This window comes from Podarcis vaucheri (genome assembly GCF_965113315.1).
Source record: "Podarcis vaucheri genome assembly, chromosome: 9".
In the NCBI taxonomy this organism is placed as follows: Eukaryota; Metazoa; Chordata; class Lepidosauria; order Squamata; family Lacertidae; genus Podarcis; species Podarcis vaucheri.
The window spans coordinates 6,850,028-6,910,975 of record NC_138767.1 but is presented as its reverse complement, the minus strand read 5'-3'; the positions used below and the strand labels follow the sequence as shown (position 1 = coordinate 6,910,975).

The following is a 60,948-nucleotide window of genomic DNA, read 5'->3' as shown; positions in this document are numbered from 1 at the left end:
AGGGGACAGAGAGGGGAGGGTCAATAGGGGACCAGCGATGGAGGAAAAAGAACACAGCTACCATGCAGCGGAGATCCTAGATTCCAGGTGGAAAGGAGAGCAAGTAGAGTATTTGGTAATGTGGGAAGGGGAACCGGAGTCGGAAAACACCTGGGTCAGAGCAGAGGATGTAGATGACGAGGTTCTAATTGAAACTTTTCATCAGAGATTCCCTCGAAAACCCCAGCCAGTGGCGAGGTTCCGGAGGGAATACTTCGCCACCACAGACGAAGAAGAGGAGTTGGAGGGGTTCTCTGATTCCGAGGTGGAGGAGGATTCAGCGAGTCGGAACAAAGACCGATGGAGGGAGATGTTCGAGACGTCGGAAGATGAAGAGGATTCGTTTCGGGGTTTCAGCTCCTCACCGCCCAGAGGAGAGGGAGGGGGCGGGGGGGAAGGGGGCCCTGGAGGGGAGGTGGATGTCAGGGAACTGACCTCAGAGGGAAAGGAGGTGATAGGGCTCCCAGAGACTGGGAGAGACTCAACAGCCAAAGCAGGGACCAGCAGGGGGAGCGCGGGGTCTCTGGAGGAGGATCTCAGGGATACTGAGAGAGATGCAGCAGCGCAGGCAGGAAGCAGGGGGGAGAAAGGGGTGAGAGACACGTCCAGTGAAAATAGTGGGGAGGTGTCAGAAGCAATTGCAGGGAGACCCATGCTTCGTCGGAAGCTGTCACGTCGTGAGTCCAGGAGACGTGTTTCCGTTAAGGAACTTCTTTGTTGGAGGCGTTTCCGCAAACAGCCACTGTCGGACTCTAACAGTGACTAGAGCAGACATGTCTGAGGAGCTCTGTCACACACAGAGGTTTGTGGGGCCGCACAAACTCTGAAGGGGCACCATTTTAAGCACAAGCAGCTAATCATCCCCTAATAACAACCTTTCTCCCTCCTCTATGTGACATCCTTTTATATATTTGAACATGGCTATCATATCACCCCTTAACCTCCTCTTCTCCAGGCTAAACATGCCCAGCTCCCTTAGCCGTTCCTCATAAGGCATCGTTTCCAGGCCTTTGGCCATTTTGGTTGCCCTCCTCCTTTGGTTGATATGCTTTGACCTAGAAAAACGCTGATGAGTGTGATCTAGTCTTGGACAAGCCCCGCTGAAATGGAGCCTCACGAGAGCACAGTGGTTATGACAACATTTATTGAAATATAGAAGGCACTTACAATACCAGGGACCTGGGGAAAAGGGGGGGGAGAAGCACCAGATGTGCAATCAGAAATCAAAATTACACCAAAAGAAAAAAAAGAAAAAGAGAGATAGCTTTCACTCAGACAGGAAGAGCAACCTTTTCCTGTTGACAGATACAGTACATGGAAATAAACTACCATCAGTCAACTACAGGTCAAAATAATTAAGACTTTTATAGAGATATATAGATATAAAAAGATAAAAATGTGTTGTTTTTTTAATTCGTTTGTTTTTTTAGAAAAGGAAAAAAGAAGGAAAGACTTCTTTAAACACACAGCCGTAAAAGGAATCACGAGTTAGTGGTTCAGGCCCTCTCAGTTTCTGCATTGCAAGAGGTCTTGGTACATTTCAAGCAGGTGGTTTGCCTCCCTCTGGCCAGAAAGCAAAGCACCATGGGTAGTGGAATAATACTTCCTGTGGGTGGCCTCGCCCGAAAACATCACCTGCATAGGCTGGAGATGGAGGGAGGGAGGGAGGGGAGAGGTTGGGGACAGGGGGAGAGAACAAACGTCAGGAAAAGGTATTTGGAGAGATAAAAATGTCAGGGGGAGGCAAGGACTGGACACAGGCAAAAACACACACGGAACTGCATGGATGCTGGCGCTTCTCCATTCATGCAATAAAGGGCTTTCATGAGATGTGCAGAGCCAAAGGGAGGAGAGGGGGTTGCGGGCAGAAATCCCTCCCACATCCCACGCGGGGGCTGGCCTTTGCCCCCGCAAGATTAGGGAATCCCCGGGCGTGTCGGCGACCCGGCCCGCCAATCGGCGGACCGGGGAGGCGTGGCCTAGCCTATTTAAGGCTAGGCACGCCCGGGGACCGCCCTCTTTGCCCCTTGCCAGCTGAGCGGTTTTTTCCCACCTCACCCACCCCTTAGGTTTTAGGTAGCTTTGACCTTGCTATGGACTTCGGTTGGTCGCCGCAAGGGGCCTGGTAGGAATTTTTCCAAGTTGGCACTCTTCGAGCCTTTTGGTTTTTTCGCCTACCTCGTAGCAAACGTCACAACTTATTCGGTGTTGGCGGTTAGGCATTGGCAGGGGTCAATTGGTATGCAAATAAAGGGGGGAAGGAAACGCCATCACCTTCCCCAAAAAGAAAAGGGTAGTCCAGTAGAGGACTCCGGGGGGCGTTGCCTTGTCCGAAACCTAGGGAGGTAAGGGCCTCCGGCACGCCCCAGAGCGGTGACACCCGTTGGGATCCTAGTTGGCGTACTTCAACAGGACTCCCACGGCTTGTGGACAACCCTTCCCAGTCCCCATGCCGGGTAGTCGATAGGAGCCTATGCCTAAGGCCAATACCTTCCAATTCTGTAATCAATAAAGTTGTGGCCTTTTATGCCCATTAACCTTAAATACTGTGTCCAGTGTCTTCATTTCACATGGGGGAGGGGACTTGCCACGCAACAGCCCTTTGCAGATACACACACAAACACAAACACACCATGTTCCGTGAACGCATGGTGGGGTTTTTTTTGGGGGGGGGAGAGACCTGAACACCTTGGGGAAAGGATACTACTGCCTGAGTGGGGTGTGTTGAACTTTTCAAATTCCAAAAACGAGGGGTGCAAAAAAAACGCTGTAACATGACATGGGAAGTCAAAATTTGCGTAAAACGTGTAAAAAACTGCATAGGAAATCAGGGTGGATAAAACCAAAGATTTTTTTTTTTAATTTAAATTGGATTTTTAAAATAAAATGCTTTTGGAGGAAAAATCTTTCTAAAGATATTTTCTATTTAAGTTACATTATAGTCCAAAGGCCATTCATCAGGAAATAAGGATTTGTTTTAAGTTCTGCATCTGTGCTAAAACTCAGTCAGAGTTTTGTTTTGTTTTTAAATTGTTTAACCACATCAGTTAACAAACACGGATCCATAGTTAAATGAATTGTTTGAATTGTTATTAAGGAAATGATTATTTTTCTCCTCCCAAGAAAGTACAGCGGAAAAGTTGTCCAAATATAAAGCGTTAACTTATTAAACCTTAATTATTACTACTACTACTACTACTACTATTACTACTACTACACACTGCCCTGATAGTTTATAAAATGGCAGCATAAAAATACTATCTTAAATAAATGCTATGAAGACAGCTTAGCCCAGTGGTTCCATCGACCAACGCGTAGCTTGGATCCTGCAATCGCCCTTGCATGTTCTTTGGGGCTAAGATTTAGGGACTGGAGGATCCGGCCTACAATTCTCAAGCTGTTTTAAATGCTAACTAGAAAGGCTTTTAAGTCGATTAATTTGTTTAATATTGGCAATAGGACAGAAAGTGACCGTTTGCCCTTAGTCCTTTCTACTGCACCCCAGACAAAAAAAAATATTGCACTCTTCCCAGTTTTAATAATTCGTTGCAGATTTTTTCCTACCCAATGGCCCATTTTTTCAAATGAGCGTTCTTTCCGGCAGAGCCTTTTCAAGGGGTTCGTTTCTGGGATAATACTTACAACCGTCTTGGAGCTCTCGGTATAAGGCAGTGGCTTTGCGAGTTTCTCCACGTCTGCTCCGCTAGACCCAACTTGAGTGTAGGAATAAGAGCCGCGGAAATAAGGATTGCTGCCCCACGAGGATCGCAAGATCCGCCGAGGTTTCGGAATGTCCGGATTCCCTAGACCGAAAGAGAAGGCGCAAAGTCGTCAGGGGAAGAGGCCTGGAAAAATAATCCAAGTTCAGCTAACCAGATATATATTGCATGGCCCTGTGAAAATGTGCACACACTTCACTGACAGTGACTCCTGGTGGTTCAGATAAACATTGAATGGATTAATTGAAAGAGTTGTGTTCTGGAGGAAATCAGTGTACTGCAATCCATGTTTCTAGTATGAGTTTTTATCTTGGGTTAGAGTATTGGGGGACTGGACTGTAGCAGGTGCAGTCTCTGCCATCTCCTGTTTCAGGGTTTTTCTTGGGGTCGAGACTTAGTTTCAAAGGTGCCACCTTGACTATATTCTTGTATTTTTATCATCCGTCTATCTCAGGAGACAACGGATAGGTGCACCTTTGGGGGTGAAGTCAAACTTTTGGGTTCTTTTTTGGCTGGTGCAGAAATTCAGTTCTCTTGTCAAGTGATACACTGAGCTCCATACACCCATTGAAGCAGGCAGACAGTGGCAGGTCAGCAGCACTTATTGGACCGGGGACTGCACATCTTAAGACTGGCAGTAGCTGACCAGTGAGACACGATGATCTTTCCCACCGACAAAGACAGCCTGAGGCACTCACCCCTTACGCCAATCAAGTTGAGTTTTCAACTCTCGGGTTGTTTTTGCTGTGTTTGCAGCAGCAAAGTGTTATGCTTAGACTTTATTGTGAATTATCAGTGCACTGTTTAATTTTATTGTCCGTTGATTAACATGAGATTAATCTATTGTTTATATGACTATTTAAGTTTTATTCCAGCTCCAGAAAGGAATACAGTGGTACCTCGGGTTACAGAAGCTTCAGGTTACAGACGCTTCAGGTTACAGACTCCACTAACCCAGAAATAGTACCTCGGGTTAAGAACTTTGCTTCAGGATGAGAACAGAAATTGTACTCCAGCGGCTCAGCAGCAGCGGGAGGCCCCATTAGCTAAAGTGGTGCTTCAGGTTAAGAACAGTTTCAGGTTAAGAACGGACCTCCAGAACAAATTAAGTACTTAACCCAAGGTACCACTGTATAGGAAACTGCATTCTATCAGGTCAGACCAGCGGCTGTCCAGGTTTCCAGGTAGGAGACATTCACAGTCCTGCTAGGAGGTGCTGGCGGCTGAACCTGGATGTTGCAAAGCAGATGTTCTATCTCTGAACTACAGCCTTTTCCTCAGATGAGCCCCACTCTGCAATGGAACAGGAGATCACCACACTCCAAGATGGGTGGCCTGCTGGCAACTACATTTGTGGCAACTGATTATTGACCTCAGGCCAAAGGTGTGGCTCAATTCCAGTGCTGAAGCCGTCTGAGTACTATCACAGAAGACCAGCAATGTGGAAAGATCAAAAGGAGAGCTTGGATTTTAGCATGGCTAAAATCATCCTCAGGAACACAGTTGCACCCGTGAGCACCTGAATGGTTGGGCAGCAGCCAGAAGATACAGCAATCCTGTGAACTTGAAAGCTTCTGGCTCCCCTGAAATCCAGGCACCTAACATCCGAGGGCTTAGCCGACAAAGGCCATGTACAAGAAACTGAGTTGTTTTGAACAAGGCACCACTTTAATCAGGTTTACAAAGAGCCGCAGTTGTCAATGGCTCGTAGCCTGCCTGAAGTCTGGGGTGTTTGGACAGCAAATCCAAATAATCCATTATGCTAACGTGTGGGGGAAATCAAAGTCCCCCTAGATAAATAGTTTCTGGGATGAAAGGGGCACCAAGCACAAGTGATCACGAATGGAAAAGATGACAGAGTCTAGCTCTGACGCTGTGCGCAGGCGAAGTTCATGGGATAATTTTCCCAGGAGGAGCCATGGCAGCATTTTCCAAGCTGCGCGCCAGGGTCCTCTGAAATTTACCAAGAGTCCTAAGTAATGAGAAGATCAATAATGACGAACAAAGGCAGAACTCAATTGCAGAGCTTCGCACACCTGCAATTAGTACCACCCCATTAATGAAGCATGGTGAACTGAGGCGGAGACATATGTTTGCCTAAGGCAACCCATTAAGTGTGTAGAAAAGCTAAAATCTGAGCATGACACATTACCCCATATCCTTATTTTACCATGGTCGCATCCGCACCAGACCTTTAAAGCAGTCCCGTGCCACTTCAATAATCATGGCTCCCCGCAAAGAACCCTGGGAACTGTGGTTCGTGAAGGATGCTGAGAGTTGCTGGGAGAACCCTCACAGAGCTGCAATCCTCAGCATCCTTAGTAAACTACACTTCCCATGATTCTCTGGGAAAGTCACGACAGCTTTAAATGCGTTGCCTCCCACCCCACCTTTCTGCTCTCCGGACCCAAACGCAAAGGCAGTGGGGGCAGCCGCAGACCTGTAAATTTACGCAGCATCTCAGTGCAAGTCTCTGCTACGGTTTCATCGTCACATTTCTCCATAATCAGGGCCTCCTCCCCGCAGATCCAGCCGCTCAGCACGTGGCCGTAGCGCTCGGGCGGGTAGAGGACGTCGAAGCTGCAGATCTTCTTGTACCACATTCCCTCAGGGTAGGTGAGGCTCTCTGCCTCGGCCTCGTCCTCCCACACGAACTGGATGCTGTTGCACTCGGGGCTCCAGAAGGGCTCCTCAAACTCCAGGAAGATCTTGTCCGTGGTGCTGATGCCCAGCTTCTGGATAGCCATCACCTTCTCCTCGGGCAGCCGGGGGTGGAACATGTTCTCGTGGTGCTTCTTCAGCACCCCCAGGGACACCGTCACGATGACGTGGTCGGCCAGGATGAACTCGCAGTCCTCGCACTCCACGCAGACGTGGTAGCCCACGTCCCGCTCCCCCGTGCGGTCGCTGTTGTGGTCGGCCACCCCCTCGATCTCCTTGCTGACCGACTGGTTCCAGTGGATGCACTTGACCGGCTTGTTCAGCTGGATGACCGACTCCGGGATGGCGCGGGAGAGGATCTCCACGATCTTCATGAAGCCGCACGGGATGATGTGGTGGGCCCCGGGGATCTCGGTCCACTCCCCGAATTCGCTGAGCGACACCTCGTCCATGCTGTGGGAGCTGCTCTCGCAACTCTCCACCTAGGGAAAAGCGGGCAGAGAAGAAGGGCTTTCAGATGGGCGCTGTTCTTCTCCTAGTGCGGCTTACAACAGAAAATCACAACAGAAAAAAACACAAAATTCGTAACAGGAATAAAGACAAGGACAACCCAGTAACTGCTCTGCCCAAGAACAGATTTTAAAAGGGCAATGAAGGCCTGGTTAAAGAGGAACATTTTCACCTGGCACCTAAAGGTGTATAATGAAGGCACCAGTCAAACCGCCCCGGGCAGAGAATTCCACAAATGGGGTTTTGAAAATCTCAGCCACATGCCAACTTGCTATTGCCAGCCTATATGGTGCTGCAACGTCTCAAGCAAACCCCCGCCATCGCTGTCCATACCTTAAGGTATTGCTGGATCATGGCAAGCTTCAGCCTCCTGATCGTCTCCGAGTCGTCTGGATCGGCTTTGATGCGCTTGCGCACGACATCTCGCGTGAAGACACCCACGCTGTTCTTGCTCTCGGCATTGACTGGTTTACCACTCTGGAAGAACTCCTGAGTCAGGTTATAGACCTGTCTCGAGACAGGGAGAGGGGACACACAAAGGGGGTTAACAACACCGTACGTCCAGACGTGGTGGGAATGCAAACCAGCACAGCTGTTTCAGGAAATGGTTTCTGGAAAAGTTTCTTTTATTATGAAACAAGCGTATTAAATATGCTTATAGGTTACCGGAAGAACCTACTAGTTATGGACATACAAATATTTTCCATGTTTGCAGCCATAAATATATTAACACAACATTGTAAAACAGCTACATTAGCAAGGAATGCAATGCGTCAGATGTGTTGTGCGTTCCACGGCTACCTTAGAGCAAACCAGACACTAAAAACAGTATTAAATGTAAGTCCAACTGATGAATGCCTGCTTTTGCTCATGTAGATACAGTCGTACCCTGGAAGCCGAATGCCTTGCAAGTCAAAGCCCTGGTTTCCGAATGCTTTGGAAGTCGAACGGACTTCCGGAATGGATTCCGTTCAACTTCCAAGATAAAAGGTAAAGGTAAAGGTACCCCTGCCCAAACGGGCCAGTCTTGCCAGACTCTGGGGTTTGTGCGCCCATCTCACATTTATTGGCCGGGGGCCAGCGCTGTCCGGAGACACTTCCGGGTCACGTGGCCAGCGTGACAACGCTGCTCTGGCGAGCCAGAGCCGCACACGGAACGCCGTTTACCTTCCTGCTGGTAAGCGGTACCTATTTATCTACTTGCCCCCGGGGGTGCTTTCGAACTGCTAGGTTGGCAGGCGCTGGGACCGAGCAGCGGGAGCGCACCCCGCCGCGGGGATTCGAACCGCCGACCTTTCGATCAGCAAGCCCTAGGCGCTGAGGCTTTAGCCCACAGCGCCACCCGCGTCCCTACCAACTTCCCTACCAACTTCCAAGATACAACTGTATAAACTATTTGCCTGGGATTTAGAGGAAACCCAAGGGAAACTGCACATTTACCTTATAACATAAATACTAATTATACAAAATACTTTGCATCTACTATATAGTGCTTCCTTGAGTGTTGTTGTTGTTGTTTTCTTTATACCCCGCCCATCTGGCTGGGTTTCCCCAGCCACTCTGGGCGGCTTTCAGCATATATAAAACATAGTAAAATATCAAACATTAAAAACTTCCCTAAACAGGGCTGCCTTCAAATGTCTTCTAAAAGTCAGATAGTTGTTTATTTCCTTGACATCTGATGGGAGGGCGTTCCACAGGGCGGGCACCACTACCGAGAAGGCCCTCTGCCTGCAACTTCGCTTCTCGCAGGGAGGGAACCGCCAGAAGAAACTCAAAAGTTTCACATATTTAATCACCAAACTGACACCGTAGAAGGTGCATCCCACCCTATAACGAGCTATCCGCCAGGCTATCTGGGCTGCAGAAGCAAATGCAATCTTTTAAAAGCAGCAACGCAGCCCAGACTGGGCCATTTTAGCCTCAAACAGTGTTGCAATTCTAAACATTCTGAGCATTTTCCACGGACAGAGTTCTTGCCATCCCGATTCGCTCTCCACATGAAACTAGCCACCGGAACATGGATAATAAGCTCTGTGTCAACATGCATGGTAAGCAGAGAGAGAAAAGCAACCTTTGATGGCCAGTAATTCGAGGGAACTAATCAGCCAAGGCAGGCAATGTGACCTTGATCACGTAGCTACAGAAACATGATCAAGGGCCTGGTGTTTCCAACTAGAGCCTGGGCACCCAGCTTCCTCCTCCCACTGCATTAAATGGAACTGGGGGATTTCACCAGGGACCACCCCTCTTGCTTTGGGGAGGTCAGAACCCCTGGCTTACACAAAGATATCAAAGTCGCTGCAACCCTTGGCTTCAGCAGAATGCCAGGCAGGTTGCATAAGCCGCTCGCTGGCCGTAAGCAGATTGCACGTTCACAAGGAGAGCAAAACCACATTAAAATACATTAAGTAACTGGGCAGAGGCACAATTAGCCACAGCCTGTTTTTGACTGCCCTTCCCTTTTCCTTTTGTACAAAAAGGGCCTACTTTTTAAAACTTCAAACACTTATCTGAACCAATTGCTGAAGAACCCCAAGAGGAGGGAGGAGGGGGAGAGCTTAAGTCAGCTGCATGACCCTAATTCCCTGCATTTTGAGTGGCGCTAGGAATGTTCTAAGAGGATCTAACTAATACATCTCCAAAGAAGCCCCCATAGCTTTTCGCAGGCAGGCTCAGTGCTGGAAACCTCTAACGCTGGAGCCCTTGGCAGACTTACATGGGAGGGAGCAGTACAGAACAGTACAGAGGGGCTTCCTTCCGAGTAAACACACATAGGACTGTGGAACACAGAACTGTAGAGCTGGAAGGGACCACGAGGGTCAATGCAGGAATCTTTTGCCCAACGTGGGACCCAACACACACATATATGAGAAACCGTCGGGTGAAAAGGACAGATATCAAGTCTGGCTCACGGGACAGGGCTTGACCTCTTCATGTTATTTTAAATACATTTCTGAGCACAATTCAAGGTGTTGGTGCTGACCTTTAAAGCCCTAAACAGCCTCGGTCCTGTATACCTGAAGGAGCGTCTCCACCCCCATCGTTCAGCCCAGACACTGAGGTCCAGCGCTGAGGGCCTTCTGGCGGTTCCCTTGCTGCCAGAAGTGAGGTTACCGGGAACCAGGGCAGAGGGCCTTCTTGGTAGTAGCACCCGCCCTGTGGAACGCCCTCCTGCCAGATGTCAAAGAGAAAAACAACTGCCAGACTTCTAGAAGACATCCGAAGGCAGCCCTGTTTAGGGAAGCTTTTAATGTCTGACGCTGTATTGTTTTTAATATTCAGTTGGAAGCCACCCAGAGTAGCTGAGGAAACCCAGCCCTATGGGTGGGGTATAAATATATTATTATTATTATTATTATTATTATTATTATTATTATTATTATTATTATTGCAAAGCAGGAAACCCAGGTCTGACTCTCCACTCAGTCTTGTGGCCAAGGCTCAGTTCAGTGCAGCCACATGTTGCTTATCTATTTGGAATGCTGCACCTCCCGCACCAGGGAACGCAGGAAGCAGGCTTAATACTGAGTAAGCCCATTGGTTTTTCTAGCTGAGCATGGTCAACGCTGATTGGCAGCAGCTCTTAGTGTTTCAGGCAGGGGTCTCCACCAGGAGACGGAACCTGGTGCCTTCGGCATTCAAAGCAAATACCCGCCCACTGAGCCGCCTCCCTTTGCCAAATGTGTGACGGATGCACAGGGGCAAGCTACCACTCTTGGCTTCCGGTAAGAACGTAAGGAGAGCTTGCAGGATCAGGCCAGTGGCCCATCTAGTCCAGGATCCTGTGATCAGAGTGGCCAACAATGTGCCTTTGGGAAACCAGCTGCTCTTGAACACAAGAGCAGCACTCTCTCCTCCTGTGGTTTCCAGTGACTTGGATTCAGAAGCACTGAACTGTGGAGATGGAGAGAGAAGCAGTACCATTATGACTAGTAGCCATGGCTAGCCCTCTCCTCCATGAATACAGTGGTACCTCGGGTTACATACGCTTCAGGTTACATACGCTTCAGGTTACAGACTCCGCTAAGCCAGAAATAGTACCTCGGGTTAAGAACTTTGCTTCAGGATGAGAACAGAAATCGTGCTCTGGCGGCAGCAGGAGGCCCCATAGGCTAAAGTGGTGCTTCAGGTTAAGAACAGTTTCAGGTTAAGAACGGACCTCTGGAACAAATTAAGTACTTAACCCAAGGTACCACTGTATGTGTTATCTTCTTTTAAAAGGCTTCTAGATTGATGTGAAATCGGCTATGATACACCGGGCCAAAGATTTGGGATATAATATATAGCTAAAAGAATGGGAGAGGTTGTGGAAAGAAAGAATAAAATTTACAGCATGTAATGCTTTGAAAAGAGAATATGATGAAAATGATGTATAGATGGTATATTAAAGGTAAAGGTAAAGGTACCCCTGCCCGAACGGGCCAGTCTTGACAGACTGTGGGGTTTGTGCGCCCATCTCACATCTATTGGCCGGGGGCCAGCGCTGTCCGAAGACACTTCCGGGTCACGTGGCCAGCGTGACAACGCTGCTCTGGCGAGCCAGAGCCGCACACGGAACGCCGTTTACCTTCCCGCTGGTAAGCGGTACCTATTTATCTACTTGCCCCCGGGGGTGCTTTCGAACTGCTAGGTTGGCAGGCGCTGGGACCGAGCAGCGGGAGCGCACCCCGCCGCGGGGATTCGAACCGCCGACCTTTCGATCGGCAAGCCCTAGGCGCTGAGGCTTTAGCCCACAGCGCCACCCGCGTCCCTATAGATGGTATATTACACCTGTGAAATTAGCTAAAATGTATAAGACAAGTAATAAATGTTGGAAACGTGAAGAAAAAGAAGGATCATTTTATCATATGTGGTGGGAATATAAGAAAGTAAAAAACTTCTGGGAAATTATATATAATGAGATGAAAAAGATGTTGAAATAATACTTTTTTTAAAAAAAAAACAACCCAGAAGCATTTTTACTTGGTATTATAAGTGAGGGCATTAATAGACAGGACATTAAACTGTTTTTATACGCAGCAACAGCAGCAAGAGTATTGTTGGCCCAGAAATGGAAGCAAGAAGAATTACTGACGAAAGAAGAATTGCCGACGAAACTAATGGACTACGCAGAATTGGATAAGATGACAGGCAGGATTTGAAACCTGCGGGACCAGAGATCCACAGAAGATTGGAAGAAATATACAAACTATTTGAAGAGCAATTGTAACCAACAAATTATGCCAGTAGGACTACAAGAAGTTTTGCAAGGAGGAATATATGAAATATTGCAAAGAAGAGAGACATTAGTTATGATACTTAAATGTAATAGTGAAAGTAAGAAATGTAAATTACGTGGAGAAGATTGAAAAATTTTCAGACGTGATTAATGGAAGTAAAAAAAATTGTATAAGATATAAAAGCATGTTTAAAATTGTTGAAAATGATATGCTTAAAAATTTATATATGTGTTTGTGTGTGTATAAAAAGAGTGGCCTCCCTGTCTCCTGTAACTTTCAGCCACTAGTGTTCAGAAGCAACGCTGCCTTCAGCTGTGGAGAGAGAGCTATCACACTATTTGGTGTGATTCCAAATGATCCTTTCCCCCTTTCACATGCACAGGCAGCAAAGTGCCAATTTATGAGTGACGGAGCTCACGAACTGCCTCTCCCTAGGTGGCCTCATGCACGTCTCAACCTCTCTACCTAATCCACTTTCTCGAGGACCCGGAGAGGATAAAATGAGACAAAGCACAGTAAAGCAGATTTGCACGAGTCAAGAAACAGGACCTTAGAAAACCCTGAAACTTGGACAGGAGGGGTGTCAGGTGGGGGCTGGAACTGTGGCTGGCCAAAGGAGGATCTGAAAGAGAAACCCACCAGGCCAGCAGAGACAAACTTAAGAGCAGCAGTCCCAAGTGGGTCATGACGGATTGCCAGGGTCACCAGACTTTCTTGCACCTGTACAAACAACTGCAGGCTGGAGACCGCAGATGCACCTTTCCCTGTTTATATGTTTGTTTTGCAACAGGGAAAAGCTTAAATAAAAACTTATTAAAAACAACAACAACAATTGCAAGCTGGGGAATCTGTTGTGCACACCACACAAACTGCAGCAGTTCACACATGCACAACCACACACCCGTGTTTTCCCTCCCCACACGCAAAATGACAATTAGGTAGGGAGGAAGAAGTGAAGTAGGCCTGGAAAAAGGTGTTTTTGCTCTCGTCCACTCTTAACTGGAGTGGGACGCGGGTGGCGCTGTGGGTTAAACCACAGAGCCTAGGACCTGCCGATCAGAAGGTCGGCGGTTCGAATCCCCGCAACAGGGTGAGCTCCTGTTGCTCGGTCCCAGCTCCTGCCAACCTAGCAGTTCGAAAGCACATCAAAGTGCAAGTAGATAACTAGGTACCGCTCCAGCAGGAAGGTAAACGGTGTTTCCGTGTGCTGCTCTGGTTTGCCAGAAGTGGCTTAGTCATGCTGGCCACATGACCCGGAAGCTGTACGCCGGCTCCCTCGTGTCAATAAAGCAAGATGAGCACTGCAACCCCAGAGTCAGCCACGACTGGACCTAATGGTCAGGGGTCCCTTTACCTTTACCTTTACTCTTAACTGGGGATGGGGGTAGGACACGACTGTCCTGTAGAGAGCATAGCTGGGGAGGCAAGAGTTAACCTTCTAACGCCAGTTGCAATTTCCAGGAAGATCCTTCTGTTTTACACACACACACAGCAACGATTAGGCTAAAAAAAAGACCTTCTGTTGGCTTCAAAATAAGGCCAGTCCCCAGGTTAATTGAGGGGAGACACAATCTGCAATGGGTGGGTAGGTGGGGTGTTAGAAGTGGGAAGGAAAGAGTTAACTCTCCCCAGCTGAGACACACACCAGCACCAGTAGGGGAGAAAATGCCTCTCCTTGATTGTTATTAGAGCTGAAAGAAACCTTCTCTTGCAGTCAATTGAAAGCTTCTTAGGCTTCAAATTGTGGCTGGGAGTGGGGTCGCCATTTCTGGCGCACTGGGTTGTGTTTCTTTGTCAGGGAGATAATAATAATAATAACAATAATAATAATTTATTATTTATACCCCGCCCATCTGGCTGGGTTTCCCCAGCCACTCTGGGCGGCTTCCAACAAAACACTAAAATACAATAGGCTATTAAACATTAAAAGCTTTCCTAAACTGGGCTGCCTTCAGATGTCTTCTAAAAGTCTGGTAGTTATTTTTCTCTTTGACATCTGATGGGAGGGCGTTCCACAGGGTGGGTGCCACTACCGAGAAGGCCCTCTGCCTGGATCCCAAAAGAACCCCATTCCCTCATCCCTCTGCCATCATTACGCTTCAGAAAAGCCTTGGGTTGATAGAAGGAAGCTTTGCTCAAGCATAATTTCAGCAGGGTGGGGAATATTACATGCAGATGTGTCCCTGTGGGGGGAACACACCTCAGAGACCCCTTCTTTGAAAGCTCCCTGGTCAACCCTGAAACCGTGCAAACTGCTCTGCTGGGTCCGTACTGCCTACAAATTTGCTTTAGGAACTCATCGGCGACAAACCTCGTTGTATAAATCACTGAATTCTTCAACCACATCTTTCGGGATCCTTTGACCGTTGTTGGTGAGGTGATAAGCCACCCCATTCTTGGAGTACAGGCTGATGCGGCCCACACTCCTCTCGCCGTCTGTCGTCTCTTCGAGTAAGCCATTATCTTCTGCTAGATGATAGATGGGGTTTCCATTGGAACCGTGGATCCACGTAGCTCCCAGTTCAAAAGTAGCGTTTTCTATGGAGGGGAGGAGAGAAGGAAGTCCTACGTTAGGATGCTTTAATAATAATAATAATAATAATAATAATAATAATAATAATAATAATAATTTATACCCCACTCATCTGGCTGGAGTTTCCCCAGCCACTCTGGGCGGCTTCCAACAAAATATTAAAATACAATAGTCTATTAAACATTAAAAGCTTCCCTAAACAGGGCTGCCTTCAGACATCTTCTGAAAGTCTGGTAGTTGTTGTTCTCTTTGACATCTGGTGGGATGGCATTCCACAGTGCGGGTGCCACTACCAAGAAGGCCCTCTGCCTGGTTCCCGGTAACCTCACTTCTCGCAATGAGGGAACTGCCAGAAGGCCCTCGGAGCTGGACCTCAGTGTCTGGGCAGAACGATGGGGGTGGAGACACTCCTTCAGGTAAAGGCAAAGCCAAGGGCTGTCACGGAAAACCAGCTGCAAACAGAGATGGTCCCCATGTCTTCCCACTGACCAATACTAGCCTTTGCCATAGGAACCTAAGAAGAGCCTGGCTGGATCAGGCCAATGGCCCATCTAGACCAGCATCCTGTTCTCACAGTGTGGGAACGGTTTCCTATGGGAAACCAGCAATCAGGATTCGAACACAGAGCCCTCTCCCTTCCACAGAGCACTGCTGCCTCTCATCCTGACTAGTAGCCATCGATAGCCCTCTCTTCCTCCGTGAGTTGGTAACCACGCCTGTCTCTTCGGGAAGCAAGTTGCACAGGTTAATTACGTGAACAAATACCGTATTTTTCGCCCTATAGGACGCACTTTTTCCCCTCCAAAAATGAAGGGGAAATCTGGGTGCGTCCTATGGGGCGAATGGAGGCTTTCGCTGAAGCCTGAAGAGCGAGAGGGGGCGGTGCAGAGCTGCCTGCTGTCCCAGGATCAGCGCAGCTCTGCGCGGCCACCGGGAGCGAAGCCCGCCCCGCTCCAGATGGCCGCACAGAGCTGCCTACCGTGCCGGGACTGCAGGCAGATCTGCGCCGCCATCCGGAGCGGGGCGCTAAGTCCCGGGACCAGAGCACTTCTCCCCATCGCCAGCCCCACAAGCTCGGGGGACAGCGGGGAGGCAGAACGTGCCTTCCCACTGTTCCCCGACCTGGTTCTTCCAGCCCCGCACCTGGGGGGGAAATAATTTTTTTTCTTTATTTCCCCCCAAAAAAACTAGGTGCGTCCTATGGGCCGGAGCGTCCTATGGGGCGCAAAATACGGTATATTTTATCCATCCTGAATCTGCCAACACTCACGTTTCCTTGGATGTCCATAAGTTCTAGTGTCTTGAGAGAGGAAGAAAAGGTTTTCTCTATCCAGTAGCTGCTGGATAGCTCAGTTGGTAGACCAAGAGACACTCTCTCTCTCTCTCTCTCTCTTTCTTTCTTTCCTTCGTATTATTAATTTAATTTATATACCACCCTATACCCGGGAGTCTCAGGTCGGTTCACAGAATAAATTCAAGATATAAAACCACAAAATACATAATAAAAATAAAAACAATCCAATAGAGTCCCCCCACCCAAAAAGAAAACACGTTCTAAAAGGGGATAGGATGTAAATCAGATCAGCCAAAGACCTGATTAAAAAGGAACGCTTTTGCCTGGCACCTAAAGGTGTATAATGAAGGAGTCAGGTGAACCTCCCTGGGAAGAGCATTCCACAGACAGGGAGCCACTGCAGAGAAGGCCCTGTTCTCGTGTTGCCACCCTCCGGCATTCTTGAGGAGGAAGCGCACAAAGAAGGGCCTCAGAAGATGATCTCAGGGTCCAGGTAGGTTCATATGGAAAGAAGCGGTCCTTGAGGTGTTGCGGTCCTGAGCCATTTAAGGCTTTATAGGTCAAAGCCAGCACTTTGAATTGGGCCCGGAAACTAATTGGTAGCCAGTGCAGTCGGACCAGGATCGATGTAAGATGCTCAAACCATCTTGCTCCAGTGAGCAACCTGGCCGCTGAATTCTGCACCAGCTGAAGTTTCTTAATCCCAGGGTTGTGAGTTTGAGCCCCACGTTGGACAAAATATTCCTGCATTGCAGGGGGTTGGACTAGATGACCTACGTGGTCCCTTCCAACTCTATTGATTCCATGACAATTTCTCCATGCCACACATAATTTTGCAAACTTCTGTCCTGTCTCCTGCTACTCGCCGCTTCTCTGAACGGAAAAGTCCCAAATGCGGCGACTTATTACCTTATTGTGGAAGGAAGAGTGTTAAGGTATACAGAAGTGTATATATGGTTAATTTGAATATGGTTAACTTGAATATGGTTAATTTGAATATGTTATTATTGAATATGTATATTATTGAAAATGCATATTATTGAATATTGTATACCCAATGTATCAGCCGCCTGGGGGGGGTTTCACCGTTTGTGTTTTCCTGGTTGGTAAAAAATAAAATTAAAAAATAAATAAATAAGGGAATTGCCATGCGCACTGTGGCGGGAGCATCCATGAAAGCAAGACCATCGCTCTGACGGCGGGACCATCGGCTCTGCCGCCATCCGCCTTGCTTGCAAAGATGCCAGGAGCGTCGCGCGCCCGGGGATGCTCACGATGGCTTCAGAAGTGCCGAGGACACCGGCTGAAACGTCCTCGTTTCCGTACAGCATCAGATGTGCAAAGCAGAGACGAGGGACGAGTCAGGCTAAAAATAACCGAGGCCACCTGTAATGTTTACTAACTCATTAAGCCAGAGTCCTCAAAGCAGATGAGCTTGGTGCAAACGTACAACATCAAAGTGTGACGTTAATCACATCCTTTTAGACAACAGTTGTTCCTGCTGACTAAAAGACCCCTTGGAGGGATGGAAGGGGGAAAGTACACAGTCTGCTGCAATTAATGCAACAACTACCGCAGCCGTGGGTATGTTTTAAACAAAGGCTGCAATCACCTACATCCAGCGTGCTTTTGCTGCTGTTTTTCTTTTCCCTGAGCTGGGAACGAATGCATATTTCCATAGGAATATAACAATACATGGGAGGCGGGTGGCGCCGTGGGTTAAACCACAGAACCTAGGGCTTGCCGATCAGAAGGTCGGCAATTCAAATCCCCCGACGGGGTGAGCTCCCGTTGCTCGGTCCCAGCTCCTGCCAACCTAGCAGTTCGAAAGCACATCAAAGTGCAAGTAGATAAATAGGTACCACTCCAGCGGGAAGGTAAACAGCGTTTCCGTGCGCTGCTCTGGTTTGCCAGAAGCGGCTTAGTCATGCTGGCCACATGACCCGGAAGCTGTACGCCGGCTCCCTCGGCCAATACAGAGAGATGAGCGCTACAACCCCAGAGTCGTCCGCAACTGGACCTAATGGTCAGGGATCCCTTTACTTTTATAACAAAACAACCCCCCCCCCCCAAGGGCAGGGGTTTTCTGCCAGAACTGCCCTTGTGTATGGCTAAAACAAGGCCTCCGCAATCACAGGAAGAAATGGGGGTGGGGGCCAGACAGGTCTCATGGGAGAGGTTTGAGATTACCAACAGATAGGGAGTCCCAAAGTATAAGCTGCCACCTCACTGAAAGGTTTCTTGTAGACGGGGAACTGTAACAGTGGCCGTTCCCACGCCCTTCGGCCCTACAAGAATGCTGAATTTTGTGCGTGAAGTTGTGGGTTGCACAGAGCCAGGGCAGTACAGTGGTACCTCGGATTACACACGCTTCAGGTTACATTCGCTTCAGGTTACAGACTCTGCTAACCCAGAAATAGTACCTCGGGTTAAGAACTTTGAGATGAGAACAGAAATCGTGCTCTGGCGGCGCGGCAGCAGCAGGAAGCCCCATTAGCTAAAGTGGTGCTTCAGGTTAAGCACAGTTTCAGGTTAAGAACAGACCTCCGGAACAAATTAAGTACTTAACCCGAGGTACCACTGTACAGACTCCCCAACGTGCAAAAGCAAAGAAGCGCACAGAATCCGCTACAAAATCTGGGCAGCTGTGCTATTTTTTGCGGCTCCTGCCCTCTTGTATGCAGAGAAGCTCCAGCCTTCTATATATAAAGGCCACAGCCAGGAAACGTCCCGCAGGTGTGCTGAGTGACGCGATGGCTCCCTTAAGGGCTCGGGGCACGGAGCACTTCCCTTCTGTCTGGCAGCACACCCTGCCAGGGGGGCTATTTTTGACACGGCGTATCGGCAGGGGACGACCCACTTCCCATCCGCAGGCCGGTGCCAAGCGTTCAGCAGCAACTCCTGAATGAAAAGGCGGATGCTGGGCTTGCAAGGCATCCTTTCCCCTCCACTTCCCTCAGATGTTCGGCTTTTAATTTACTGCTGGTGTGTTTATCGACTGAACCGCAGGGCATGATGTCAGGGCTTCTGCAAGGAGCAGGAAGTGGGGGGGGGACTAGGGCCCCTTTCTCCGGTGATTATAACAGGGGCACGGCCAAATAGTAAAGGAAACCAGCTCACTGTCATGAGAAAAACAGAGAAGGAAGTCTTTTGCAGCGCAGCCAGGACATGCTCTGCCCAAAGCTCCCCCAGAGCATCCTCCCGTTGTGGGTCAGTGGTGGATCAGCTGCCTTGCACACAGAAGGTCTTGGGTTCGATCCCCGGCATCTCCAAGAGAGACACTTGCCTGAACCACTGGAGAGTCCGTATAGACAATACAGTGGTTCCGCGGGTTAAGTACTTAATTCGTTCCGGACGTCCGTTCTTAACCTGAAACTGTTCTTAACCTGAAGCACCACTTTAGATAATGGGGCCTCCTGCTACTGCCGCGCTGCCGCAGCACAATTTCTGTTCTCATCCTGAAGCAAAGTTCTTAACTGCTTCTGCATTTGCGGAGTCTGTAACCTGAAGTGTATGTAACCCGAGGTACCACTGTACTGAGAAAGACAAACGAATGGCTTGACTCTGTCTTAAGGCAAAAATGTGGATGAATGACCTGCCCGCAGACTGTCTCACCAGAGTGGTGCATGCTCTGGTTATCTCCTGCTTGGACTACTGCAATACGCTCTACGTGGGGCTACCTTTGAAGGTGACCCGGAAACTGCAACTAATCCAGAATGCGGCAGCTAGACTGGTGACTGGGGGCGGCCGCCAAGACCACATAACACCGGTCCTGAAAGACCTACATTGGCTCCCAGTAGGTTTCTGAGCACAATTCCAAGTGTTGGTGCTAACCTTTAAAGCCCTAAATGGTTTTGGCCCAGGATACCTGAAGCCCTCCCTGTGGAACGCCCTCCCATCAGATATCAAGGAAATAAACAACTATCTGACTTTTAGAAGACATCTGAAGGCAGCCCTGTTCAGGGAAGTTTTTAATGTCTGATGTTTTATCGCTTTATTATTTTTATTATCACTAATTCTATTGGGAGCTGCCCAGAGTGGCTGGAGAAACCTATTCTAATGTTCTATTACTTTAACTGTTCCTTGGTACAGCAAAGTTTCACCCATCCTCACGACTCCTCTCTATCCTTCCTTCAGACAAGCAAGACAAGCATTGTTCAGGGTTCAAGGACACATTTCAGCTGGGCAATGACACTCAAGGAGGATGCAGAATATAGCTGGCATCATGGATGCAGAGGAATGGTGGGAGGCAGCAGCTGGGGAACCCCCAAGGCACAAAGGCTCAGAGCCTGGGGATTGGTGGTGGGACAACAATGAGTGGTCGGAGGGGGAAAGCGGGAAGAGGAGGAGCCGGAAGCCAAAGAGATAACAGGGCTTCGTGAGCAAGGAGAGTCTGTGGCAGAGAAAAGCCCAGAATCAGAGGCTGAAGCAGGAGAACAGGGAGGCCAAAAATGGGTCAGGCTTTTAATTTCCCCTTCCTGCTGCAACAAGCTCCCCTTCCTGCTGGCCTCCAAGAACCAGGAGAGGCATGAAGAGGGAGGAGCAAACACAGACACACAGGCGCAGTCTTAGATTACATGGGGGCGGGGAGGAAATCCTAGAGAGGAGGAGACATAAACGGCTGTGGGGAGGCCGGGACCTATAGTCTCAGCAATGGCTTCATGGGGCACCATCTGAGTTGCTGTGGTCATTATGCAGGTCCTGTTTTGCTAATAGTTCACTCCAGCTTTCTCGGTGATTTACCGCAAGTTTGCTCCGGTCAGCTGGTGAGGGTTGGGAATGTGGGGCACAGCTGAGGAGGTGAAGGGAGCATCCCAAGGGCCAAGTGGAGGGGCACATTTGGCCCCTGTGTTCCCCGCCCTGCACTGACAGGCAGTGCTGCTCCAAGGTTTCATAGAGAAATCTTTTTCATCCCTACTTGGAGCTTCCAGGGACGGAACCTGGGACCTTTGGCACTCAGGTGCTAATCACTGAACCCTAAGGATGCTAGATAGGTCTCTGTTAGCCCTTCCGGATAGCCAGCCAAAATAAAAAGAGGCTGGCAGGTGTGTTCTGGAACAAGCACAAAATATTATCCTCAGCCTGTAGATCGATCCCTACACACGGACAGAGATGGAGGAGAGTGTGAACAGCCCATAATATGAAAGTCTGTGATCTCTCTCCCCAAAGCTCAGGAATATTTCTCTGCCAGCAGAGAGCAACGCTTCACACATCTGATGGTGTGGGTTTCAGCCCAGGAAAGGTTCTGCCGCCACAGATCAGATAAGCCTTTAAGCAGTCACAAGGCTCCTTTGTTTTTGCTGTAACAGACTCAACACCGCTCCCCTCTGGAATGCGTGCAATTTATAGGGACACAAATGCGGAAGGAGTGGGGGGGCGTTTACGCTGCGCGTCACCATTCTGGCCAATGGTACGGCTTTAGATTTGCATGCCAAGCCGGCTGCAGCAAGTACAGCTCGAAAACCCACGTGTGAAAACAAAGAGCATTTGAGATAACAACTACAATGATCCTCGTGCACCGAGACGAGCGAAGGAACTTTTTTTTTTTTAAGCAAAATGAAATGGAAAAGGCACGAGGCCATGGTAAATCCTGGGATACTTTGCAGAGCCCAGTGAACTGGGCATAAAGGACCCCACCCTCTAATAAAACACTCTGAGTAGTATTTATCTGTTTTGCTAGGAAAAGAGAGGGAGAATCTTCCTACACTGTTCGGACTGGACAAATTCACGGAGGACACATCAATCAGCTGTAACAAGCATCACATTAAACAAAATGTAGGGGGTTTCATTCTAGCCAGCCAGCCAGCACCTCCTCCGGGACACTCCATTACGTTCCCGCCACCCCTATCCCCACAGCATTCTACAGCCCCTGAACTCACTTGGTCCTCCTCTTTGGGTTATTTTTGAACCTCCACCGCTTCAATACTGTCTTCTCCTAAAGATGTTTTTGTACTTCTACGTACTTCGGGGTTTCCCCACAAGCCTTGCCTGCCAATTCCTCCCTCTCATACATGGATAGTGCCGTTTCTGGCTACATAAGGAACGGCACAAACTTCTGACAATCATAAATAGGGGGAATGACAATAGCTCAATGCCCCTAGGTCCAGAGGCACTAAACCTAAGTGCAAGGGGCACACACCATGGAGGGGGACTCTTGGCTGTCATGCTCGGTTGCCCGTGAGATTCCCAGAGACTGACCACCATGAGAAACAGGTCACAGGGGCTAAACAGACCTTAACGTTGAGTCCTGTTCTTACGGTGATTATGCAAAGGCCGGTCAAGAACCGGAAGCCACGTTGCAAGGAAATGATTCCCTTACCGAGCTTCACGCTTTGTATCCTGCCTCCGATTCGGTCAGACGCTTCAAGGACAGTCACATCCGTGAAACCATTCTCCAGGAGGGTTTTTGTCGCAGAGAGGCCCGCGAGCCCGGCACCGATAACTACTATTCGCGGCTGTCGCTTTCTCCGTAGGCCACTACTAAGAGGATCATCAGTGCTGTCTGCAGATATTTCACTACTTTGCATGCCGTCCAAGCTCTCTTTCTAAGGAACCTGCCAAGAAAGGGGACACAAAGTAGTTTCGGAGCATTAGGCTGGCAATTTTCTCTTCCTATCGCCCTCTTTTCCCTTCCCTTCAGGTTGCTTTTCAATCTCCCTGTTCCAGCAATAAATTCTGGAGAAACACTGGCGTCCCAGGACTCGAGGATCCCGAAACAAGAGCCAAACCTTCTCAATGGGAGATACTGAAAGGAAAGCAAGACCGGCCTGGAATATAAATGCCTCTGATCCTGCGGGAATGAAAGGCTTGGTGAATACAAAAGCATCCACCCGGTCATCAAAGATGATATTTTCAGAAAATTCACATGCATTTTTGCCCTTGCATGTCTTTTTATAGACATATAGACCCTCCCGAGGTGCCAATCTTGCGGTAGAGGAAAACCCAGACGCCACACACACACATTCTGTGAAAAAGGAATGATTCAGCCTTCCTTCTGCCTCTCTGGCAACTGCAAAACATAAGCTTCGGGGCATAAAGATAAGGGGCATGGCAGCTGACCTGGTTGGAAAAGAGCAAGGAAGCTAAATATGAAAACACACAGCCTCTTCACACGAAGCTTTGCAGCTGAGCATCTATCAGTGCTAAGCTGTAGGCAGCAGGTGGAGAGGACCTCATTGTCACAAGGGAAACACACAGAAATATTTCAGAGTCCAGAAGAGAAATTATGAACCAGGGACCTTGCAGGAAATTCTTTTAACAGGCCTCCCTGCCTCCAGGAGGGCCAAAAGGTTGGGTGAAGAGGACTGGGGGGGGCAGCCACACCCACCCACCAGAGCCAAAGGCAGCTCATGAGACATGTGCCCTTCTCTTCCAGGGTTTCAAGCTGGCAGCAAATGCAGACAATTTATCAGCACCCATGAACAGCCCAGCACCCACTAAACCCCCTGCTTTGATGATGCCGGCTTGAAATTCCCCCCCAAAAAAAAAACCCAGAGGGAAAATTGGCAGGCCATAACTACAGAGAAGATGCCCATACCCAACCCCACCCCATTCTCTGATCCAGACAGGGAAGAGTCCGTTGGTTAGACACAACCCTTTCCTCGTTCGCTGTGCAAATCCGCAGGAAAGACAATTGAGGACGCAGTGCCAAAAAAAGGTCTGAACTTCTAAAACAAGTTAAGTGGCATGTAAGCTAAGTTGATGATAGGGCCTTGGAGCCAGGAGCATTTCAAGTTCAAATTACACAGTGTGCCACGCTTATGAGTGCATAAAGAGCCACACAGTAGCAGAGAATTCTGAGCTGAAACCTGGAATAGCATGCCCATCTAAAATCCCACCCAGCTGTTGGTTATCTGAGGTGCTGCAAGATACGAGATCCTCCTTGCCTGACGAGTCCTGAGATGAAGGGGAATTGTTTTTGCTTTCTGGTCTTGGGCTACTGGTAGCCCAACTAGTTCTTGCAGATCCATGTAGTATTATTGCACACGCAGCGGCAAAGACTGCAACTCCGAGTGGAGAAAACACGTAAAAGGGCACAGCATTTTGCCTCCCAAGATTGCAGCAACTCAAGGGGCCAAGCTGTGAGAATGTCTGCGGTCAGCCTCTGTGGGGGAAGAGGAAGTTGTCGGTTTCGCTGGGACAAAGATATCAGAGGAGGAGTTGTGTCAGGGCAGGCTGAGGCCTGGGGAAAAGTTGCAGGCAATATGAAAAGATCCCAGAGACACGTCAGCTGAATAAAGGCTGCAGGGCTAGACACTGGGAGTTGGACTAATGACCCTCGGACTCTACAATTCTATGATTCAAAGTAACGTCTTACAGACATCCCATGTGCATGTTGAAAGTTGCTCGAGACAGGGAGCTTGTGGAAGACAGAAAATAAGAGCCAAAGAGTCTGTCTCCCAGGTGTGAGGTGCAAAGGCAAAAGCAGAGAGGTGTTAAGAAAATGTTTTCTTTCCCCTTCCTCTATACCCTCTGCTGTTTTTTCATTGGCCCCCCACCTGTTTGTACAATTTTTTCAAAAGCTACACAAATATAAAAAAGGAAACCAGACCACGGCTGGCAAACACATCACGCTTCTGAAATGCCATTTGTGCAATTTCCTGTATCAACCAAATGTGACAGATTTGGGTTGTTTTGAAAGGCGGTGTTTTCACAGCCTGCTTCATCTCACCCATCTTTAGCCAACAAAGCTGGAAAGTAATGGAATGAGGCGATCAATACAAGCATTGCGCCGAGAACATCAAGGGCCAATTCAATCAGTGAGACAAGCTCTGCTTGCCCAAGACATCCGTGAATGCCACAATGAGATGCTGACATCAAAAGAACCCTAAAAAGAAGTTGTTGCATAAGTACCATCAGAAGCCAAAGGAAGAATTTGAAAGCTTGGACCAGCGAGCTCTTCCAATATCAGCATCACACTGCAGAAAGAACTATGGTGAGGCTTGGCTTCAAAACAAACTGAAGGCGTATCAGGTTGCGATAAAATGTAATATTGTTGTTTAAAGCGATAGCCGAGGACTCACATTTTGAGAGACATTTAAAATGTTTTCAGGGTGTCCAGCACGTACAAGGTACACCCACACTGGGTATTTTCCACACAACTAGTTCTGCGGGTTAGCGTGAAACTGTAGAAAGGGGCTTTCAATAAATAATGGGTCTATAATGAACTAGGGTTTGCCGATCAGAAGGTCGGCAGTTCGAATCCCCACAACAGGGTGAGCTCCCGTTGTTTGGCCCCAGCTCCTGCCAACCTAGCAGTTTGAAAGCACGCAGTGCAAGTAGATAAATAGGTACCGCTCCGGCGGGAAGGTAAACGGTGTTTCTGTGCACTGCTCTGGTTCGCCAGAAGCGGCTTAGTCATGCTGGCCACATGCTGCACACCGGCTCCATCGGCCAATAAAGCGAGATGAGCGCCACAACCCCAGAGTCATCTGCGACTGGACCCAATGCTCAGGAGTCCCTTTACCTTTACCTTAATGAACTTGCAAATCAGCCACTCGTCTGGTTACCTGCAGCAAGTAGGAATCACCTCCAGGAAACCAAGTAGGGAACTTTCAGCAAACTGGAAGAAAGTTGGTTCTTTCTCTCTCCTCTCACCACCTAGGCATTCCATGTCCCACAAATGACAAATATAATTAGGGAGGGGGGCTAGCAAGTTTTGTAGCCATTTCCCAACTTGCTAAAAGTTCCATTGTGGCCTGGAGAAATTCTATTCCACTATGATTAGATTAGAGACAATGCTATCAGCTCCATTACTAACAGATAGGCAGGAGCCCAGACCCAAGTGAGTTCAAAGTCGCATCCGACTCTCAATCCTATCTGATGATTCCTATAAGGCCACCTGGAAACTTGAGAAGACCACCAGGAAAGGAAAAAGTGGAAGAAGTTGCCCTACTAGCCCCCAAGCATTTCCTATCAACCCAAGGGTTTGGCTGGGGAGAGGAGGTGTTTTCAAAAGAGGGGGTGTGGAGAAAGGCCAAGGGATGAAAATGCCTCCTTAAAAAGTCCAGTGTAGACATTACTGAGCAAAACAGTCTGATTCCGTATAAGGAAGCTTCCCATACAAATGTGTTCTATTTCATTTCCCAAAGTGGAAGTCAATTCTTGGGGAGCTTGGTGCTGATTTCCACGCTCATGCTGAAACTGCAGAACTGCAGAATTGACATGGCTCCAGCACCAGGGCCAATTCAGGGTCCGTGCGTCTATTTTTGCCAGTTGTTTTTTTTTTTAGCTGACAGTGGCCTGTTGCCTGTTCCAAATCTTGCAATTGGGAAGGGCTACCAAAGTAAAGAATGGCATTTTTGACCTGCAAAGGGGCGGGGGGGGGGGTTGCCTTTCCAGCCAGCTCACACCACTTCTGTTCAGGTTTCATCCACCCAAATGCAGAACACAAACATACAGAGCGAGCTCTACAAATATGACACACGCGCATCCTGCTTAGGCAAGTTAGCCCAGGAGCAGCCCAGGAGCACCCTGTCTGGCATTCTCTTTGGAGGAAAAAGGCTATTAGGAGTGATGAAATCTTGGCACTTTATGCAGTTTGCAGAAGGCAACCAGTTCTGGATCCGGCCAGCGCCTGGGTAGATGACTGCCGTGGGAACCCCATATAACAGCCTGGAGTTCTGTGATGAAAGAAAGGCAGGATGGGAATGCACTAAGCCATTATCAACTCACTGGACTTAAATGGCAGGTTGTCTCTTTAGGCAAACAGCACACTGACTGGAAGAGAACGCCGTGTGCTCTCACCAGTGGGCAAGAGAAACACAGAGAGACATGCAGGATCCTGCCCTGCCTCTCCCTCCTTCTGAAGGCAGCCCTCCAACCTCCAGGAACGACAAATAAAACATTTTGTGCAATGTCCCTTTTCCCGGGTTAATCGGCATTCCACAAAGGAAGCCTGGGTGAATCCCAGACCCCTGCTGTTCTGAACTGCTGCAGGCTGCGACTCTTGTCGCACTGGACGTGTCAGCCAGAATTGTTCTATGTAGGGTTTTATTAGTTTTCAAAACTTTACTGCAAAGTTAAAATAATAGTAAGAGAAAGATGAAATGAAATAAAGGGAAGGGGGGGACACAAGCTTCACAGCTGTTACCTCATAAAAACAAAGTCATTCTCAAGAGACTACACAATGAATTAGATGTTGCAACAAAAACTGGCCTGATACAGAGAGAGCGCAGAACAAGTGTTGTGAATGCCATATAAAGCCGTATTTCATCACTTCCCATTCCTGATTGGCCTGTTATACAGTGGTGCCTCGCAAGACGGAAAGAATCCGTTCTGTGATTCTCTTCGTCTAGCAGTTTTTTCATCTTGCGAAGCAAGCCCATTGACGGATTAGCGGATTAGCGCTATTAGCGGCTTATCTGCTGATCGGATCAGCTGATAAGCGGTTTAGCGGCTTAGAAAAAGGGGGGGGACCAGCAGGAACTCGCAAGACATTGTCGTCTTGTGAAGCAAGCCCATAGGAAATTCGTTTTGCGAAGCACCTCCAAAACGGAAAACTCTTTCATCTAGCGAGTTTTCCGTCTTGCGAGGCATTCGTCTTGCAGGGCACCACTGTATAAGTAACAAATGGCTGCAAAACCCTATGGATTTTGCACCCCGAGATACCCTTAGTTTATGAGTCAATTTCTCAGAAATAAAAACAAACGCTACCACGTTGAACCGAATGAGAAAAGCCCAATGACTTGTCCCAGCCCTGTGATATGGTCAAACAAGCAGCTAGCAAAACAATGAGTGGTTTACATGTTAAGTCTGTCTTTGATGCATCCAAAACTGTCACAGTTTGGGTTCTAAAGGGCTACTGTTTCAGAAATTTCCTTTAGCACCTCTTCCCAAAATTTGCACACGTGTTTGCAAGACCATGACCATATAGCTGCATTTTTAAGGTGCAAGTTTACTCTCAAATGCTTCATAGTAGCCACCTTTGTGACAACCTTGTAATGTAAATCACTAATACTAAGGATGAGCGATACTGACCTACCCCTGGGTGTCAAACAAATTCATGGCAAGGAACCTCACGCGGCTTAGATCCTGTCTAAAATATATATACTGAGTCAGGGACAGGTGCATATTAAAATAAGAGAATCAAAGAATCCTGAAAGTCCATCCCCTTGGACTGTGCTGCAGTATGGGGCATCATTTTAAGGGGTGAAGCTTATTTTTTGCATATTTCTTAAATGAAGGGTCTTAAAAATATGTTTTTGGGTGCAAGGAATTAAAATCTGCTGTTATTTTTTTGTAAGTCTATCTTAGCTTAGTAAGTCTATCTTTGATTAAGAAGCACATAAACTGCTTTCAGAAAACCAAACAGTTTTAATGTTACCTTCAGAAAATGTCATGTAATGATTAATTGATTGCTTGGTTCAGGGGTCTGCAACCCGCGGCTCCGGAGCCGCATGTGGCTCTTTTACACCTTTGCCGCGGCTCCAGGGCGGATACTAGCGAGGGGAGGAGGCGCATTGTGCGCCCCGACACTCCCCACTCTGGCGGGCGCTGTACTGGCTGTGACGTCGCATGGGGGCGGTGCATGCGTTAGTCACGCACCGTCCCGACGTCACCTTCCCGCCCGCCCGCCCGCCCACTACATTGTAAGGGGCATGTACGCTGGTCACTGCATTGAAAGGGGGCATGTACGCTGGTCACTGTTTTGAAGGGGAGTGAAGAACACACACACACAAAAAGGTAACTTGTTAATTTAACGTTTATTTCTATGAGGAGGAGTAATTCTGAGGGGTCAAACAAAGAAATAATAAAAAGTGACAAAAAAGTTATTTTTATAATGACGAGTTTTGCGGCTCCCAGTTTTTTTTTTTTTTCTTCGGAAACGGGTCCAAGTGGCTTTTTGTCTTAAAGGTTGCAGACCCCTGGCTTGGTTGGTTGATAAACAAGCACACATACATACATAACTGCAAATACTTTGCAATCATACTTAATGATTTCTATGCAATTTTACACACATCACACTTGCCAAGCAAAACTAAACTATATTAATCTAACCGAAATATCTTTTGAACTCCCCAAGTCCTGTTACAACTTTTTAGCGCCCCACATTAGGGGAAATTTGAAAGTTGGAAAAGTCAACATTTCAGAATGTGAGGAATGCTGAGGAAGAGAAGATGCCAGCAGGGTGGCCATCGGAAACCACAAAGTGTGAAGAGGGCAAGGGAAGCTTCTGTGAACTGAAATTGTTCTGCGTTGTAGATCCGATGCTGTTGACTTTCAACGCTGGCTGTTTAAGAGGGACAAGCAGTCCATTGCGGAGGATGCAACTGCACCGACACAACCCACAAGGACAGGTTTTCCAGATGCTTTCAGGCAGGGGCGGGGAAAAGCGTTCAGCCAGAGAGCTGCATTCCCTTCTCAACAACCTTCTGCAGGACATGGGATCATGCAAGCGGCTGGCAGGGGCAGAGCAAACAATCCAGAACAAATTCAAGCTTCAAGGAAAACATTTCAGATCCTTCTCTATGTGACAGTTTGTATCCCCCATAGTGAACTAATTACTCAATTTATAGAGCTGCCCCATAGCAGAATTACTCTAAGAAAGCAGGGTGGTGTAGTGGTTAAGAGTGCCAGATCAGGACCTGGGAGATCAGGGTTCGAATCCCCACTCCGTCAGGATGCTCACTGGGCAACCTTGGGCCAGTCACGGCCTCTGAAGCTACTTCGCAGGGTCGTTGTAGGGATTAACTGAGGAGGGGAGTGAGCCACTGTTCCCTGAGGCAAAGGGTGAGATATGAATGCAATAAATAAGCTCTTCTGCTTACCTGCTTAAGAAGGATGGATGGGCCAGCCAGATGGAGATGCCAGTTGCCAGCTTGACATCCAGGTATCTCCACGTGGTCACAATTGGACCAGTGCCAGTTGCAAAACGCGCCAGGCGCCTGGGGAATTTCTAGCACTGATAAGAGCTACATGTGGAAGTCCCACCGCTGAGACAGTAAGCAACTTCATTGAGCCGCCTCAAAGGCCTAAGTGGTGGAAATGGCAGGATGTAAAACTGTTTAATAAACACATTCCGACGAGGAAATGTCTTTACGAATGATTTTTTTGAGGCAGACCAGCACGATCACAGGAAAAGTGAATCGGGCATGAAATAAGTAACAGCTGGGATGAAATATTATGTTACAGCTGATGTGCCGGTTAATTTTTTTAATGTTTTCATTTATTGACAATGTTTTAAAGCCACCTTTCATCAATACATGGTATCAGGGTGGAATGCAATCATAAAATTCTAAAACCAAAAACACAGGCAATATAAACACAGATAAAAAAGAGCCGGTAAAAAATAACAGGCTGTTTATATAAATATCAGGAGCTTTATCTGCTTATCTGCTTTCCTGGTGTTTTAATTGATGTTTGAATGTTTCCCAGCCTGGAACATTCAGACACAGGATGTTGAAATTCAGACTGTAAGCTTGTCAGGGCAGGGCTCTATTTGTCTTGTCTGCGGTAAAGCACCCTGTACTGTCTTGACTCCCACCCAATACAGAATAATAAGCTCATCAGCCAGGGATGGCGTCAGCTTCTAGGAAGCCTTTGGGCATCTCTGCCCGAGAGGGCCCCATAAGCAGTCCAGATGTGGCAGAGCCTAGAAGAAGAAGAAGAGGAGTTTGCATTTGATATCCCGCTTTATCACTACCCAAAGGAGTCTCAAAGCGGCTAACATTCTCCTTTCCCTTCCTCCCCCACAACAAACACTCTGTGAGGTGAGTGGGGCTGAGAGACTTCAAAGAAGTGTGACTGGCCCAAGGTCACCCAGCAGCTGCATGTGGAGGAGCGGAGACGCGAACCCGGTTCACCAGATTATGAGTCTACCGCTCTTAACCACTACACCACACTGGCTCTCCAGAGGCACATGCAAACTCAGAGAGTGCCCCCAGTGTTCTCTCAAAGAACACAAAGAGGATTTGGAGATGCACCTCACATGTGGGGCTTAGCCAGACTGGGCCTAGAGTCAAGCGAGAATCAAGAACGCAAGAATCAAGAATGCTCTTGGGGAGTGGGCCCCTTAACTGCTGGGGGAGGTCTTGACAGATACCCAACTCTGCCAACCTCTGGCACCGGACGCCACACAGGCAGCTTCTCCCACCAGCACTCACTACTTGAAAGGAGCGAGGGAGAGAGGAAATGAATAATTTCTGGGCTGAAGAACTATTAATATAAATGCTGATCAAAGCCTTGCAGATTCCCACCACGGCTCTCCACCTAGTTTCACTGGTGCCATGCCCCTGGGGCAAAACGAACTTGTTCCTAGCCAAAACACCACAAGGCCACTTTCAATTCCAGCGCACGCACACACTCACAAAACCCCAGCGAAGTTGTTGACAAGCAGAAGTTTATTTAACAAGCCACCAAGCGCGTTGGCATATGGTCTGAACGCTTCCGACTACGAGGGTGGAATTGATTGCTACCATATGGGCAGAGCATATTACCTGCCAAGGGGCACTTCCAAAAGCACTACTCAGAGCAGGCAAAGCCTCCAAACACTCAAATTAAGGCATGTTCAGCCAGGTAAAGAGGCATGAATCATGTCCTTGGAGAACTCAAATAACCCCCCGCCTCCCGTCGCTGGGCATGCTCTACAAGGGCCCTCAGATCTCAGAAAACGACGGTATGTAAGTGGCCCAAGTTAGAGTAACCTCCGGCAAAGCAGCACATATGAGGGCCAACAACTGGGTTCAGGGCCTGGTCACTTAGCAGCAAAAGTGGAGCTCATTATCCAGTCCAGCTGGGGATTAGGAAGATGAGAGAAAGAGGCAGGAGCTACAGTCAAAATCCAAAAGAAAAAGGGGGCCATAGTAAGAAAAGGAAACAGAACTGGAGAGATCAGCTCAGGCAAAAGCGGAGGAGCAGACACGGCTTGTCTCCACTGTCTGTCCTGCTCAGAGTAGACCCACTGAAAATAATGGGCACAGTGAACTTCGGTCCATTAATTTAAATGGGTCTACAGTGGTGCCTCGCAAGACGAAATTCGTTCCGCAAGTTTTTTCTTCTTTCGAGTTTTTCGTCTTGCGAAGCACCGTTTCCCATAGGAATGCATTGAAAATCAATTAATGTGTTCCTATGGAAACCGCTTGCCAGGCTGGCGGTGCGGAGAAGGGCTTTTCTCCCCACCGCAAGCCTTCAGGACAGGTACGGGAACAGAGGGGAAGGGGCGCAGCGCTTCTCCTCTGTTCCCGGGGCTTGCGGTGGGAGAAGGGTTTTTCCTCCTCACCGCCAACATTCAGAACAGCATTCTGAATGTTGGCGGTGGGAAGGAAAACCCTCCTCCCGCCGCCAGCCTTCGGAGCAGCCTTCCGAAGGCTGGCAGTGGGGAGGAAAAACCCTCCTCCCGCCGCCAGGCTTCGGAGCAGCCTTCCGAAGGCTGGCGGTGGGGCGGAGAGCCCTCCTCCCGCCGCCAGGCTTCGGAGCATCCTTCCGAAGCCTGGCGGCGGGAGGAGGTCTCTCCGCCCCACCGCCAGCCTTCGGAGGAGGTCCGAGGACAGTGGGGAAGACGCGCTGCGCTTCCCCGCTGTCCCGGAGATTTCCCTATGGGCTTTCGTCTTGCGAAGGAAGCCCATAGGGAAATTCGTTTTGCGAAGCGCCTCCAAAACGGAAAACCCTTTCGTCTAGTGGGTTTTCCGTCTTGCGAGGCGTTCGTCTTGCGGGGCACCACTGTACTCCGAGAATAGCTTAGTTGGATACAGCTCTCTATGTGCAATCTCTTCAGCAAGAGGGGAAGGATGCTGCAGCAGTGGGTCTCCTGCACTGGCAGGGAGCCAAACTAGGGGGCGCTCTCTTTGAGTTCCTTTATCCAACTCTATGGTAACATGGGTGAAACACGTCATATTTGGAAGTCTAGGGAAATGTTTAAAAAGTGCTGGGCTGGGTTCAGCTAAGTTGCTGAGCTAATGGAAGAGTGTAACTAAGTCTGGCTAGTGCAATAGGGCTTTCTCCCCTCTTCTTTATCCCCTGCGACCCTTGCATCCTCCCCAAATCTGCTTAGGTGGGGAGATGCCCTGGAAGAGGGCACAGTGGGGAGGAGACGGGAGATGACTCAGTCTGATAAGCAGAAATGCTCACACTGATAGAACAATCGCTTTAGCACAACACTGACTTCCACCCATCAACTCCATGGATCAGCAACTGGTGAGTCGGGACCTTAATGAAAGGTTGATGCCATCACCGTTCTCCTTTGTTTAAGTCCTTTCAAAGAGAAGGATAAAGACAGGAGTGAGCAGAAGAGGGGGTGAAATGCACAGAGGGAGAAGGAGGCCAAAATGAGAGGGTGACTTATTCTACAGGAGGGGTAGCCAGTGTAGTCCTCCCCAGTTGTTTTGGATTTCAACTCCTAGCATCCCAGATGATTGGCCATGTTGAGTGGGACTGATGGGAGCTTTCGGAGAACATTGCATTGGCTACCCCTGTTCTACACACCGGGTCGTCTGAGGTCTGAAAACACTCACTAGTCTATAATGCATTATTAGAAGAAGTCGTGTTTCAAAGGAAGGAACACTGGAGCAAATTGGCTCTCAATGAATGTGGTGGCCATTTCTTTGGCATCTTACTGGCCAACCATTCTGACCTGCCTTGTTTTGAGCAGCAAACTGTAGAAACACTGACCTAAAAGAGAATGGGCGCCTTTCCCCGGGGTCAACTTCCTTATTATTTCTTAAAAGGGAAAGGAAATTTGCACATGAACGAAGTCTTTCCAGTTGGACATTTTGCTCTCTCTTTTTTAAAGACTCAGGAGGAAGCAAAGTTTGCCAGTCTATAAAAGGACTTTTCGTCGTCCTTCACAACCTTCTCTAGGAAAATGAAAGGTTACCCGCAAAGGGACCGCAGGGCTGTGACGGGACACTCTTTTCTTTGCCAGCGTCACCCCGGGGAGAAAGGAGAGGGAGTCAAAGACCGGCCTTTTCCACAGGGTGGTTTTGGGGCAGGCTGGCAGCAATTCTCAAGTGAAGTGCCTTTTTAAAAAAAACAGCAGCATCCAAAACTGCTTAGCTCAGCAATGCTGAATTGTGCTGCTTGTTTGCGCAGTCATTTAAATTTTAAAATGTTGCTGCTCAACGTTGTGACTCAGCTGAAAATAAAAGGCAGGGACAAATGTGAAATCAGCTGGGTGTGAGGAAGAAGCGAGGCGGGTGGAGTTCACAAGATGCTCAGGGTCTGGAAACCAGCGAGAGGAAACGGCAGGTGCCAATGCACACACAGCTGTCGCACGGAACACTTTCTTCAGAACTGCTGGAGATCACGTTTTCCCAGCGCTCTAATCACAATATTTACCGGGAATGTGCCATTCCTGTTCCCAGGCCAGTCAGCGCATCCATCACTATTCAGGAGAGTGTGCAGAGCCCAAGGTCTCCCAGGCACGTATTCCAAGAGTGCTAAGAACATTAGAAGAGTCCTGCTGGCTTGCAGCAAAGTTCCATCAAATCCAGATTTGTATTTGCAACCGAAGCTGGGCAGATGCCACCTAGAAGCTGTGCCCTGTTACTGGCTCCCAACATTGTCAACAATTTAAGAAGGAAGTTGACAAGCTGGAACATGTGCAGAGGAGGGCAACCAAGATGGTCAAGGGGCTGGAAACCAAGCCTGATGAGGAATGGTTGAAGGAGTTGGGTATGTTTAGCATGGAAAAGATGAGACTGAGAGGAGATATGAGAGCCATCTTCAAATATCTCAAGGGCTGTCATATAGAAGATGGATCAAAGCTTGTTTTCTCCTGCTCTGGAGGGTAGGACCTGAACCAATGGCTTCAAGTTACAAGACAGGAGATTCTGACTCAACATCAGGAAGAACTTTCTGACAGTAAGAGCTGCTCAACAGTGGAACAGACTCCCTCGGAAGGTTGTGGACTCCCATTCCTTGGAGGTTTTTAAGCAGAGGTTGGGTGGCCATCTATCACTGATGATCTAGTTGAGATTCCCGCATTCTATGATTCTGTATAGCACTTAGAGCAATGCTTCTCAACGGGTGTGGTGCACCACACTGGTGTGGCAGGAGAGGATGGCAAGTGTGGGGGTGGAGGGAGATTCAAGGACAATCTACAGAACATTTAAACATTTCAGTATGAGGTCCAGCACCGAGGGCCTTCTGGCAGTTCCCTAACTGCGAGGTTGCAGGGAATCATGCAGAGGGCCTTCTCGGTGGTGGCACCCGCCCTGTGGAACGTCCTCTCATCAGATGTCAAGGAAATAAACAACTACCAGACTTTTAGAAGACATCTGAAGGCAGCCCTGTTTAGGGAAGCTTTTAATGTTTGACACATTACTGTATTTTAATATTTTGTTGGAAGCCGCCCAGAGTGGCTGGGGAATATTATTATTGTTATTGTTATTATAGTATAGCATAGCATAGTATAAAAAATATAATTAGAGAATATGGAAATGTATTTTTTTCAAAATGAGAGCAAGAGCATCAAATGATACTGAGGACAGTCCTAGTTCTGTTTTCCAGTGTATTTCTTATCAATTAAGAAATCAGTGTGGCACAGGCAATTTTTCATTCTGAAAGTGCAGCCCAGAGAAAAAAAGTTTGAGAACCACTGACTTAGCAGTATACCGCGTCTTGAGCACTGAACTTACATGAGTGACAACTGTTAATAGACTTATCCTCCATGATTTATCCCAACCTTTTCCCCAAAGCCATTTTAGCTGGCGGCCGATCCTGACACCTTGCAGGAGAAAATCCCAGAAGTTAAATCCCAGAAGTTAAGTTCTTCCTTGGGAGCTTACGATAAGCAATCGTTCACCATTTTATGATCACTTTAAGTTTCATTGCCAGGTTTTTTTTTTTAAAAAAAATTGCATTTTACTTTTTTGATTATTTTAGAAGCAGAGTCTCTCCCAGTGTATTGCTCCAGCGGGCAATGCCGCCCCAACTCAGCACAAGCAAATGCCTGACCGTTTCATGTGACTTTTTCCTTCCCTTTTCATTTATTTTTCAAGCTGTTTGCATCCCTACTCAGGTGCTGGAGCACTCTCACCCTGATTTTTCCTGGGCTGTGGATACTACTCTCCCAGCACTGAATCACACCCAGGTTCACATGTAGCGCAGAGGAAAAGATCCAGGAATTTTATATCACCTGTTCCAAGGCAAATTTAAAGACAGACGCCACCAAAGACCATGCAGATGAACAGGCTTCTCAGCTGCTGCGTGGCAGCCTTGAAAGATCAAGAGGAAACAAGGGCAGCCTCAAACGAAATTAAACCATTACACCAATCCAATCTTCAAAGCCACCTTTGAACTGAGATACAGATGTTTTCTGTGCTATGAAAGGAGAGGATTTGCAGGAAGGGGGAAGTGTAAGCCTCATGTGGACTCAGATACTCAGCTGTGCCGCTGGGATGTTTTGCAGGTGGCCAAATTGAGCAGCAGGGATTGTGAAAGAGTTAAGAGCAGCACTGCGTTGTGGTTTGGATGTGGGTGGGCAGCAGATCAGCGGTGGAGCACATGCGGCGTATGTGAAGAAGGCCCCAGTTTCAATCCCTGGCCTCTCCAGTTCAAGAGGACCACAGTAGCAGACCTCTGGAGACCCTGGAAAGCCACTGCCAGGCACAACCCAGCAAACTTTCCAGACCCGTTCCCCTCCAGATTTTCTGTTGTCGTTTTTTTTTTTTTAGATATTTTATTAAATTTTTCCAAATTATAACAAGAAAAATGAAAAATAAAAAAGAGAATACAAAAAAGAAAAACATACAAAATAAAAACAGTTAAAAACACATTAATTTTCATAACATATCTTCCATACACTTATTTTCCCAGACCTCCTCATACCTCCCTTTTTTGTACTCCAGTTCAATTTGTTAGTTCAGCAAATCCTTACCATCAAGTTTTTACCCTATTCTAATCTTTCATTACATTACCTTACTCTATTCTCCTCATTGTCCTATAAAAACCTTAACCTAAATCTTATTTTTAATAACTTCTCTTAACCATTATATTCTTTCCTAATCCCTTAAACTTTATACCAGAGCCAAGCAGTTTCATTTCATACATCCATCTAGTATTCATCAATTATGTAGAATAATCCTAATAGCAAAAAGTAAAAAAGAAAAGAAAAAGGAAATCCTCATCCAACGTCCCATCCCCAAGGTCCCGGGTTTGTCAGTCCATTTAACCCATTAGACTGGCACATTAACCTGGTGATCTTATATCCGAGGCTCTTCCCCTCCAGATTTTCTGAACTACAACTCCCAGCAAGCCTCAGCGAGCAACACTGCAGGCTGGGAATATTGGGAGTTGTGGTCCAATGCACCAGGTTGGGGAAGGCTAGGTAGACAATACTGGGCCAGATGGACCAGCAAGAGAACTGGGCAAAAACAAACAAGATGAATTTTAACAGGGAGAAATGTAAAGTATTGCACTTGGGCAAAAAAAAAATGAGAGGCACAAATACAAGATGGGGGACACCTGGCTTGAGAGCAGTACATGTGAAAAGGATCTAGGAGTCTTGGTTGACCACAAACTTGACATGAGCCAACAGTGTGACGCGGCAGCTAAAAAAGCCAATGAAATTCTGGGCTGCATCAATAGGAGTATCTAGATCAAGGGAAGTAATAGTGCCACAGTATTGTGCTCTGGTCAGACCTCACCTGGAGTACTGTGTCCGGTTCTGGGCACCACAGTTCAAGAAGGACACTGACAAACTGGAACGTGTCCAGAGGAGGGCAACCAAAATGGTCAAAGGCCTGGAAACGATGCCTTATGAGGAACGGCTAAGGGAGCTGGGCATGTTTAGCCTGGAGAAGAGGAGGTTAAGGGGTGATATGATAGCCATGTTCAGATATATAAAGGGATGTCACATAGAGGAGGGAGAAAGGTTGTTTTCTGCTGCTCCAGAGAAGCGGACACGGAACAATGGATCCAAACTACAAGAAAGAAGTTTCCACCTAAAGATTAGGAAGAACTTCCTGACAGTAAGAGCTGTTCGACAGTGGAATTTGCTGCCAAGGAGTGTGGTGGAGTCTCCTACTTTGGAGGTCTTTAAGCAGAGGCTTGACATCCATAAGTCAGGAGTGCTCTGATGGTGTTTCCTGCTTGGCAGGGGGTTGGACTCAATGGCCCTTGTGGTCTCTTCCAACTCTAGGATTCTAGGATTAAATCAGGCCCCATCTGCACTATACATTTAAAGCAGCATCATACCACATTAAACAGTCATGAGTTCCCCCAAAGAATCCTGGGAACTGGAATCTGTTGAGGGTTATTAGGAGACCCCTGTTCTGCTCAGAGAGCTACAATTCCCAGAGCAGTTTAACTATCAACCCCTCTTCCAAGTGAACTCATGTTCACGTAGTGTGCATGAGATGGGCTGCAACAGGAACTATGGGTAGCACAAACATTAATGCAGGGTTCAGCAAGCAACTGATTCAGTTTCCTCCCTCTTGGGTACAACAGGGCAGGACATTATCTCTCCCTCCGGAAGAAACTAAACTAGCTTAAGCACTGTGTCCCTAAAATGTCACACTCTCTGTGGAAGAGTAGTGTGTGTAACAGTGCCTTGGCATTGTTGTTGTTGTTGTTAATTGCTTTTTTGCTCAGAACAACTTACCCCCCCCAAAAAAAAAGTATGCACACATACCAAAATTTCCTACAATCGCAGGTAACCCTTAGATGTGTTATTACAATGCAACTCTTAAGCTCCCAGACTCACTGGTCACAATCCCTGAACCAAACCAGGTTCTCTTAACGTTCCCGAGTAGGTCTCTAAAACACAAAGTGCTGTGGTTTTGTGTGTGTGAATCACTGCAGAGAAAACCCTAAAGAAGTCCTTACACAGGCGTTTGAAGCTTTCGGTGAACTCCTCCAGACTGCAGCAATCAAGTTGAAACCAGATTTAACCATGCTTACAGCAGACCCACCGAGATCAAGGGGATTTAAGTCAGGGATGACTATGCTCAGTCCCACGGATTTCAACACGCCAACTCATATGACGAAACCTGGGTATAACCCATTGTTTCCAAAGTCTCGGGCTTTTTCTACAAGTATAGCTGAGCGTGAGAAAATGAAGGCGCTTCCAAGAGAATGTATAGCAGAAAGTGACAAGGGCCCATCCATTAATTGCAACGCTACAAGAAATTCCAAAGTTGCAATATGCGGCAGGGCAGGGCTGTCATGCACCAACCTGCAACTTTCCCCCACATCCCAAGTTCTGCAGGGATATGTAGCTCAGAGGTTCCACTCTGACTCTCCTTCCAAGTCACCTTTTCGATGTACGCCCTAAATAAAAGCATGCATAGGGGAAGTCGGACCAAGAAGCAGCCCACAGGTATCCATCTACTTAAAGGGCATAGCCCTACCTTACCTTACAAAGATGTTCTGAAGAGAAGCGAGAGAAACAGCATCACCCTGCACATTGCACTTCTAATGGGAAACGTTTTGGCAAATTTTGCTGCGCTGCCGAAAGCCAAGCAGTTGCTGTTTTCCGTTCCCCGGAAAAAGGCTCTCTTGCTTTGAAGACAACCTGGCTTGTCTTCCTACGCAGCCGCTTCTTATGCCCTCAGAAACAGCTCCTCATTGTAAATACACCGGAGTGGATGTTATCTGATTATGCAATCATATCTGATCAAAACCCTGCTAAATTCTTGGCTTGCAACCACATTACTTGGCAATACATCCCATGTGTTAATTAGGTTATTTCCTTTTGGCATTTTTGAACTTGCATTTTAATACCAACTGTTGTACGCCAAACAGGGCTCTGTTTTGTTCCTCTGCCTTTTATTTTCCCCTCTTAAGAGTAACCAAAAAGCTTCTTAGCTTCTCCTTTTGTTCACGCTCAATGTTCTTAGAAAGGAGTTATGAAGCGCTACAAAAAGCAATGATTTCTAGATTCTTGTGCAATCAGATCTTTACAAGCCTTAGAATGCACCACTGATTTTTATTTTTTTTTTAAAAGCATTCAGCAAACAAATGTTTACTTGCCAATAGTGACAACCAAATTTGCAGCCTACTATTCACCTGCATTTCCATGTTCCCCAGTTGGCTTCTCTTAGCCTCCTAACGGGCTATTTAAAAGGAGGGGAGCCACTCTGTCCCTCCTGACCTTTGCATTTTGATGCTGGTTGCAAAGAAAGGGACTTTCCTTCCGAAAAGAGCATTCCAGGCCTCTTAACTCACCTGCCTGGATTTTCTATTTGCCTATGGCTGTCAGGCAGTTAGTTCAAACCATGACTAGTTTAAAACCTATCTGACCTCATAGCCGCAGGCACAGAACATAAACTAGTATACAGCCAGCATTCCTAACTCCTTCTGAAGCTGGACAAATTACGATCCTAAATAAGCTTTGACAGAGTTACAATCGTGGTGGATCAGGGGGGTGCTATGGACGTAGTTTATCTTGATTTTGGTAAGGCTTTTGACAAAGCCCCCCATAACAGACATGTTATTTTTTGCTCTTTCGGCACCTTGGGAACTAACAAGTTTTAATGTGGCATGAGCTTCAAAGGCAGCACATCTCCACCCGAATCATTTTAAGCTGCTAAAAGGGCTAAGCTCTGCCCAACCAGGCAGAAGAAGAGAAAATGAAAGTCACTTGGGCCTTCTAGAACATCCCATAACGCTCTGTGCATAGAGCTCACTTGGGTTTGCCCCAATGCTTTCTAGGGCACTTCCATTTTATGGCTTTCAGATACAGACCAGCACATTTTCTGTCCAAAAACCCCCCAAATCAGCACTCTCACCCCACCCGCCCCCCAAATATCAACATCATTCCCTATCCAGAAACTCCTGTGTGTCGTATTGAAACTTCCTTTTTGTAAGAGGAGATTTTGTTTATTACATTTATCACATTCCTCTCACTGGGCCACGGATTAGCTGTTCCGGCTGACTCTAGACGGTCTCTGGGTTCTGTTACGTATTGCTACGATCACCAATGTTTCATTTTCCAATGCACTTTTCTGCTGGGAAGGTGACCCCCTAAATAAAGCCACATCTTATAAAGACGGCTATGCAATTGGGCCCTTGTAGGAGGCGTGGTATACCTCGGGTCTGTGAAAAGCCAAAACGCCTTCAAATATCCTACGAGATCGCCTGGGTTGCACAATTTTGAAAGAGCTAATCCAGTAGCAGCAGCAAAACATATATATATATATATATATATATGCAGGTTTTGGTGTCTTCGGGTGTCTTCCCGTGTAAGAGTCGGGGTGTCTGTGCGACGTTTCGACGAGGTCTCACTCGTCATCTTCAGGCTGGTGCTTTCGGCTTCTCTGTTCCAGTAACAAGAAGCCGAAAGCACCAGCCTGAAGATGACGAGTGAGACCTCGTCGAAACGTCGCACAGACACCCCGACTCTTACACGGGAAGACACCCGAAGACACCAAAACCTGCATTCCTGTACCCGTGAAAATCTACGAAAGCATATATATATATATATATATATATATATATATATATATATATAAGCATATCTTGCCTATAGAGTTCTGGCGAACTTCCTGTTGGCCTCAGGCTATAACCACAATTACTCAGTTTTTTAAAAGAATAGAGGAGGCAGGAAAGACACTGATTTTTGCCTGGTGCCTTTGGGTTCACAAGCCCTTGCCCCTAGCTTCACTGAAAACCTTGAAGAGAAATGGCAGCCTGACTCACAGGGTGCTGGTGGGGGGGTCAGCCAAGTTCAAAGCTGCAAGGGCTTTGCACGTTCAAAAGCCCAAAGGTCAGCCGTGATACATTTCAGTTTGGATGGACCTGGCGATTCTGGCTGCAACTGCACGTGTACCGACCACTGGGGCCAAACTGCAGTTCTTCACACCCGACTCCGACTCGAAGGCTGCATTCTCCAGAGCCACGCCAACTCCAACGCCCCAAGATCAGGTGCAACAGGCTGAATTCAGGCCAGACAAAAGGGCATAAAACTGGGCTCCTAGCATTTGTGGCAGGACCCGGCCACCCAAGGCTGCATCTTGTCTGCCAGCTACAAGGGTCGTCATTGTGGTGCCCTATTCTCCTCCGGGAAGAGGCCTGAGCACCCTTCTTCCCCGCCAGAATACTGCCCCATAATTCTCGATATTTCACTTTTATCTGCTGAAATCAGGATTGTCCTCCTTGAATAGCCTAATTACCTGCACGCTGGCAGCACGCCATGTGATTTAGATTAGGTAACTCAACAGGCGCATCTTCCAAGAAAGTGTTTTCACTCCCAAAATAGGGAGATGTGAGGAACAGGATAAAAACCATGTTTAGCTCTTCCAGACGTCTCACAAGCATTCATGATCAAGGCCGACAAACATCAAGTATAAGTGTGTGTACGTGTGTGTGTGTGCGCGCGCATGTAAAGACCAAAGCGTGTCCAAGCAGCTCCTCTTCTTTTTATGGGACGTTTTAAAAAAGCAAACCTAAATGACATGTCTTGGGCCTTTGACGCAGAATGTTAATTGGGATTGCAGCTTTCAAGCTGCAGCAGAGCACTTCCGGGGTTTTGCCTGCAGCCTTTTGAGGCCATAAGCTTGTGGAAATGCTCATCGTCCCTGAACGGCGATTTTAAGCAAGCAGAAAATGGTGAAAGGTGTGTGGCCTGTTGTGCAAGACATCAGCCATAAGCCACACAGCTGTTGAGCATCTTTGGAGCAAGCCCCACACCCAAGCACCTTTTTTTGTAGTTTATCGACTTTCGTTTACTTGGGAGCGTGGGATTTGTTAGGTCAAATGGTGCAGGGTAGATTGCCCCGGCCTCCTGGCCCTGCTGCCAAACTCACTCAACTGCTTGTCATCCGCTGGGGTTCTCCTTGAGATCATGGCCTGCGCTCCCTCCTCCCTAGATTGCTCCAAATCTAAATCCCTGACTAGCTTCCCCCAGCTGATAAGGCAGCTAATTAGATCGGGTGGTCCTCATTTGAATAAAATACAAGGAGGGGTAGCTCAACTACTATCCAAATTTGAAAGGAATTTGAAAGAGGGCAACCACCTTAGCCCCTGGGAATGGGGACTGTGGGGTTTTTTTTAATCAAGGGAGTGATAAGGATGGGGGGAGGGAAATCACATGCTTAAACTTTTTTAAAATCCCCTTTAGAATATCTGACATTTCAAGGAGACTGCTGACTAAAGCTTCTTCCCCTTTCGATGCACAGAGAGCTTATCAGCAGTTTGAAAATTGTACACTTGGGCAAGAGTTGCAACATAGCGCTTAGCCGTTGATGCCCCTGCAACAGTAATGTGGTTCTTTGGTCATTTCCTGCTCTTTTATGCTTACACAGCAAAAGGCAGGGGATGCTAAGGTCCCATCTGTGGATGGAAGGGATCACAGTCATTTTGGGGCAACTAAATCCACAGCACCCCCTTGGAGCCTGCTAACATAATCAAGGACCACCTCTCTCCATATGAGCCTATGTGGACCCTGCAAGGATCATTTGAGGGCCTTCTTCAGCTGGTGCAGAATTCAGTGGCCAGGTTGCTCGCCGGAGCAGGACGGTTTGAGCATCTTACACCAATCCTGGTCCGATTGCACTGGCTACCAATTAGTTTCTGGGCCCAATTCAAAGTGCTGGTTTTGACCTATAAAGCCTTAAACGGCTCAGGACTGCAATACCTCAAGGACCGCCTCTTTCCATATGAAACTACCCGAACCCTGAGATCATCTTCTGAGACCCTCCTTCATGTGTCTCGAGAGGTCTGGAGGGTGGCAACACGAGAACAGGGCCTTCTCTGCAGTGGCTCCCCATCGGTGGAATGCTCTCCCCAGGGAACTTTGCCTGGCGCCTTCATTATACACCTTTAGGCGCCAGGCAAAAACATTCCTTTTTAACCAGGCCTTTGGTTGATCTGATTTACATCCTATGCCCTTTTAAATGTGTTTGTGGGAAAGGAATTTATTGATTTGTGGTGGTGGTGTTTTTATTGTGTTTTATTGTGCTTTTATGCTGTGAATTCCCCTGAGATCTACAGATCAAGGTGGGTATACAGATTTAATAAATTATAATATAATATATACGGGAGGCACTGTGGTCTAAACCACTAAGCCTCTTGGGATTGCCGATCAGAATATTGGTGGTTCGAATCCCTGCGACAGGGTGAGCTCCTGTTTCTCGGCCCCCGCTTCTGTCAACCTAGCAGTTCAAAAGCACGTCAAAGTGCAAGTAGATAAATAGGTACTGATCCGGTGGGAAGGTAAATGGCGTTTCCGTGCGCTGCTCTGGTTTCGCCAGAAGTGGCTTAGTCATGCTGGCCACATGACCCAGAAAAACAGTCTGTGGTCAAATGTCGGCTCTCTCAGCCAGTAAAGTGAGATGAGCACCACAACCCCAGAATCGTCTGCGATTGAACTTAACTGTCAGGGGTCCTTTACCTTTACCCTTTAATATAATATCATATAAAGACAGGACTACACCAAAGTACCAGTTCCACCCTCTTTAACTGTAAATTTATGGAAATGGAATAACCTAGAAATGGTCTCCACAGCAACCCATGATCAAGACTCCACATAGCTGGATGCCTCTGGATGACTGTAGTAGCTAGCAGCTCTGACAGCTGCTACAGCCACTCACAGGGTGCCCCTTTCCATCAATCTCAACAGCAGCATAAACCAACCTCTGTCGGGACCCAGAATCTTCTTGCAACAGAGAGGAACTGGTTCGTATGACTTCCACAGCGCCCTTATTTCTCTTTGCTGCCAGAGGGCTGCTCAGAGGGCTGGGAGAAGGCGCTCAGTGGATGCTACAGGCACTCAGAGGCTTCAGATATTCACCTTCGTGGATACCTGCACGAACCAGCCTGTAACTCCAGGCCCTGCGTCACACTAGGCAAGAACTGCCACAATGATATGGCGTTGGATTACAAAAGCAAGAGGTGATGACTGCCCACTTACATAAATAAATGTTCCCTACACAGCGTAATTTAGTGGGACAGTGCTTTACAGCATCACCAAAAAAGATCCCTGCCCCAACAAGCTTACATTGTTGAGGTGTGACTCTAAAGTAAGAAGAGAACAGAAAAGAGGCTGTTCGGAGAAGCAAGCGTAACAAGGTGTGTGTTTGTTGAAGTTTGCTGTGGTTGTAGAAGAGTGGAGGTTATGCAAGGGCTTTGAAGAAAGGTGGGCCCCAAAGAGACGTATTTGCTCAAAACACAAAGCCGTGTGTTCACCCAGAGCTTGATGACCGCCTGCCCTGCACAGAATGTCTTTGAAGCTGTGTCTTAATACAACTAGCTTTTCCAGGAGGCTAGCAAATCCTTGAAGTAAATGGAAGAGGAACCACTTTGGCTGTGGGGCACCACCAGGTATGTTTTCATCATTCAAATTCGCTTCGATTTGTAAAACTGCACACGTCTGACGTGGAAACTACCGATGAGATATGCAGAAAGCCGCTCTCTCTCCCTCTCTCAGTAACAGCTGTCACAAGGTCACCTTTCAGAGGAGGAGAAGAATTTAAATGGGTAGAAAAAGTGGTTCATGTAGAAAAGAAAGATTCAAAATGCTTAGTTCTTGGTATGAGCTTTCGTGTGCATGCACACTTCTTCAGATACCTGAAGAAGTGTGCATGCACATGAAAGCTCATACCAAGAACTAACTTAGTTGGTCTTTAAGGTGCTACTGGAAGGAATTTTTTTATTTTGACTATGGCAGACCAACACGGCTACCTATCTGTAACTCAAAATGCTTAGAAGCTAAAAAGTACCTAAAGGAAATGGAATCCGTGGGCCACAGCAAATATTACAAAATTAGATTGCATCTAAGACCCTAATGTCAGAGACAGACTCTTGTCTTCTTAAGCCTGGAAAGGTGAACCTGTAAGCCTCCAGATGTTGGACAATAAATGCATACCCCCAAAAAATATTGTCCATGCTTGCTGGGGCTGATGGGGGCACCGGATTCTCCAAGTTAAATGAAATAAATTAAGGCTGCCATCCTATGCAAGCATACCTGTACATCTCATTGAACTCGCTAAGACTTACATGCAAGTGGACATGGATAGGGTAGCATTGTAAATTTAAAAGCCATACATGAGATAACATCAATCATTAGGTTATTTCAATTGATCTTAAATTATAATGCATCCCACTAAATGCTCTCAAAATATGGTTGGGCATTTAACCCATCAAGAAATAATTTGGTACTGGGTACTCCAGCATCAGTTAAAGAACAGGCAAGGATTTTTAAAGCATTTGATTTATTAGAACAAAAACTAAATACTTCCGTCATCGTGCATGCTAATCACAAAAGCAAAATAGTTAACTATGGCTGTGTTGCAATGAAACCAAGCTAAAAATGTGGTGGAACTGATAAATGCAGTCACATTTATAATATAACGTGTGGTTCTGGTCCCTCCATCTCAAATAGATTATCAGAGAGCTAGAAAAGGTATGGAAAGAGGGCGACTAAAAATGATCAGGTAGTGGAAGCTAAAGTGTTTGGGGTATTTTGCTTTTTTAAGAAATGACTAAGGGGGTGCAAAAATTATGCATAGCATGGAGAAAGTGAATAGAGAGAAGTTTTTCTCCCTCTCTTGTAGTACTAGTTCTGCAGATCACACAATGGTACTGCCCCCCAATAAATTCAGAACAAAGTTGAATATTTCCTAACACAGCACAATAATAAATTTACCAAATTTGTTGCCGCAAAATGTGGCGAGGGCTCTAACAGCTCAGATGACCTTTAAAGGGGAGGTTGGACAGATTCAGATAATCGGAGCCTCCCAGATTTTGAGGCAACATGAATACCACTTGCTGGGTGGCAACAGGGGGCAAGGACTATTGCCTTTGAGTTCTGCCACTGGGCTTCCTGGCAGCTTCTGCCTAGACACAATGGAAACACAGAGCGACGGACTAGATGGGACTTCAGTCCAATCCAAGTGGGTTGCTCTCATATTAAGATTTCCACTGCTGCTCAGTGTTTGCCTGACTTGGGGGAAAGATGCTCTCACAAGGCTCCTTGCTGGCAAAATAAAAGACCATGATGAAATGTCGAGGGCAATCCGACATCAGAACATCCATGCCTTTGTGGAATATTGGCAATATCTGACCCTGATCATTAAACAGGTGGCCAACTGACCGGTCAACTGACAGTATTTGACCTATCAATTGACTTAAATGTGCTGACCTTTTCTCAAGATGTTAATGTATAACAAGAGGAGCAGAAGAGCAGGACTTTAGATGCTCAGTTAGATTACACTCTCTCAGAAAACCAAAGGCTTTTTTTTTTTTGCTTGTTAGACCACATTTTCTATTTTTAGAAGACACCAAAACACCATATCCAAGTGAGAAAATTGATTTAAAACCTGGGTTCAAAAGATATTGACATCCCTAAGCATAAACATTATTTAGCAGTCATCGAGTGCCTGCAATTTTCTACCTTTAGCTAAAACAACAACTGGCAGCATGGTCCTAAGCATATTTATGCAGAAATATATTCCCCCAGAGTTCAATAAGGCTTACTCTCTAGCAAGTGTGTTTAAAATTGCAGCCAGATTGGTGCAGCTGTTTTGATTCAGACATTGTGTTTTGGATAATCCACCAATATGCTGTTTAACCAAGTACCTCCAATCAACACATGTTTAAATACTGTAATATTTTAAATATCTAACCAGCTGTAAACAAGACTGCATTCTTTCAGCTGCAACAGATCAGATGTGGTAATTCTAAATTAGCTGTGCAGTCATTGGGCCAGCAGCCCTTGTGCTCTGAGCCCAATCTGTAAAATGGAACAAGTGTTTTATGACCCTCCTCCAACCATTACAGTATTATTTTTTAATATCATTTACAGATTGTCACCTATCCTGCCAGGGGCACTGTTTGAAAATGAAAGAAAGCTCAATACATAGCACAAAGAATGATCAGTGTCAATACAAAAACAAGATATGAAAGAAGCACGAGCTTTTTTTACAACCTGCCAAATTCTATAGATCCACTGTGTCCTTAACTTAACCCCACACGTGATTATTTAACGTGCTTCACACCAAGCAAAGCAACACTATGCAAACATGAGATTAACAGGGTGAAAAGGAGGGCAGCCTTCTGACCTAAACTTTGGTCTTAGTAGCAGATGAGAAAGTAAAAGAACAGATTAATAGGAAGCTCCCTTACACCTTAATACCTTGTTGGGAGCTTCCCAGAATGGCTGGAGCAACACAGTCAGAAGGGCGGCATATTATTACTATTATTACTATTATTACTATTATTATTACCCAGTCAGCACCACCCACACAGACACACAGTCTGAGTCTGGGTTTCAGAGATGCCAAGGATTGAACCTGCAACCTTCTGAAGCCAAAAGAGCTTCAGAACCTCTTATCACTTCCCCAAATGAGCGCATACACAGAGTACTAAGAGGTCAACTACACATGACACGCAAGCATGTATTAATAGGGGGTGCTGCTTTTAAAAGATAAAAAGAAAGAAAAGCAGCTTTGAGGTGGAATGTGGGATTTACAGCACAGAAGAAACAAGGGAGAAGACAATAGCTTCTCAGCTCCAAACAGCACCCCAACACCATCACAGCTCCTTCCCTGGTTCCACACGGTTATTTTTGCCTTATACCAATGGTGTTCAGGTACTAGCAAGAAACCCGAGGCTGCAATCCTGTGTGTGCTCGCTTGAGAGCAAGTCGCAGTCAACTCAGTGGAACTTACCAGTCAATGTGACTACACTTCGGCTACACATGTTAGTACAATCCCGATATCATCCGCAACAAGGTCTCCAAACACACCCACATTTATTAACTCAACTCTAGGAAATCCAGGCGTATCAAAAGTAAGGTGAAATTAACCAGCTGCTCCTTTGTTATCGACAGCAATTCAGGTTCTTCCTGGGAGAATAAGGCTGCAAACCTAGACTCACTTGCTGGGACTTGCTTCCCAGTAGACATATGTAGGTTTGCACTGCAGGAGAGTGTTACCAGGAGAAAGTTGGATGTAGCCAGTAAAAATAAAATAAGAGCCAATGTGCAACACCCCAACTCCTTCACTGTAAAGTCTCAACTGCCTAGTCCATATATCTGGGCCATTTTACCCCTTATTTTTATCTGTATTAATAAAGCATCATTAGCATGACTGAGATACTGAGATTACTTATGTACAAGTGCTTTGAAAGGTGTACTTGAAATGTGCATTGTAAATCCCCACATGCAACAAGGCTGGGGCTTGATCCACACAGGGAGACACCTTTTCTCAGCAAAGCAGAGCTGAAAAACGTGTGCGCTTTGTGGGTGCCCCCCACCCACCCACCCACCCACCCACTTCCATGGTTGCTATTTGCACAGTAACCCTAAAACAACACTGTCACATCATGCTTAAAAAAACCAAAAACCTTACGCAGCTGCCAGAACCTATACACCTCCCCATACATGCAGGCTGAGCTTTACATGACTTTCCCCCCTAAAAAAGGTCCATCGTGCTTGAATTTGTCTTCCAATGGTTATTAGCAATGACAGGTAAAGGGCACAGCAGACAGCTTCACTCAGAATACCAGATGCTTGGGGGGGGGGTGGGTTGAGGAATAACAAAGGAAAAGGACACACACCTTCAATCCCCCATTTGTGAGGTTTCAGGCTGTCCCCTGCTGGAAACAGAGCACTGGACTAGATGCGACCTATGGATTAAGTTCATTATCAAACATTTAATGGAAGATCTTGAGTATGCCTGACTTATTTCCCCTCTTGTCTGCTTTAACTGCGCTGCTGTTTTCATATACATCAGCAATTTGAGCTGGCCGAACTACAACCCTCTCGCAGACGAGGCATTCTCTGGAACGTTTCCATCAGCACATAATGCTGTACATACACCCGGCTAGCACATTATCTCAGCACAAAGCATGCCAGGCTGATGCCGCTGAAGCCAGTGACGAAACCCTCCTCTAGCAGTCTTATTGGGGGGAAAGCAAGGCTTTGTTTGCAGATGTCTGCCTTCTTTCCTTCCTTCAAATCCATACACACATACACACACACACGCACACCCCAAAGAAAAGCACAACGGTGGGAAATCTACCACTCGGCCAATCTCTCCTACTATGCTCAACGATTCCTAAACATTTTAGGCAAACGGGATACCTAATGTTAGCAGGGTGTAAAGGAGAAATCAGAAGAGGAGAAAAGACAGAGACACACACCCCTTAAGAGGGTTGCAGCATTGACAAATACCACCTACCTATTAAAGAGCAGCACAGAACCTCACATTTGTTCTGGTTTTAATATAAATTTAGGGGGGGGCAGGGAAGGAGCTTGGTGCATGTGAATTTAAAAAACCCCACAAACCCTCTCTTTCTGCTTTTGTGTCCATCATCTTGAGCGCATGCATCCCTTGCAGAAGAAAGCCAGGGCATCTGATTGTAAATGAGCGTACACATGTTATCTTGCAGAAACTGACTGCTCTCGTATTTCATCTTTTGTGACATTTGGAAGGGGGAAGAGAGAGAAATAATATCAGAGGGCAATTAACGGGAGGATAAAGAAGTCTTTATTCTCTGGGAAAGGGCTGGGTATGTTGTTGCTCTTGCTACTGGAATCTCACATGCTCTCATGCAGACACAGAAAGAGGAAATGATCCTGAAAAAAAGGCAGGAGGTGGGGCGGTGGGAGGGAGGGAGGGAGAAAAATAGAGAGATGTGTCATTAGGAACTAAGGTGAAAAGAAAAGGAAGGAGATCCTCCGTGGGTGTAACTAAGCAGGGAGGTTTCTGGACCCCAATCTGAGCCGTCAAACAAATGGGGTGGCACTTGTCTACAGTAAGGGACAAAACAAACATCTGCCCCCATGTTACCCCCCCCAAACAAAAAGCATACACACAACCTTGAGCTTCAGGGAGGCTCAGAAATCATTTACAAAAGGGTTCGCTCATCACCTTAAAGAATAACAGCAGCACCCCAAGCACACCACCCTACCGAATGGGAGATACTGGGGACAGGGGCTTCAATACCTGAAACGATAAGGGGAATGCTATTCTCCCCCCCCAAAAAAAAAAATTTAAATTGGGGAAGGGAGGGAGAGAAAGGGGAGGATAGGTACCTGCAGTCTCCAACAGGACCCCTCTGCACTCCAGGCTCCCAAGCAGATTCTGGGGGAGGAACTGTGCAACAAACACCCCCCTCCCCTTGAAAATAAATAAGAACATCCCCATTTCTCCCACCCACCCAAAGCGAAAAGCCTAAGAAGTGATCAAAGTGAAAGGGGAAATGGAAGAAAGAGAGCTTTACTACCTCATATGACAATAGGTAAAACACACACACAGAGAGAGAGACATGAGACAGAGGAGATATTGAGGAGAGGGGCTACACAGCCCCCCCCCAAAGAAATATCTGGAAAACTCTTTTTTTCCCAGTCTGAAAATTGGGGGGGGGGGTTATTGCCTCTTGCGAGAATAAGGCCACCACACATCTCCCATCCTATTAGAAATGGGGAAGGGGTCCCCCTGGAATAATAAGAAACAGAACTTCACCCACCCAAGTTGAGGATAAAGCAGAGGGGAGGGGGGCGCCTTTACTGCCCGACGCAAACACACACCTAGATCTAGGGGGAGTCCCTAGATAAAAGGATAACGAGCCCCTTCCCCAAAACTGTGGGCAGGAAGGGTCCTCTCCTCCTAAAGGTTCTCAGTGGGCACCCCAATATTTGGGGGAGCCCCCACATAACGGTTCTCAATAGCACCCCAAGACTGAGGGGTGGTCGTCCTCAGAATGCTCCTCAAGATCACCCCAGGATTGGGGTGGGCAACTCACAATGGTTATCTCCGGGGTACCCCAAGATTTGGGGCGTCCCTTCACAATGGGTATCTCCGGGGTACCCCAAGACTTGGGGGACGCCCCAGAACGGTCCTCGAGAGTACCTCGGGGGTTTCTTTTTGGGGGGCGCCTCAAGCCTGCGGAGAAATGAGTGGGGGTGGGGGCGCCCCTGCCTCGCGGGAGTAGGGGGGCCCCTTCCCCCTCTGCCCCCCAATAATGAGCAGAGAAAGGGGCTGCCTGGAGGAGGGGGCGAAGGGAGGGAGGAAGGAGGAAGGGGCGCTCCAGGAAGAGAGGGGAGTCGGCTGTGGGCGCCGGGCACCCCGGGGTCCGCCTCTACCTCTCTCTTGCGGTGCCGGGGGAGAAGCGGGCGGCCGGCCGGGCAGGCGGTGGGGTCGGCGGGGCGAGCGGGGCTCTCGGCTTCGCTGCGGGCGGTGCTGGCGGCGTCGCCCTGCGGACCCCGCGACGACGGCAGCTGCTGGCTCTGCGGCGGCGAGGCGACGACCGGCGGCCTGCCTGCTCCTCGGCGGCCCGGCCTCCTCCTCCGCCTCCGCCGCCGACCACGGACCGCCCACCGCCCGGCTCCTCCTCGCGGGCGGGCCCGCCGCCGCCGGCCCGGCTTCGGGGCCCAGCCTGGCTCCGAAGGGCCTCCGTGGCGCCGGCAAAAGCGGAGAAACGGAGCCGACGGAGCCGCAGCCAAGCGGCCTCCCTCCTTCTCCTCCTCCTCTTCTGCATCCGCGCGCACGGGGGTTCCTGAGCGCGTGCAGAGTTCCCCCGACTCTGGCGGTGTTTTGCCGGCCACAGGGCCCTTCCTTAAGACTGGGGAGGGACCCCAAGGGTAATCCAGTCCTATGGTTGCCACCCATAGGGGCCAGCTCCTTGGGGGGGCACCCACAAAACTCCCCAACCCCCCAACAAGAGGGGCCGGGCACCCATGTGTTTTGGCGCCAGGGCCATGCAGCTATATGGCACCCACCTGTCCTGTACAACGCAGGATTGTCCCGTATTTCAGTGTAAAACGCTAGGGCCTGCATGGATACAGTTTTGTCCTGTATTTCAGGTCTTTTCTTTCTCTCTCTCTCTCTCTCTCTGCCAAAAAAAATATGTATATAGAGAAAATTGTCCAGTTGGTCCTTAGAGACCAACTAAGTTTGTTCTGGGTATAAGCTTTCGTATGCATGGATCTTTTCCTCTGCGCTACATGTGAACCTGGGTGTGATCCAGCGCCGGGAGAGCAGTATCCATGGTCCATTGCCGCATGATGGATGGTTGTGTGTTGTGGCTCTGCTACCTGCCTACTCTCTACCAAGTTCGGGATTCCCTAGAAATGCATGTGTTTGAAAGGGCACGTGAAAAGTCACGTATTTCAGCTCTGGGTAGCCAAGCACAGACAGATTTACAAATTCGTGTGTGTGTGTGTGTGTGTGTGTGTGTGTGTGTGTCAAATTCCAGGACTTTTGGACACCCATAGTTCCACCCCCACACCCCCTTAAATTGGGTAGGAAGCCTGTGGTTCTCTATTGTTATGGCTTTGGACCACAGTTTCCATCATTCCATGACCATTGGCCATTCTGACTCGGGCTGTTTGGAACTGGGGTCCCAACTGAAGAAGAAGAAGTAGAGTTTGGATTTGATATCCCGCTTTATCCCAACCCTAAGAGTCTCAAAGCGGCTAACATTCTCTTTTCCCTTCCTCCCCCACAACAAACACTCTCTGAGCTGAGTGGGGCTGAGAGATTTCAGAGAAGTGTGACTAGCCCAAGGTGGCTACATGTGGAGGAGCAAGGAATCGAACCCAGTTCACCAGATTACGAATCTACCGCTCTTAATCGCAATTAATGGCTTGCTGCAGAAGCAACGGCCTTGCCTGCTTTGCTTCTCCGTCCCTAACCACCTCCTCAGGGTTTATCATCCACATAGCATGCACTCTCAGCAGTTTCCCCACAGAAGTGTGGGGAAGGCAGCCAAGGGAAGGGCCTTCTCTGTGGCAGCCCCCAAATTGTGGAACTCACCCTCCTTGGAGGTTGTGGATTCTCCTTCTTTGGAGGTTCTTAAGCAGAGGTTGGATGGTCATCTCTCTTTAGCTAAGAATCCTGCGTTGCAGGGGGTTGGACTAGATGACCTCTGGGTACCCTTCCAACTATGATTCTATGAACTCCCTCCCTACAGAGGTGTGTCTACCATTTTCACTGTACAGCTTCCAGCATATGCTGTAGAATTGCCTCTTTACCCTGGCCTTTGACACGTTAAGGTGTTTCATTTTTGTGGGACCTGCCTGTTTCGTTGAATTTATACCCTTCGCTTCAATGTTTAATGGTTTTACTTCTTTTTGGATCGTAACAATTCTATGTGTTTTCATAGCTATACTATATTGCATTAGTCTACCCTGGGACCAGGTGAGAAATCTTACAAATAAGCTTGTGCAGGGAAAAGAAACCACAGTCATGTTAAATCCGAACAGGAGTTTATTTACTCCCAAGAACACCACCATCTGTAGACAATGTTTGTTCTTGGCTCGCTAGTCGTGGGCAGTGGCGTAGCGTGGGGGGTGCAGGGGGGGCCGGCCGCACCGGGCACAACATCTGGGGGTTAGGGTTAGGGGGTGCAAATCCACGGGTTAGGGGGCGCAAATCCACGGGTTAGGGGGCGCAAATTACTTGCTTTGCCCCGGGTGCTGACAACCCACGCTACACCACTGGTCGTGGGTTGTCTGAATGCTAAGACTAAGCCAAGGATTGTAGCTTGCTTCTCCTTTGAGCAACTAGAGAGTAAAGTGACCAAGATCAGTGCATTTACATCGTGGTAAATCATTAACTCTGATTTTGCCATGTTGTGTGAGCTGAGTAGGTGCCTCAGATCAAGCATGGGAGTTGCTGAAGGTGCATCAGGATCGGCTAATAGATCTCTCAGGCAATTTCAGAATAAATCGGCCATTCCAATGAAAAAACAGCAGCAAAATAGTCTTCCTCTGAAGGTGGAAAGCTTGCTGTGAAAACCAGGAGTGGGTTTTTGCAGGACCGGACTGTGCACTCAGCTCTGACGCTGTTCAGAGGCACCCTGCCCTATAATTCTAAGAATATACCCCACTGCTATTTTCCACCTGCATCCAGCTAGGGAATCTCAATGATCTAGTAACAAAAAATATCCAGTAAGTTTGAAGTCTGCCCACCTATGTATGACTCAGGCAGGGCACATGCAAAGATGCCTTTCCCATAAATGTTTTTTCTCCTCTCCAGAAAACGACCTGAGGACCTGGTGGCTCAGAGCACATCCTTCTCACTGACTATCCTCTAAGTGGGATTTTGTTTCTCCCTCCTAGTGGAAAGAAAAAGACCCAAGGATACAGCATCAGAGCATGCACAAAGTGCCATTCCCTTGGGCAGAACCAGTTCTTTGTTTGTTACATGTGTTGCTTGTTTCTCAAGGACCTCAGAGCAACGTTTTGTACTAGTAAGAAGCCTGCAAAGAAGTTAGGGAGAGAAAGAGTGACTCACTCAGCAAGCGTCAGAGCCGAGGAGGAAGTTGAATCTTGGGTTTCCGGCATCTAAACACAGTGCGCTCCAGTTATTACATCACACTTCATTCAAAGTGTGTTTCCTACCAAAGAAAGGACCTAAGGACAAGTGCCTCTTAGCATGTTCTGAGTTTGCCCCAGGTCTGTTTTTAAAAACAGAAGTTTAACAGCAGGATCTGCAGCAAAATGTTGCCATTTATCGTCACCTAAGAAGAGGACGCAGGTGGCACTGTGGGTTAAACCACAAAGCCTAGGGCTTGCCGATCAGAAGGTCAGCGGTTCGAATCCCTGCGTGAGCTCCCGTTGCTCAGTCCCTGCTCCTGCCAACCTAGCAGTTCGAAAGCACACCAGTACAAGTAGATAAATAGGTACCGCTCCAGCGGGAAGGTAAGCAGCGTTTCCGTGCGCTGCTCTGGTTCGCCAGAAGCGGCTTAGTCATGCTCGCCACATGACCCGGAAGCTGTACGCCAGCTCTCTTGACCAGTAAAGCAAGATGAGCGCCGCAACTCCAGAGTCGTCCGCGACCAGACGTAATCGTCATGGGTCCCTTTACCTTTAAGAAGAGTTGAACCTGGGCTAGCTCAGTCAGCATAGCATGAGACTCTATCTCAGGGTTTTGGGTTCAAGCTACATGTTGGACAAAAAGATTCCTGCCTGGTGGGGTTGGACTAGATGACCCTCATGGTCCCTTCCAACTCTACAATTGTATGATTCTCTTATTCTCCTGTTCAGGGTTCCAGGCAGGCAGGCCCTTCTCCAGGATATTCCATTGCATACATGCCTTTTCTATTTTTTCTTTTCCAACTGACAGTTAACATTCTGTGGCTACGGGGCGTGATCAGTCCTTGCTGGGCTCCTTTTGGGGAGATTTTTGCCCGCTTAGGTCTTTTTCAAAGACTTTTTGTACTTCCCTTAAGCAGACCCCCTTGTTTCTTACTGGCCCCATTTTGGCTCCAGTCCTGTTGGCCTGAGTTCACTGTTAGAGGGACTCCTTCTTTCCCCTGCAGATGTATGCACAACAGATTCAAAAAAAAGGAAGTTGCTGTCAAAACATCTTTGGACTACGCACACATTACCGGCATAAATGCAAGGAGGTCAGGGAGTTTTTCACGCTGTGTTTCAAATAGCAATTGCACATCATGATAGACATCAGTACAGTTTGATGTGTTTTCAAGTCACCCACTGTCTATCCACACCAGTGGACGAAGAAGTAGTATGGGTGTCTTCATATTGCTTACATTTTCAACTCCGATCAAAGGTCATATGGGAAAGAGGGTGGGATGAATCAGAACACAGCATTTCTTGAGATACAGGATAGATGTGGGTTGTGGCTGATGCTGTGTGGACACAGTGCCACAAACCAACGGTGTGAGCACACTGGATGCAGAGTAAATGGGAGCATGCACAGCCTTGGCATAAATGTGCATTGTTTGACAGTGTGCTTATGCAAACTGAGAGAGAAAACCAATCACATTTTGAAGGTAGCCTCATCTTCTAACAGGAAGGATGCTTATCAGGTAAGGAGTGGTGTCTTGAATCCCAGTTTGAGGGATGGGAAAAATCTGGGTGTGTACAAGACGCAACATTGCGGGATGTGAGTTGGCCGTCCCATTGCCACATCACCCTGACCTCCTCAAACTCCACAGTGTAACCAAAGGAATTTCTTAATTCTCAGATTTTTATCTTAGCAAACAGCATGCATTAGTACACAAACGACAAAATTGTTAGGACTCTGCTGAATACAAAGTCGTCATTTTTCTAAAACAGTTCAGTGCCAAAACCCTTTCAGGCAACATAAAATGAGTCGTCGTGCATGCCAGAACCAATGAAAGGTTATTATTTTTTCATACAGGTGGATGGCTTATTTCTATTGGCAGCTAAGTTGATTTGAAGAGAATTCCATGCAGATCTAAAACAGATTTTTGCAGGTCCCCAAACTGAAGCACTTGATTCTCTGGAGGTACCTTGAGGAAGCAGGCAAGCGATGAGGCCAAGATTTTTTTAAAAAAATCAAATGCCTGCCATTATTTGTAGTCCCGCAAATCTAGCTGACTTATATTTAGAGTCCTTCAACTATTCCAAACATCTTACAGACAGTAATCTACAACTGTCCTGTAAGGTAGGCTAGCACAATTACCACCATGCTATAGATGTGGAGGTGGGGAGGAATTGCAGCTTAGATAATGGTTTGCCTAATGTCACTTACTAGGGATGCGGGTGGCGCTGTGGTCTAAACCACTGAGCCCAGGGCTTTCCGATCAGAAGGTCGGCAGTTCGAATCCCTACAACAGAATGAGCTCCCATTGCTCGGTCCCAGCTCCTGCCCACCTAGCAGTTTGAAAGCACATCAAAGTACAAGTAGATAAATAGGCACTGCTCTGGCGGGAAGGTAAACGGCATTTCCGTGCACTGCTCTTGTTCATCAGAAGCGGCTTAGTCATGCTGGCCACATGACTCAGAAAAACTGTCTGCGGACAAACGCCGGCTTCCTTGGCCTATAGAGCGAGATGAACGCCGCAACCCCAGAGTCGTTCACGACTGGACTTAACTGTCAGGGGTCCTTTACCTTTAATGTCAATTACTACATAAATATACTTAGGATTTCTGTGCAAATAGTATTGCTGAATGCAGTGGGATTTCCTTCCAGCTGCATTTCATTTTGCTGAGATTTGAACCCAAGACTTTGTGTCTCATAGCCCACGCTCTTGCAGCGCAAGCCTTGGAAGTAAGTCCTGCCGAACTCAACCAATGACCGTAGCTCAGCGGTAGAGCATCCTGCGTTGCATAAAAAATAAGTCCCCCAGTTCATTCCTGGCATGTCCAAGTAGTTCTGGAAATGTCCTCTTCTGGTGACCTGTTTCCAGTTTGGTATAGCTAGATGGAGCATTGACCTGACTCTATATAAGGCAGTTTCCCGTTTCCCTACCCCCAAGAAAGTATTAGCAGGATAGTAGTCTTACCAATTACAGGACAGTTCCAGGCATCCTGTTCATTGAGCATTCAGCATGATTTGTTTGCAGGGAGATCAGAGGCTGTTGGCTATTTAAGGAGCATTTGTTCTGATTTGTTTGCAGAGAGGCTAGAAGACATTGCATCAGAGCAGGTGCTATTCTGCAGTTCTCCCAACCGTTGCGTTCCTTATAGCAAAAAGCCCAATCTTTTGGCAAAACAGCAGCTCCAAATCGGCTTTAATTGTGCAACCCGAATATACCAGTGCATGACTGAATCCCACCCCAAACGGGCTGGAAGTGCCCTATATCTGTTACCTACCTTATCAAACAGCAGTCGTTTGTCCTGGTATGAAAATACTTTGCTTCTTCTGTATGCTCCACGCTGGCACTTGTAGAGTGAACTCTTTCTGCTCACTCCTTGGGCTGAGAAGAAAATAGGACACCAAACCAGCGCTGTCTGGGGCAAATTCTGCAGCGACAGGAGCAGGGAATCAAATGTAGCACCAGGCTACTGCCGTCTGGTGCAAACGCTACAGCAGCAAGAGCAAAGCCTGCAGTGATCCCAGTAATTCCAGCAATAAACTGGCAACATGAGCACACCCATAGGAATCAGAAACCAGGTGAGCTAGCTTGATACTGGTGAAATGTGCGGCTAGTACTGGTTGGGATGATGGTGTATTGAGGCCGAGGAGATCATCTGTTTTACCTTGCGGTGCTAAGCAGCATTTTGCAAATGACATGATACCTGCTCACTACCGATCCTACCAGAATTTCAAACCGCCAGTGATTCCTCCAGGGCAGGGGGGAAGGCGCCGCCTTGATATCCGAAGCTTCTCCTTATTTATAGCACTGAAGCGCTTGAAGAAAGTTTCATTCTTCACTCAGACATGCCCCTCTGATTCGCAATCATCTCTATCATTGCCAAGAATGATGTCACAAACAGCTGAGACAGGAAAAGGTATAAAGATGGAGAGAGGCAGACGTCACACTTCAAGAGAGGCCAGCGTGGGTTTTCCACCGTTGGAACAAGCCCAGCTTTGCTGCCTGCATGACAGATGTGCATTCTTCAAATCAAACCCTCGGTCAGCTCTCATTCTCTCCCCACCAACCTGACTTTCAGCTGGCCCACCCAGTTCTTCTGTTCCTTTTCTGAAGCACCACATGCACACTTGTACATCTTTCCATCAATTGTTTATTAAGATGAAAAGGGATCATTTTAAAAGCTGTTGCAAAACAGCTCCAGGGACTGGGAAGAGAGTTCTTGATGATGTAACCAGTGTCAATCCAATGCCCCTGTTTGCAGCCGGCCTGTTTTGTAGTAAACACCACCCCCAGGGAGACCCATCTTCAATGTTTTGGCTCCAAGAAAATGTGTTTTTGTTTTTCCAGAGTTTTCCTGGGCCGACCTTTGGTCCAGTTTGTTCCCATTCCTTGGACTTGTCCTCCAGTCCTTTGGTCTCTTCGGGTGTCCTGGACCCAAGTTGTTAAGGGACTTGTGAATTAATACAAGAACCTTGAACCTGCCCCCAAAAGCACATGGCCAGCCAGTGCAAGGCTTTGAGCACCAGAGTTGCGCTCTGGTGATAGTCTGTCCCCACCGACAGTCTAGGCGCAGCTTGTCGCAAGAGCTGGAACCAGCAACCCCAGCAGGACAGGAAAGGAAGTTGCTGAAATGCAGAGACAAGCTGGGTGCAGCTGTCCAGGTAGAAAGAACAGCTGGAGGGTCAGAGAGCAGACGGGATTCTTTGGGCGTAGCCCTCTAAAGTCTCGCAAGACAGGTCCTGGTGACAAGCTGCTTTGGAGACGGAGACAAAGAAGGAACAAAAAGTTGTCCGCTCTGTGTCTCTCAAAGTGTTCAGCTGTGCTTGCGCCAATGGACACCTGATGCTTGACTCAGCATAAGCACCGCCTAATGGCACAGCCTGGAGCCAAGTTACTTCTTGCTGCCACAGAGCCACATCACTATGATTGCCAGGCACAACAGCAGTTTGTGCTGACACCTTTGACTGTGGTGACGCATGGAGGGAGGGAGGGAGGGTTGTGGGACTGGCCTGTCCAGAGGGCTGAAATCCCATTGGAGGAGGTTGATATAATCTACTCTTGGGGTGTAGGGTTGCACCAGTGCAGCAGGTTCTGTTGCTCACTGTTCATTTTCACCTGGCTCCCTTGGAACCCACTCGGCGTTTAGAAACCCTTTCTCTCCCAACACCAGCCAAACAATACTACTTATCCCACCTGATTTCCCAAAGAAAATCAAGGCAGTTCGCCAGGGCATAACACAGCGATATAAAACACATAGGAGCCTCCAAATTAAACCTGAATCATAGAATTGTAGAGTTGGAAGGGTCATCTAGTCCAACCCCCTGCAGTGCAGGGATGTCATCTTGATCATACATGACAGGTGGCCGTCCAGCCTCTGCTTAAGAACAACTGTTAACAGAGAAGTCCGAGGGCTCCCTTGGACAAAAAAGCAAAGACACCAACCAGGAAAATTGGAGCAAAACAGCAGCCAGTAGGCTTGGTCTTTATTGAAAATGTCACGACAGGACTTCAACTCACTGCAAGACGAAGCAAGATGGAAGTCCTGAACAAAAGAGCCCCCAAACTTTTATTACCTGCTAATCCCCATGTTACACCCCCCCAAACTACATCATGGTTACATCATGAAAGGGGAGTTCTGGTAGCAGTAATCTGAGCATCCTGGACCCTGCCCTATGGTTCTCCTTGCCCTCCACCAAACACCCATCAAGTGTAACAAATATTTACATTTCCCTGTTTCCCAGCCAAGTGAATCACACCCTTTTGTCTTCATCTGGGTTTGTTATTTCTGGAATGGCTACCTGTCTGGCACTCACATATCAGGATGCCAGGAATTATCAC

General features: G+C 47.6%; 1 protein-coding gene across 3 annotated transcripts; it reads right to left on the bottom strand.

Annotated features, from left to right (window-relative positions):
* Positions 1-1,165: 1,165 nt before the first annotated feature.
* SMOX (spermine oxidase) lies at positions 1,166-52,108 on the bottom strand. Of its 3 annotated transcripts, none has more exons than XM_082236498.1 (7): positions 51,944-52,108; positions 22,298-22,532; positions 14,463-14,689; positions 7,263-7,436; positions 6,199-6,901; positions 3,682-3,842; positions 1,166-1,683 (listed from the first exon to the last, which is right to left on the bottom strand). In XM_082236498.1, exons 2-7 carry the CDS (start codon positions 22,503-22,505, stop codon positions 1,546-1,548), a joined length of 1,611 nt encoding a protein of 536 aa, XP_082092624.1. In that variant the 5' UTR covers positions 22,506-22,532; positions 51,944-52,108; the 3' UTR covers positions 1,166-1,545. The 3 variants fall into 3 exon arrangements, with proteins under 3 accessions (XP_082092624.1, XP_082092626.1, XP_082092625.1); XM_082236500.1 differs by having other exon boundaries at positions 7,263-7,418; XM_082236499.1 differs by lacking the exon at positions 51,944-52,108 and adding an exon at positions 39,272-39,426.
* Between the last annotated feature and the right edge of the window lie 8,840 nt (positions 52,109-60,948).

Excerpts from the sequence above, each read along its gene's own strand:
- SMOX (XM_082236498.1), bottom strand. The coding sequence starts at position 22,505 with ATGCAAAGTAGTGAAATATCTGCAGACAGCACTGATGATCCTCTTAGT. Across the intron at positions 3,843-6,198 it reads GATGCTGCGTAAATTTACAG|GGAATCCGGACATTCCGAAA; the intron begins GTCTGCGGCTGC and ends CTTTCGGTCTAG. Across the intron at positions 1,684-3,681 it reads CCGAGAGCTCCAAGACGGTT|CCTATGCAGGTGATGTTTTC; the intron begins GTAAGTATTATC and ends CTCCATCTCCAG.